General features: G+C 31.9%; 5 protein-coding genes and 2 pseudogenes across 9 annotated transcripts; 1 reads left to right on the top strand and 6 right to left on the bottom strand.

The window, feature by feature from the left end:
- Positions 1-364: 364 nt before the first annotated feature.
- On the bottom strand, positions 365-9,826 carry LOC114391162. 4 transcript variants are annotated; one of them, XM_028352172.1, is made up of 12 exons: positions 9,678-9,826; positions 9,528-9,579; positions 7,045-7,460; positions 6,649-6,785; positions 5,903-6,016; positions 5,742-5,825; positions 4,768-4,941; positions 3,562-3,718; positions 2,959-3,119; positions 2,722-2,848; positions 1,047-2,538; positions 365-980 (listed from the first exon to the last, which is right to left on the bottom strand). In XM_028352172.1, exons 3-12 carry the CDS (start codon positions 7,360-7,362, stop codon positions 796-798), a joined length of 2,949 nt encoding a protein of 982 aa, XP_028207973.1. In that variant the 5' UTR covers positions 7,363-7,460; positions 9,528-9,579; positions 9,678-9,826; the 3' UTR covers positions 365-795. The 4 variants fall into 4 exon arrangements, with proteins under 4 accessions (XP_028207973.1, XP_028207975.1, XP_028207974.1 ...); XM_028352174.1 differs by having other exon boundaries at positions 365-1,300; positions 1,385-2,538; XM_028352173.1 differs by having other exon boundaries at positions 365-974; positions 9,678-9,825.
- Positions 9,827-12,197: 2,371 nt separating this feature from the next.
- On the top strand, positions 12,198-14,932 carry LOC114389687 (protein COFACTOR ASSEMBLY OF COMPLEX C SUBUNIT B CCB1, chloroplastic-like). Its single transcript, XM_028350425.1, has 4 exons — positions 12,198-12,776; positions 13,239-13,360; positions 14,257-14,409; positions 14,560-14,932. The coding sequence occupies exons 1-4, from the start codon at positions 12,432-12,434 to the stop codon at positions 14,744-14,746; spliced, it is 807 nt and encodes a 268-aa protein (XP_028206226.1). The 5' UTR covers positions 12,198-12,431; the 3' UTR covers positions 14,747-14,932.
- A 293-nt stretch (positions 14,933-15,225) lies between these two features.
- LOC114389688 (cytochrome b-c1 complex subunit Rieske-4, mitochondrial-like) lies at positions 15,226-17,788 on the bottom strand. The gene is made up of 2 exons (XM_028350426.1): positions 17,526-17,788; positions 15,226-16,165 (listed from the first exon to the last, which is right to left on the bottom strand). The coding sequence occupies exons 1-2, from the start codon at positions 17,674-17,676 to the stop codon at positions 15,522-15,524; spliced, it is 795 nt and encodes a 264-aa protein (XP_028206227.1). The 5' UTR covers positions 17,677-17,788; the 3' UTR covers positions 15,226-15,521.
- A 10,911-nt stretch (positions 17,789-28,699) lies between these two features.
- LOC114389234 (ethylene-responsive transcription factor ERF113-like) lies at positions 28,700-30,998 on the bottom strand. Its single transcript, XM_028349864.1, has 2 exons — positions 30,403-30,998; positions 28,700-29,501 (listed from the first exon to the last, which is right to left on the bottom strand). The coding sequence occupies exons 1-2, from the start codon at positions 30,506-30,508 to the stop codon at positions 28,888-28,890; spliced, it is 720 nt and encodes a 239-aa protein (XP_028205665.1). The 5' UTR covers positions 30,509-30,998; the 3' UTR covers positions 28,700-28,887.
- A 10,850-nt stretch (positions 30,999-41,848) lies between these two features.
- On the bottom strand, positions 41,849-43,651 carry LOC114390263 (annotated as a pseudogene).
- A 132-nt stretch (positions 43,652-43,783) lies between these two features.
- Positions 43,784-46,392, bottom strand: LOC114390262 (annotated as a pseudogene).
- A 1,530-nt stretch (positions 46,393-47,922) lies between these two features.
- LOC114390721 (aspartokinase 2, chloroplastic-like) lies at positions 47,923-55,149 on the bottom strand. 2 transcript variants are annotated; one of them, XM_028351580.1, is made up of 14 exons: positions 54,992-55,149; positions 54,305-54,813; positions 54,111-54,193; positions 53,940-53,980; positions 52,721-52,875; positions 52,415-52,564; positions 52,199-52,294; positions 51,999-52,115; positions 49,899-50,018; positions 49,714-49,806; positions 49,519-49,635; positions 49,210-49,326; positions 48,813-48,875; positions 47,923-48,373 (listed from the first exon to the last, which is right to left on the bottom strand). In XM_028351580.1, the coding sequence occupies exons 2-14, from the start codon at positions 54,695-54,697 to the stop codon at positions 48,221-48,223; spliced, it is 1,698 nt and encodes a 565-aa protein (XP_028207381.1). In that variant the 5' UTR covers positions 54,698-54,813; positions 54,992-55,149; the 3' UTR covers positions 47,923-48,220. The 2 variants fall into 2 exon arrangements, with proteins under 2 accessions (XP_028207381.1, XP_028207382.1); XM_028351581.1 differs by having other exon boundaries at positions 54,305-54,839; positions 54,992-55,130.
- Positions 55,150-59,430: the final 4,281 nt, after the last annotated feature.

Here is a 59,430-nt window from a genome sequence, read left to right as displayed (position 1 = left end):
CGACTTGTTGGTAAGGCCTAAATGTATTTACTTCTACCTAGAGGCTTTAGTTTAGTGGAACTATTTCTTAAATTAACGAGTTACAGTGCCCATTTGTAATGACCTAACACTAAGCTTCACTCATCCAAAGATTGACTGTAATAAACAACGAAACTCAGTTATACTTCACACCAATAATATAATTTAAAAAAAGAAAAAAAAAAACTATCATCACTAAGGACAACCTAAAGGAATAGTCATGATTAGACTTCGGAGTCCTATTGACTCAGGAAACCCACCTATGCTTATCTCCAGATGTTAACAATACAAGGTTATGCTCATGTACTAGAACCTTATTTGGTTGCTACTGTCAATCATACCCAACGAGAAAAACATTTTAGCATTTGGATATATGACCAAAATTATGAAAAAGAACCCAGAATAAAGGTAACTCAAAACTCAAAAAGTGGCACCAGCCCCCAGCATTTCTTATCTTCCAAAATTATTAAAGAATGTCTCTCTAGAAGCAAAGGAAAAAATAATAAAATATGTAACTTGCCTAATAGCCTGAAATTCTTGAAGCTTATCTTAACCACTTGGTTTCTTTCCTGCCATCTAATATCTAGATATGTACATGGTGTTGAGTTGGCCTTGGTATAGGTATGTACAGAAACATATCTCTCTCATTTCAGGGTATGAATGCCCCAGCTTCTGTAGATCTTGCTTAAGTCAAAATTCTATCACATGGACAAATGTGCATTTCTTCTCACTGTCTTGCAGACAAGATTACCTCGCTAATATTGGGTAAAACGTTCATTACCGGTTCCATGACCTTAAGTATGGCTTTCCCATTTGGTCATGTATTGAAGAATTCTGACGTGGCAAGCTCATCCATGCCATATCATCAGGCACCAGGCCACTAGGTGCTTCACGTCCAGTGAAGTAATCTAATGGACGAGAAGCCGGTGGTGCAACCGTGTTCACCCTTGGTGTACCTGCATCTACTAATCCATAAGTTCTGGGTGCAAGAAACTGGTCAGTATTTCTAACTGAATCATAAAGGCTACCTGAATGCAATTGGTCACACTCTGACAGAATACTAAATAAACTCTGATCAGAGCTTGCTCCAGGGCCAAGACTTTGATTTGAAAGACCACCACCATCAGATCCATTCCAGCCACCACCACGAACTTGATGATCAGCAGGAAACCAATGATGACCAATAAAATCTCCAGTATTTAAGTGAGATTGGGAAGGCCCTGCTATGCGAGCATTATTAGCAGCCCAATCAGTCATATTTACTGCAGCCAAAGGATCTTGCCTGGGGACCAATGGATCTTGCCTGGGGATCAAAGGATCTTGCCTGGGGATCAATGGATCTTGCGTGGGGATCAATGGATCTTGCCTGGGGATCAATGGATCTTGTCTGGGGATTAAATACCTTCCTTCATCCGAATAAATATTCTCTGACATGTTTTCTGGCATGTAAACCTCAGTAGCTCTCCTTCGCCCCTGGTCCAATGTCAGCGACGTTTGCAATGGCTCCTTGAAATGACTGGAAAATTGGCCACCCCCCATCATAACATTGTTTGAAGTTTGGAAATCTAACTCAGCTTCTTTCTGATCATGATGATAAGGTAACAATCCCTCTCCTTTGAAGAGTGATTGAAGTAAGACACTTCGATCCTGGCTTTGGTATGAACTGAAGGTTCCATTATCTAATTGCCTACTTAACAACTCTTTGCCTGTCTCTTCTCGACGCAAATCAGCTTCAAGATCAATCATACGAGTTGGCTGCTCTTGACTGACTTGAGGATTAGCCAGTGATAACCCACTGGCTGCGTACTCGTGGGTCACAGCAGAATCATAGTATGAATGTGGCATTTCAACTCCTTGCCAGACATCACCACTGGAAGTGAAAGGTGCTCCTTCATCAATAGAAACATCCTGAGTGTTCATATGCACTGAATACTCATCTTTATTCGATGAAGTATTATTTGATTTTGATAAAAGATTCTTTTCTGAATCCACACTCATTTGGTTGAATTCATGATCACCACTACCCGACGAAGTATTATTTGTTGATTTTGATAAAAGAATATTCTTTTCTGAATCCACACTCATTTGGTTGAACTCATTATCACCACTAACATCAGAATTGTGCTGGGACTGGTTCTCGGGGGACCTAGAAATAGAATCATCATCATCTTTCAAATCAGACTGATCACTCAGACCTCCATCCTTCACCTGATCCTGAAGCTCATCACCCGAGTTGACATTATCCTCACCCTGATCCTGAAGTTCGCTCCCTGAGCTCAGATTATCATCATTCTGATCCTGAAGCTCACCTTCTGAACTCATGTTATCCTCATTCTGATCCTTCAGCTTGTCCCCTGAGCTAATATTGTCCTCATCCTGATCCTGAAGTTCACTCCCTGAGTTCACCTCCTCATCATGTTCCTGAAGTTCACTCCCCGAGTTCACATCATCATGATCCTTAAGTTCACTCCCTGAGTTCACATCAACCTGATCCTTAAGTTCACTCCCTGTGTTCACTCCCTGTTTTCAAATTATAATTGGACATATCTTAAGTGACAGAGTATTATGAAGAAATGCCAATGATACAGAGCCAAGTGATCAAGGGTCTTCTAGGAATTTGAAAAACTGATACAAGATATGTAACTCAATCCTAGGAAATTACAGAAGAGTAGAAGACCTTAATAAGGAAACACAACTACAAACCTCTATGAGAGGAATTGATTTATCCTTCATCTCTGCCACCAAAGAATTTCTCACGGCATGTCTCTGTATCTGTCTCTCTGTCCAATTTACATAAGCCACAGGGAGGTCTTTGTTTACTAATAGCAACCTATGCAAATGAAATATATTCAAGTGAGAAAAAATGAACAAAATTTTTAAAATGCATCTGTTCAATGACATGTTGGCATAAAAAGATAGCACTGTGAACATCTCACTAACCAATGCTCCTGCAACTTCTTCTGTTCTTCTTTGACAAATATATTGTATGGTTGCACATGAATTTTTTCAAGGTTACCCAAAACCCGGTTAAGGGACCTAGATTGGATGCTTTTACCAGACTGCTTCATATTCTTAACAAGCTCAAGCTGCTGCCTACTAATCTGAAACGCATAAAGGAAACAATTAGAAAATGCCCTAACAAAATTAAACATATTCATGGTAAAGATGAATTTTTAGCTGGGTTTCCTCACCATAAAGGAAAAAAATATCTTTAAAAATACTACTTTTATGTTGTTATTATTAAATCCATATAACTATATTCAATAGAATTAGTAAAACCATGTTAAAAGCTTTAACCACAACAATTTTAAAGGAAACTAAAAAAATAGCAGTTTGACTTCGAAGGAAAAAATAATTCAGCTGAAGTCTAAAGTCTAAATATTTACAAGTTTCAATGCAATAATTAATTTCACATAATTGAGAAACTATCATTTTTCCCTCTAATTATTGACACTAAAGAGATAACTAATCCATCTACAATGCTGTTTCTCTGCCAATTCAGTATCACTCAAATAAATAAATAATAAAAGTGGAGAGACTAACCTTGATACATGACATGTATTTATCACTATCACTAGAATGAATGCTACGCTTAGGCAGTTTGTCTCCTGTCTTCGGCTTTTCTGCCACATTAGGCATGTTGTCCAAAGAATCCATCAAATTTTGGGATTTACCTTTAAAAATGCCCTTTTCAAGCACCCTGCCAAACATTATTTCATAAAAACTTGCATTAAGTATTAAAAAAGTAAAGGTAGATTTAAAATGAGAAGTAAAGAAAGCTTAAAACACATGTATACATACAGCAGGAGATATAAGTCAAAATAATGCCAAATAAAAGATACAATTAAGAGGACAGTAAATACAAAACCAGAGAAAGAAATTTGCCCCTAAATGACCTGGTTCCATATTAAAATTACCAGTCAGGTACTAGTTATGTGATCACAACAAAACAGGGACCAAAACTTCAATGCGAGAAGTTGCATGTATTATTGATTACATCATAGATCATTGTACACTGGAAATATTCACTAATAATTCCTTAGTGGTTTTCTAAAATTCTAGGGTGATGTTCAACACAAATAGTAAAAGAAGAAGCAATATAATCATCATTCATCAGTCCTTAAGTACAAAGTGAGATGCTTTATTCAATATTATCATCATTCATGAGTCCAACACAAATAGTAAAAGAAGAAGCAATATAACAGGACTAGGAACTTTAGCATTGTTGGCTGATGTTCCACTGTCTTTAGGTACGGTACAATATAATAGCAATGATGGGGAACAAAAAGCAGGTCTAAAAAAAAAAAGAATATGTCAATGACAAAACAATAGTAATAACAACGACCATGAGCAATAACTCATTAATGGTGATGATATTGCCTGTTTGGATGGCATTAAACTGTAAAATGTGAAAAATTATCACCTGTTTGGATGGCAATAGTAATCAATTTTAAAATGCGGAAAATATATGCCTAGGAAGTTCACTAATTCAAGAAGTAATTCTATTAATCCTATTTAGCAATCTTGAGACATACAGATTTCTTAAATTTCTATTTCACAGCTTTACCAGAAAGAGCTTCTACTCTGCTTAAGAGATGGCAAATGGAAGCATTGATAAACCAATATCACTAAAATCATAAAATATTTCGCCAAGTTAGTGGTTTGATTTTGACAGATATTGCTGGGTTAAGAGACCCTGCAACTGCAAGTACTATACTAAATATTGCTGATTACAAATTAATTAGTCACCTTCTTTGAAGTTTATTGTCTTTTCTCAGTGAGGAAATTTGGTTGTCGCTACTACATGCTTTCTCCTCTGCATCCCAGGAGCATGAATCAGATGTCCCTGTAACATTCCCATCATGATCATAGACTCTAGATTCAATCACTTTTGAGGGCATTCTTTTCTCTACATGTTTTGACCTGTGTAATCCAACAACCATATGGCATTAATGATTATGACTAGAAAGTGGAAAAAACAAAAGGAGCAGAAACTCATAAATTTCAAGTTTGATAATCACTGAGTACCCAACAAAAGATCACATGTAGCTTGCATTACTGTAACAGAAGTTCTTACACATCAACAAAAACTACAACTATCTGATAACCATAGCGCTCATCATAATCACTATCTCAACCATAAATTAATATTTAAAACGGATACGTCAACAAGAGAAGTGAATCAATATTAACTGCAAGTTGGTACTTTAGGAAGTCAACTATCGTCCATTTGGCATCCAAAAATAAAATCAGCCCAATTTGTTTCACCAACAGTTATCAAAGGATTTCATTTTGAGTACCGAATAAAAGTTTAATATCAAAATTGAAACAAAAATAGTGATGCTTAAATAATTCTATAACTTTTTATCAGTAGACATACAAAACAGATAATGCACACTAACAGACTCATCATCTACTAATGAAGACAGTAGTGAAGCAGAGAATATGAAGGGAAAGTCCCATTTGATCAGAGATGCATCAGAGAAAAGATTTTCGGGATTTTACCATCTCCAATTTGAAGTAACATGACATCCTAAACTATTCAAAATTAATCATATGAAAGATAATATGCATTCCAGATGCATTCACCCAGTTTGTGCAACAGTGAGCTATTGAAAACAGAGCAAAGAAGGTATCCTTTTAATAATAGTAACTATGGAATATGTCCTGTCCTAATTTTGAATGTGGTTGTATGTAGATTGCAATATACGGAAAGTAACAACCTCCATATCTTTTGCGCAATCTCCTTTTCTGGATCTTTACAGCTTTGCCAGCTCTTCTTCAACTTAGATAGAAATCCTATCATACTGCAAAATAGAAGAATTACAATACTGCATTGAATACCATGCCAAAAAGATACATGTTGAGGATGTATAATGCTTACTCGTTGTGATAATTATGTATGTGTGAGTGGTATTCTCTCCTCTCAGTCTTAAGATGCTGTTCCTGATCAACAATCATATCTGGATGAAGACCACCTAAACAAAGCGAAGCGCCCCTGCAAATATATATTTTAAGACATTTGTGACTCGGAAAAAGAAGATTTTCATGAATGATTAGCAAACTAAACAAATACCTTTACATGTCTTAATGATATTTTGCTCACAAAATAGGAAAATCAAAAGAATCTTATTGAGATTGCAATATGATATTGCCATAACCAAAAAGTATTGATAAACAATCACTACCCAAATGAGCATATAGATGGTTCTCAAATGAACGTAAATGAAAAAATGTAAGCATAGGAACTATGAAGAACAAACAAGAATTTCAACCAAACAAAACCCCTTCAAGTTACAAAATTGAGAAAATTGTCTGCAGCAAAAGGAAGACCATAGAAAACTGGTCAATATGCAGTAAGATATGATAAAATCTAGATTGAATTTCAAAAGTAAGCACCAAACAGAATTTAAGGCTGAAATATGCAATTGGTAATGCTGGTAAACTCAACCCATAGGCCAATAATAAAACCAATTACACAAAATTAAATCAATAACTAATCCACTCACTCATTGAAATTTAAAAGTAAGAAATTGTCACTGTGGCATGAATAGATAAACTGCAAAATACAGCAGAGTGAACAGATAATTTATCTAAAGAGAAAAAAGAATACAAATAAAGAGATATTACCATTTCGAGAAGGGATTTCCAAAGTTAAAGTTAATCCCGGCAAGTAGTTCTTCCACAACTTGATGTGGCTCAAAGCCACAAGGGAGGAAATTCATAAGAAGGTTTCTCTCATTTTCTGAAAGATGGGTCTTCCAAACCTGCCAATTGCCAAAAGTTCAATAGAAGATTATTTAGACATAATTCCTAAAAACTAACATAACCCAGTGCCTGGAGGCTCCTCACTATGCAAAGGTATGGGCGAGGGTCATTGTACGCAACCTTACCCTTGCATATGCAAAAAGGTCATTTCCGGATTCAAACCCATGACTGTCCAGTCACCTAGGCACTACTTCCTAGACAAAATAGAATATATTTTCAACTGAAAACAATAGAAACATACCACAACATGATACTTACCTCAAACGAAAGAACTTCACTTAAATTATCCAAGTCAAAAATTTCGTGAGGCACTGAAAACACATCTGCCAAGATTTTGTGATCATTAGAAACCGAATTGATAAATGGCTTCATTTGTCTCCAACTGATGCCAATTTGTTCCCGCTTAGCAACAACCTTTTTGTGATTATCATCCCACTCAACAGAGATGTGAGGTCTCATGTTCAAATCATTTTGAACTAATCCCAAATTCTTTCTTTTGATCCTGTGTTGCTCTCTAGAACCATAACCAGCAATGTTTGCACCATTTACTCGTTTTCTCCTCTGATCAGCAGCCATGGACACAAGAGAATAATTCTTCAAAAAAATACTATACCGATATATAGCAAAACACCACCTTGTTGACTTCTAATGAACATCTTTCATCCATAAGTGACCTGCCAAGCACCATTTGAAAACAATGTCAATTATATCATAACTTTTCAACTTCAAGTTCAACATCCTGACAAGTTAAACATTATTTTCTCTATGCAAAATGTAAAACTGCTTCACTTAAAGGTTCAATCTAGTCAATCACTGCCGTTACCAGATAAATTTTGATCATTTGTAGTATGTAACACGGTCATTCCCTTCTTACCACTATTCCATAAGAACAAGTATTGCTAAGTTAAGAAGGAAAGAAATATTTGATTCCATGCTTCAAAATTAGAGGCAGAAATTTCCATTCCAGTCAAGAGAAGTAAATGGCCATATTTTGTTGGCTAGAACAAATTGGTGTTTGTTTTAGTGCCTGTTTAGTTTAAAGTTTGGTTAAAATTGATTTTCAATCATTAGATATGATCGCAAAGTGTGTCTACATTAATGTGTGTGTTTTTCGTTTGAAAGTTCAAAACAAACAGAACCTTAATTCCTCATTAATGCCTATTTTTGCGGGCTAGAATAAATTAGTGTTTGTTTTATTTCATCACCCCTTATTAATTTTCATTTAGTCATAATTATGATTCAATTTTATATTGAGTTTCTTTACCAAACATAAAAGCAGAATGAAACATAAAAAAATCATTCCATTCCTGAGCAAACCTAGTGATACAACAGGAACAGTCATTCCTCTCCCATTCTAATTATGCAAAACCAAATCCATGCATCAAGCATGTCCTACACAGTTTCACATCAACAAAACAACCAAGCAACTTAAAACTTCAGATACCATACAGAGGGAGAAGAGGTTATTCATAATGAATGTCTATGAGAAGCATACCAATACAATCTACTATAACATAAGCTTATACACTTGTTCATAGTTGTACAGATATGTATCATAAATTGATGCATGTTTAGATGAGCTTAGTTTAGAAAAATATTCACTTTTTTCTTTTTGCATCTTCCTGAAAGAGATTCTGAAGAAAAGTGATAGTTTCCCGTTTAAAAAGTGCTTCCAAACATCCACTTCCACTTCTCACTAGGATGAATTTCCCATGAACAAATATTTACAATGGCTTTTCATAGGATTTCTAGTCTCCACAAAGAATGAACGCACATTGCCAGTTAGAATTTGGAATATTGATACCGCCACTATCACATATCATAATAATTCCATATTACAATACATAAAGTGAAGTACTCTCAAAATCTAGAAAGAGCAAAGATGATATCAGATAATGGTAAACCACAACAAATCGACAAAACCGGCAGTGCATCTTTGACTAGTTCAATCAAAGTGGCAACAAAAGGGAGCTTTACATGAAAGTATCTCTTGTCATGATAGAAGCAATAACAACTCACAAATCTAAATGATAAAATCCAAAACTACCAACAGAATAAAAAATTCCATGCATACTCATGAAAAGACTGCATATCTATTGCTCAATGGAGAACCAAGCAAAAATTAAATAAATATTCCTCTTACAAAAGATTTTAGTTTTCACAAGACGAACTACTTAACTAAATGATAAAAACCACAACAATGTTTTCATTTATTTCCAACAACTCACAAGTCTATATCATAAAATCCAAAACTACCAGCAGAAAAAAAAATCATGCACACTGATTAATAAAAAAATTGCATATATAGTGCTCAATTAAGAATCAAGCAAAAAATAGACAAACATCCCTTTTACAAAAGATTTTGCTTTTCACAAGTCCAACACTTGTTGAGTGCAAGTACAAGTATATTCAGACAAAAAAAAAAATTAACAGATTAATTTCAACAAAATTACAATCCACAATGCAACTCAAAACCCAAAACAGTGCTATTCAAGCATTCAATTCGCCAAAATTAGTAAACCCCAGTCCTTCACACTCACAACACCAACAAGAGGGGAAAAAATCAGAACCGCAACAACTCAACCACAGTAAAAAAATTCGAAATTAAAGAAAAAAACAAAACAGCGAATTCCACATCGAATTTCAAAAACCACATCGAAATCGCATTCAAGTAGCATCCGAAGCATGGAAACCCTAAAAAACGAAAGAAAGGGGGAAAAAAAAGTCGCGAAAGAAATTACCAGTAAATATATAAATTATCTGCGGCTGTTCCAGCGGAAGAAGAACTTGAAGCTGCGCAATTAATTCAAGTTAATTAAAAAAAAAAACAGGTTTGATAAAAAAAAATCGAGAGAGAGAGAGAGAGAGAGAGGGATAGAATTCGAGATAACCTAATAGTGAGGGCAGAGAGAGAGAGAGAGAGAGTGATAGAAGGTTTCGTATTATTAAGAGAGAGCATCGAGGGAAAAGAGACACACACCACAATTGGCAGAGAAAGAGAGAGAGAAAGAGGATCAGACGACTGTGGTTTGGTTTCCCCTCCAAACCGTTATTTTCCGCATCGAATCCTAATACAGCTTCGCGCGCGTCCCGGCTCGGCTCGGCTCGGCTCGGCTTTCTCACGTGCGAGAATGGTTAATGTTTTTTAGATAGATGGAGATGCGGTTCGTGTTGTTTTTGTTTTGGGATATGTCAACGACAGAGTATGAAGAAAGAGGGTCTGTGTTTTTTTCTTTCTTTTAGTAGTATTTTAATTTTAATATATTTATTTTTTTATTACATTATAAGGTGAATTTAATACGGCAATTCTATTGGGTGGTGGCTACAATCTTTAAAATTGAAAAAAAAAATTATGGGACGTTGACTTTGATGTCAACGGAACCCAATCTAGGATGGTAGGTGTAGATACATATAATTGAAATAAATTTATATATTTTGGGATAGGATAAGTTGACGGACGCATCCAATTGTTTTTTTGGTCTTTGGGGTTGTGGTGGCGTGATTAATTTTTTATGTGGTAAGGTGGGGGAAATACTTTTAATATTGTTCTGTTATTATGTAATGGTGAAATTAGTTTAGTGATTTTTTTTTAAGTAGTCTTTGAATGGAAGTGGATTTGATATTTGAATTAGATATAGGGATACTCATAAAAAAATTGATATACTGATTAATATGGAAGTTGATTTAAATATTTGAATTTGATAATATCACTTGATTAACAGTCGAAATAACTAAAATATTTGAAAAAAATGTAAATTGTGGTCTAAGATAAGTTGAGATCTTTTTTTGCTTAAAATTTGGCCCAGTTGAAAATACAGCACCCCAATTAAAAGAGATTACTCAAAACTTAATATTGTTTGATGAGGAAAAAGAATCCTTGCTTAAGAAGAAACAAATTACAGATATTTTGTTCAGAAATGTTTTCGGTGTAATTTTTTTGTGTGAAATTAAAATTTTTCATCATAAGATTGGAGAGATAGAATTAACATTTAAAATGTAAACTTAAATTAATTTATGATACACGTAAAAAAATTACGATACGCTGAATTAACATAGATATTGACAAATTCTTAATTTCAATAAAACTAAGCTTTATCGTTAATTTAAATAAGTTTAATTACTTGGTTTTAAAAAAAAACAAGTTTAATTATTTATTTGCTCCTTATAATCAAACAAATTTTCCCTTATAATCCCTATACTTAAAAACGTTCAATTTTAGTCCATACACATGTAATTTTTAATTATTTTTAGTTATCATTGTAAGGACTAGAGGAATTAAAATGATATTCTAGGAAATAAAATAAATATTTTTAAATAAAGACTAAAAGAATTTTTTTAATGGTCATAGTTCGTAATAAAATCTTAAAATATTTTTATAAGTTTCATCGATTATGAGACTAATCATTGATCTTAAGTTTAGTCACACATAAATTTCTTATCCCTCTCTAAGAATGTATAACTATAATTTAAACTACTTCTAATTAAAGAAAATATATGCAATTTGGTTATGTAACATCCATGAATATTTTATCCTTTCTAGTGATAAATTGGAGCTAAGAGAGGTAGGATAGAGGAGTTATTCTTCTTTTTCACACTATGCCTTTATATTTGAAACTTTCATGGAAATCGATTTTCGATGTACACAAGACTTGTTGAAAAGTAGTCATTAAATAAGTGAAGGTGTTCTTCACAATTCCTTTATATGAATTTCTTTTGTTGTATAAAACTTGTTTATTTATTAATTAGTGAATAAGTATTTAAATAATTTAACGAGAAATTAAATTTAAATTCCACATTGATGAAGAATTAAAAATATATACTTGTTTCTGTTTGAATTTCTCTAGAGAAAATTTACAAAAATAGAGTAAAATTTATTTAAGAATGTCAGAAAATATACAAGACAATTGACAAGGTCAAAGGCCTAGAAAAAATTTAATTATAATTAATTAAATTTAATTATGTTTAATTTCATATAGTACATATATGTTTGACTTATTATTTTAGTATCTTAATTTAGGGTGTATATTTTTTTAGTTCTTAAAATTAAAAAATATTTTTTTAATCTTAAATTCTGATAAATTATTTTTTTTGTTGCATAATAAATTGATACTTTCTAACAATTTTAATCATCACAAATTAAATTTTATGGCTAAAAATCTTCTAACTTAATGAAATTTCTTCAAGTTTCTTTTAAAGTATAGTTAAACTTAAGATTAAATTAATCCGTTGAATTATTTGATAATTTTAATTGGATTCATGAAGTTTAAGAATTCAATTGAAAAGAAAAAAAAAAACATTGACAGGTTTCCCCAATTAACAAAAAAAATTAAATGATTCAAGATCTATCTGAATATTAATTCAACCTTAAACTTAAATGTTTTATTAGAGCAAGTATGCAAGATGGGACAGTTGACAGGTTTCCCCGAGATTATCCACAAAAATGTGCGATCATCATCGTTTCTGGATTTCCCCAAACGTGGCACCATTTCGGCTTCGGTTCCTTCCCCCTCTCACCAACGCAACAAACATCATCCACCGTGTCTTTTAACATCATCGGACCTAAGCCTTTAGAGCAACATAGCATAACCAATTCAACCGTGGAACATCGTATCTGCTAAACTAAACCCACCCTCTTTGTAACCACAATGGTAGTAACTAAGGCATTGTTACTCCCTCCTCATCCACACCCCTTCTGTTCCCTTCCAATTCCCACCAAACTTGGAATCAGACCCTTCTTCACCTTTCACCAAGTACACCCATTAGTGGTGCAGCACACGAGAAAACCAAAGAAACATGTGGCTCATGTGTCACTCCATGATGACCCTTTGGTTTCATGCATCATCCACCAACAGCAGCAAAACCCCTATCACCTTGTCTTGCTGGCAGAGAGTGCGGGTTACTCTTTGGCCAGTTATTACACTTCTTTGGGCCTCTTTGTCATCTCTGTGCCTGGACTCTGGTCTCTCATCAAACGTTCTGTCAAATCCAAGGTGATCATTCCCATGTTCATTTCTTAGTTTTTGTTTTAAAATCACTTCATTTTACTTGCCCCACTTTATATTTCATGATTTCCGCTCGAAATTTTGTAACTTTAACTAGTAATAATAAGGAGTGTGATAGAGATTGTATTGCTAGCACTACTTGTTTCTGTTTTTGTTTTGATGGTGGCTTTTTTCTGTTGCTTTGACTGTTTTGCTAGAAAACACATTCTTAGGAACATGCTCTTTTATTATTAATTGACATTATTAGAAATCAAATAAACCTCAGTCGAGGTGAAAAATTGATTTTTGTGGTGCTAACACAGAACCAAACATACACACCCAATTAAGTTTTAACTAATAGCGAAGAATGTGTTAGAGGTGGTGTTGTTCTCCTTTTGGTTTTAGTTTTGTTCTAGGGTTTTTTCCTGTTGTTTTGACTATTTTGGTGTGGTTTGGTGGATGGGGAAATAGATTGTGCAGAAGACGTTTATAGGTGAAGGTGAAAAGAAGGCGCCGAATCAGGTTGCTGGGGAGATTCTATCGTTCTTCACTCGTAACAATTTTGCAGTGACTGACAGAGGAGAGACAATCACGTATGTTACTGTTTCATTCTTGTATTGTGATTCTTCTTGCTTGCTTTAGAGTAGGTTTAGTTGTTGGAAGAGAAAAAATTGGAAGAGATTGAGAAGAAATATTTGAATTATAGTAGAAAGAGGTGTGGAATCCATGCTATTTTTTTGAAAATTTCTTCTTAAATAGTAATTTCCTCTCTTCAACGAAACCACCCCTTAGATTTTTCTTGGTACCTTTCTTTCAATCTATAGTTAGGAAGCAAAATGCATCATTTAACCCTTCATGAAAAGAAGGGGGAAAATGGACTTTGTGAACCAAAACTCGAACAACATTTGGAAATTTCAGTGGTTTTCCTGTTATCAAAGCTTCTCACATGAATTAAGTATGCTTATCAGTGTAATTTAAAAATGAAGCCTCAAATTTGTTTTTGAGAAAGTAAAGCAACCATGTTAGTTCCTAATAATAGAAAGAGTTTAATTTTCTTGCACTAGAGATTTTTACTTATTGTTATTATAAAAGTCAACAAATTTATCATGACAAATTGTGATTGAGTGGCAGTTTCTTTACGTTCTAATATAATTCAAAGTATGAATCGTTTAAGTACTGGATACATTAGTTGTTGAAAAATGAAACTGACATTTGTGGTACTTATTAGAAACTGGCAAAAAATTTGCATTTTGAACATGGTTTGTGTTATCAAAATCTCTCAGATGACAAATGTGGAGATACAATTTTCCCTTCTTTTTTTGTTATTCTTGTGAGATTTCCCTGATTTTATATATAATGAGAATACTCACTGGGGGTGCAAGTCCATGTCTTCCTCGCAAATGCTTCCTTGTGAGCAAGTTAAAATGTTAAACCCAGTTTATTTTTCATCACTAATTTAGTTGAAGCTAATAGCTATTTTACCTTGCAGGTTTGAAGGAATGATGGTTCCAAGCAGAGGTCAAGCAGCGCTATTAACTTTTTGCACTTGCATCAGCTTGGCAAGTGTGGCACTTGTGCTTACCATAACCGTACCAGATGTTGGCAACAACTGGTTTTGGATCACCCTCTTGAGTCCATTGGCGTAAGTGATCCCACTGAAAATTTACATTACACCACACTATTTTCCTTTTCATTGTGGTTATTGTGTTTTTGTTTTGAGGGAGGTTTAGGTGAGAGTTACTATTTTTGTCTTGTTATGCTGATACTCGAAATACATTGGGATTTAACACAGAGGCCTTTATTATTGGACTCGAGCATCCAGAAAGGAGCAGATTAAAGTGAAAATGATTGTTGGAAATGAAGGAAACTTATCAGAAATCATTGTCCAAGGTGATGATCAACAGGTCGAGCAAATGAGGAAGGAACTCAAGTTCAGTGAAAAAGGCATGGTTTATGTTAAAGGTGTCTTTGAAAGATGACCAATTTTCTTCGGGCGGTAGAATCAGAATGCTAAAGAAAATTGAGATCAAATCTATTTTTGTAATTGAGAAATGATAATGATCAAAATCATATAAAAAATAGATGATTTTATTATGTGTTTGGAAATACTTGTAACCAAAACTATATTAGAGAAAAAAAGAAATCAAAATTTCCATTCCACCAAACTCCCCTCCTCTTCTCCGAGGGGATTGCACGACAATCGGGGGCAGAGGGGAAATATACGAGGTACTGGATCCAAATTCACTGCAGCTGGATTTTTCACACATTCACATAATCATTGAAAAGAAATCATTTGAAGATAGGACTAACTTGTATCTTAAAAATTCAAAGTACACGGATTCAAAATCTGAGTCATCCAATTTTGGTTTCTATTCACTAACTGCATAAAATGCGTACGTAAAAAAATCCAACTACTCTGATTCTGGTTCCCTTTGAAGAAGAGTCGAAGGAACAAAGATGGGCAATTCCAAGATACGAACTTTATAAGCAAAATTTTAAAATGTTTATACATGGTGCAAACTTCAATATTCTTGAACTCGTCGACAATATGCTAACTAAAAGTCAGGCGATTATTGATATAAGTCTCGCCAAAGGGTAACAGTTACAATTTCCAAGTTACATAAACCACTTGCTAAACATACCCAACAAGAACTTGAAGGTAAAAGACGTCCGAAAGGCGCATTGTAATCCAAATAAATTTTAAAAAAAGAAATTGTAAACTCATTCCGCTTGTATGCAGAACCATATTTATTTTCAACCAATCATCAACTTGTTTTCTTCCAAGAAGGTGTAAGTAGGAACCTCCAGATTGTATGGTGCTGGCCCCTTCCTAATTCTGCCTGAAATATCATAATGTGATCCATGGCAAGGGCAAAACCATCCCCCAAAGTCACCAGCATTTGGCAATGGAATGCAACCCAAATGGGTGCAAACCCCAATCACAATGAGCCATTCTGGGTCCTTGACTCTATCAGCATCCAGCTGGGGATCGCGAAGAGATCCAACATCAACACTGTTTGCCAGCTTGATATCATCCTCGGTTCGGCGCCTGATGAACACTGGCTTTCCACGCCACTTAACGGTCACTGTAGTGCCAGGCTCAATGCTGGAGAGATCAACCTCAAGTGAAGCCAGAGCAAGAACATCCTTACTGGCAGACATGCTAAGCACAAACTTGAGGACAAGGAGACGGACCAAAGAGGCATAAGCAAACCTACCACCTGTAAGGACGAAGTAGGCAAATGCCCTCTTGCTTGGGTCACCTGGGGGAAATCTTTCATGGTTGTGCTCATCATAGACAATCTTAGAAGTAGGGTTCTTAACAGCAGTAACAGTTGCAGGAATCTCAGGAATAATGCTGTTTTCTATTGGGTGGATCAGGGATTCAGTAGCAAAACCTAGACAAAATTATGTTACATCAATTACTAGAGTTGCTTTAGTTGAACAAAAAATAATAAATCAATTACTGGAGAAAAAGCATGCTTCAACCCAATTAAAGAACCCATTTCCCTAAGAAAAGTACTAGCAACAAATTCTCTAGCATGTCTTCTAATACATTATCTATGTATTAATTAAACTTTTCTGACAACTACAAAATCAAAAGAACCTCATTATATAAATAGAGGGACCTACACCATTGTGTGATTTCCAATAAAATTTAATTAATAATAAAGCAAACAAAACTTAAGGAGTAGAGATCCTCTCCATTTCTCATAGGAAATGAACATATCCATTTGTATGGTTTTGTGTGTGAATAAAGATGATCATGTCTAATTGTTTGATGTAGCAAAATTTCCTTTATAGACACAAAACCATGAAAATTGAGATGTCCATTTCTTATGAGAAAAGGAGAGGATCTCCACCCAAATCCAAAACTTAGTGTGATTCTTCACGTTTTGGTGTTGTTCTCTGATCAAAATTGGATTTTCACATGAGTATTCAATGCTGACTTAAAGTTTTGACCTTTATTGTGAGTTAGTGAGGTGAAATTCCAATATTAATTGGAAAATAAACTGTAATCTTGATTGGAAAACAGTGTTAAAAACACCTAAGGAACTACATCTAAATATTGTCTTAGTGTATCAGAGACAAAGACTAGGCATAGGCAGAATAAAATCTACAAAACTAAACCCCCAGAGTAAAATAACATGCAGATACTATTTCATACTTTTTTATTAGCACACTACAGATAAGACAATAATTGCATCATGTTTAGATTTCAATTGGGAGAGCTTAAAAGTACTTCCAAAATAAATATCCTCCTTCTCATTGCATGCAATGGATTGGAGTAATCCAAATTCAACAAATGAATCGTTCCTCCATCGTTACTGATAGTAGCAGAAAAAACAGCACATTCAGCAGTCTCAAATAGAAAAAGAAGAAAAACAACTTGATTCACAGCGTATTCAAGTCACAGAAAAAAGAACGCTATTCATCATTCTGAATCTCTGATTCGAAGATGAACGACGCCGTTCCTTGCCATGTTTTTTTATTATATCACCAATCTCTACATAATCACAGCTTTTTGTACCTCTTTTCTTTCAGTTTTTTTTATTAGACACAACACACAGAAAACTGCATACACAACACAAGACATAGCCTGAAACCAAATTTCATAACCAGAAACTTCAACCCTAGACCCTAGTCCATAACTGATCCACAATTTCAGCAATCAACCTACCAATAATTCAATTTCAAACGATTTCAAAAAAAAACTTCAATGAATTTAAAAGGAGGGGGAAATGGTAAAAGTGTAACCTCTGAAGGGAAAAAGGGGATGGGAGGAAGGATCGGATCTGCGGTCATCAACGACTGCGTTTCGAGAGACATAAGCGGAAGCGGCGTGGTTGGGCCGCCACGGAGAGGAGGAGGAGAGAGAAGAGAGCCTTCTAGCTGCAACCCTCAACATCTTCTTCTTCTTCTTCTTCTTCTTCTTTCTTTCTTTTTTTTCTATTACTGCAGAGAAAAAAAACAAAGTGAGGTAACAAACTGCGAATTGTCAATGGTGCGTCGAGGAGGTGCTTGTCACTAGTGTCTCTAACTTTCACACGTTGGCTGCTACATGGGCCACAAAATGGGTACCATTGTTTTTGGGCCTAGACCTGGCCATTATTGATTTCATATTTGTTGTAGAGACTCTCACGTGGGTGGGTTTTCTTATTCCCAAAATGCCCTTTTGGTGGAAACAGTCCAAAACATACATTAGAATCATGTTTCTTCTGTTAACTTTTTTTTTCACCCCCAAAGTAGTTATGGATGTCACTGGAGGTACTAAAATGTTACTTGACTTCATTATCATCCAACCTTATATGTGGATGATGGTTGTGTGCCAACGATTGTATAGAGCTCAGAGACGATAATGATGTGAGAAAGATGTTTTTCATATTTTTGGATTTTCTTTTGAAAGGATAGATTGAGTTGTATGTAACATTTAGTTGATCTACAAAGAAATTCTTATCCTGATGCATAAATCAAGATCTACCAAATAGATAGATCTTTGCTCTAATGCATGAAATAAAGATGACATGTAGCTTTAATGAAAATAAATCTATGTAATAATGTTTTCATTTTATTTTATGAAATCTACATAGAAGTGCTATTATATTGTTTGTTGTTGTTTAATGGAGAGATCATTCTTTATTAATTATTAAACACGTGTTGTTTAAGTAGTTAATAAAAAAAAGTTAAATTAGGTCACAACATAAATTACAAAATATAAGTTCATACAATAAAAAAAATGCACATACAACATATCAAGTTAATACATAATAATGATAAATACAAATGTCAACACATATTTATAACAAAAATTATTTACAAATTTGTACCTATGGAAGCAACATATATTCGCTAATTTGGTGACAACTATGCATGCTAGCATCACTAAGGTGTTCATATAGAAAGCACAATGCAACAACACCATATGCATATCAGTCGCAGCTCCCGAGATCCTGGAATAATGTGAGGTATGAGTCTGACACACAGTGAGGGCTTTTTTCAGCAAATATCATACAATTGAGAAAATAAAGAAGATAACCTCCACGTACCCAACCTCACCTTCCACCACATACAGGTAAGTCTTGTCTCAATTATAGCAAAAAAAAATATAAAAAAAATGTTTTGTTGTAGTTGACTCTTAAGTAGAGATCCAATCATGACCATGCCTCGACTTGCTTAATATGTTGAAACTTAGGATTCCAAACTTCATTTTGTTGGCCTGTTTCCAAACTCCATCTGCATATCTGAAGGAGTTCCACTTGGAGGGATGGGGTATCATTTCATCCAATTGAAAGCTACCAATTAATTGCCTAACTTGCTAATTCTGTATACCATTCTTTACAAATGTGTTTATCCATGGCCTTTTGTAGTAATTTTCTAGAACAAGTTTCTTCTTGTATTGATTTGAACATGACTGTATATACCTACACAGGAGTGGCAACATATCAAGAGGATTTAGAGGCGAGTTCCGACAATGGCAAATTATTCCTAGCTTATGTGAAGCACCACCATCAAATCAGTTATATGTGAGTCCTTTTTTTCCCCTGATGTGTTAGGCGTGTATATTTTTTTTAAAATTATAATGCACACTGTTAACAGAATAAGGAAAATAGTTGGAATGTATATATTTTTTTAAAAATTATAATGCACATTGTATATATTAAAATTTAATCTTTAGTTGGTATATATAGAAATATTAATGAAATTTAATGATTAATTGCAGGATACTCAATATTTAACGTCGATGTTTATGTAAGCACCGATGTAGAAATATGTAATTTCTAAGACGGTGCTTATGTAACACCGCCTTAAAAATTACATATTTCTACATCGATGTTTACGTCTGTACCGATGTTAAAATAAACATTTTCTACATCGTTTACGAAGGAACAATCGACTTAGAATATGTAATTTCTACATCGATATTGATGTCAAGACTGATGTTAAAACAGACATATTCTACATCGTTTACGTTTTCTACATCAGTGGTCTCGATAACATCGATGTAAAAATGCGACCTTCAACAACGATGATGGGGTTAGGACTGACGTAGAAAAAGTTATATTTCTACAACGATGGATTATGGATCGATGTCGAAACATAACTCTAACAACGACGTCATATTCTCCATCGGTTGACCATCGATATAGAATATCGTTTTCGACTAATGTAAAAAGTGCACTTTGTAGTAGTGCTCATCCCGATTCATAATCGCATATAAGTAGGACTTCCTAACTATGAAAAGGTATATGAGACATAACACACCATCTAGTATAGGATGACAATGAGAGACACAAGTAATAGTCATTTGCTACTTGCCCAGGTGAATAAACACCTGTCTCGTGTGCCGTCCTATTACTTGTGCAAATGCCCATTAAGCTAATATTTGCAAGGTTTTTTTAATACCATGGATATTTAAAAAAAAAATCAAAAGTACTTTATTATATTTTTTATTTATTCTAATATTTCCTTTTTATTTTTTTATAATATTTATAACCAAAATTATTCAAATATTCTATAGAATTAAAAATATCCATGGATAACTCTTAAGAAATAAAATAAAAATGAATAAAGAAAAAATTTATTTTGTGAGCTCCAAATTTTTTTATCTAAAACAATACTCTCTCTAAAGTATAAACTCAAATAAAAATACATTAAAATATAAATCTAAATAAAATTATATAAAAAAATCTATAAGTATTTTAACATTAACTTCTGTTAAAAAATATATATTTTAATATTAATGGGTTAACAGATACTTAGATACTTAAGGGTATGGCTACCATACCATATACCCGTCCTTGTCCCGTTAACTAGCACGCAGTGAAAATACTTATACTTATTACTAGCAAATGCCCGTTAAACATGAGTTCTCATTTTTTACCAGTTGCAAAGACTTGTGGATATTCTCGAGAGCATTTTTTTTTTCTTTGCAATCCCTAACAAGCTGGTGTCTTTATGTTACAGCTTAACAAACGCAAAAATATGGATTTATTTACTACGTCATACTGTGAACATGTTGGAGAAACCAACCTTGACCCATCAACATATACCTTAACGTCTATACTTGTTAGCATGTCCATAATCATTGTTGCATTACTGATAGGCTTCAATGGTGTCCTATTCCATCCTTTCCACAGTCATGGTGCAATATGATTTGCATAGGATTCCAACGCATAGTGGTCTACATATATACCCTCTTTTATAATAGGCTTGGTACTCCATAGACTACGCTCTATCATATTGCATCATCCTATGAATCTAAAGCCTTGTCAACCTTAACAGCAACAGTGACAGTGAGATCAACCAGAAGTGGCTTGTCATCCTAAGCCAATACCGACATATATCTCCCTTAACGGTTTTATAAACTTATTTCAAAAAATATTATTTTAATAAAATACTTGTATTATTGTTAGGTTAAAATAAAATATTGGTCCTCCTATTTCACTTGCTATATCATATCGATCTGTTTATATGTTTAAAATATAAAATTAAGTTATAAAATTTTCGGCGATTATTTCAAAATTTGTTCAGAGTGAAATAGCGACAGAATGGTATTCAATCGCCATGCAACAAAAAAGTGTTATTATGCAGTGACTGAAACTATTTTGGTCGTTGGTTCGTACATAATTAATTATGTCAACGACAAGCCAAAGTTTGTTCCTGAGTCAAATAAAACATCGGTCATAAATCACCTTGCGACTGAATTAGCGACTAGTGCAATGCCACCAACTATTTCGGTTGCAAATATGGTCGTTGTCTTGTACAAATGACGAAAATTTCAGTGTTTGTCACCAAGATTATTCAGTTGTTAATGTCAGTCGCTAATCCTCATTTTTCTAATAGTGATATAAATCTCAATTTTAATTGATAATCATGTAACAACTTGCTTTAGCCCTGAATTTTATCTTTGAAATGTAGGAGTGTCTTATGCAATCGGTTTCCCATTGTTTTTCTTGGTCAAAACACTTATTTTCTCTACAATAGCTTAAATATTTGAGTTTCCACTAATTAACAACTTAGAGGAAAAAATAACTTTTTTTCACATTCAAGAAAAACCCCTTTGAGGTCACCAGTTGAATTCACTTGCATCAGCTAACAGGTTTCCTGAACGAATGAGTTTCTTGACTGATATGTCCCTTAGTTACCTAGCTTCTTAAATGAGGTCTCTCTATTAGCCAAACAATTACTTTCCAAACTCATCTCAACTCTATTCAACTCATTCTTGCTTCAACGAACTACTTTTCAATTAATTATGGCTCAATAGTCATTTCTCAGCTATTAACTTAATTATCACTATTACATTTATCTTAACAATTTTTTGGTGCTAATAGCAAAACAATAAAAGTTCTAGCCCTACTATTTTCACGTATTTTTGCAACAAAATATTAAATAAAATAGAACAAACTTAAAAGAGGTGTAATGAAAATACTTTTAGCAACACTATAATACATTTTTGTTTTTTTGTTCTTGTTTAAAAGGTATTTCTATTTCACCTTTTTTTAAAAAAAAAAACAAAATTTAACCTAGATATTATAGAGATTTTTCTCGAGGAACCATTATAATAGGTTTTTTATATTTTCTTTTTCATCCTAAAAAATACCTTTAATACGGTGGATATCTATTGTAATGGTTTTGATGAAAATGATTTTATAAGCACCATGAAAAGTATCCGTACCTAGTCACACAACAGCTTGTCAAAGTCACCATTATAGTATGTGCGTTATAAAAGGTCAATATATTTTAACGTGGTCACTCTTTTTTTTCATGTTTGAAAAAAATGTGTTTAAAATATTAACTATGGAATCTTATTTTAGAAGGAATTCTAATTAGCAATTAATTTTGGAATTATGTTAAAAATTACATAACTTTTTATAGTATAAAATATTAATTATATATCTTAATTAATCCAGAGTAGTCATAAACCTTAAACATAAAATAAAATGGGATAAAAAGTATCATGCTACAAAAATCACCTCATTATAATTAAATAAGAATTACAACAGAACATAAATATTGTAGTTTTGTTCTAGTTTTCATTTAATTAAATAAAAAATAGATAGAACAACACATAAATATAAAGCAAGCGAGTACAAATAAGTTGTGTGTCCAAATAACATCGGACTCGGGTTTCTTTATAAATAAATGAAATTATAATTAGAAAAAAAAAATCTTATTAAAAATGATAAATTAAATTTGTTAATATAAATTAATCATAAATAAAATTGATAGATGTTTACGTGAAAAAAAAAACAAAAAAAGCAAATATATTTAACATGCAATAATGAAAAGAAGATGAAAAAGTTGGTGGTAGAGGTACTTTACATTGGAGAAGGGTGCATGAAAGTGGAGGAGACAGAGAATAATAGCCGCAAAGGTTGACGTATTGGATGACGCAGCCGAAAGCACATAATAATTATCATTTTCAGCAATCAAGTGAATTACAATTAGGTTATCGTGTTGTGTTATTTATTTATGTATGACATATCTCATGTTCCCTAACGGCATCTTATCCCACGCATGAATATGGCAAAGCTTCAAACACTTTTTCACTGCTTCAACGTGCTACGAAGCTTCAATCTCTCCTTGGTCGGCACCTATTTTTGTTTCTACTCATCTTATTTTCATTATTTCAAAACAAATTTGAATTCCTTCTCTTATGTATGTTTTTCTTTTTTTCTTTTTAAATAAATCACACCTACTTTCAACTGAAAATAATCTTACTCAATTTAGGAGAAATTACTATAAGTGATAAAGTATTTTTTTTCTCTCTCTAAATATTTAACACAATTATATACTTTAAGACTTAAACTGAAAATCATTAATTAAATTAAAATAATTTTTTTCTAATTGTGATTTTCTTTTATGTATTTTCTGTTATATAATTAACAATACAAAGAAAATTTTATACTATTATCCACTCTACTAGGTCGTTCTAGTATATAGAGCAATGTAATTATATGAAAAAACTATTTGGAACCAACAATATAATTATGACATTTAAAAAGTTCATTAAAAATGTCATTAAGTGTACTGTGTACATAATAAGAAATTCAAATCTTTAATAGTTTAACAGTTATTATAGAGGAGCAACAAATAATCATTATTTTTTTTAAAAAAATGTACAAACAAACACTTTATCTATGAAATTATAAATTTGCTTTATTATCTTTTTAATTATCTCAAAAGTAAAGTATGGTTTTTTCATTCTGTATTTAACCTTAAACATTTATTTTTACCTCTTGTAACAAAAAAAACGAAAAAATTATTTAGATAGGTTACGGTGTATTTGATTAATATTGTTTTTTTTTTAAAGATAACTTTAAACTGAAAAGGATATACAAAAACGGTTGTTGTCATTTTTTTTTTAATTTGTTTGGGTGAACGTCAATCTTGACTATAATACATTTGACTATCGGAGTTTCTTCTCATTATATGATTTCGTTTTGTTTGCATGAACCTGGACCCAGTCATAAATTAGTCTTTAACATAAATAAGTATTATTAAAAAATTAGGAAGAATTGTGTAAGACTTTACACTTTTATATTATTCATAAATTTATATACATTACGATTTTTAATAATTTAACTGTTAAATTATAATGACCTATTAGTTAATTATTTATAATAAATATTATAAAATAATAATAGTAATAATAATAAGAAAATTATAATTGAATAATTAGCATTTTTTATGTTTCAAAGTATATGAAATATTGTTAACATTTTTCGGGTATATGTACTCAAACTGTATTATTCAAAAGTGTTTGTATTTCAAAGTGTTTGTAATCAAACTATTTATTACAATTTTTTTTTAATATTTCAAAGTGTTTGTAATCAAACTATTTCAAATTCCGTTCTATTTAAAACCCACTATAATCGAAATATAACATTGACTCAAAATTAGTTTATTTTCTCTTTGAAACCCTAACTTTACATATTATTCAAAATTCATTCAAATATGAACAAAATTATTTATTTGTGAGCCTTTAAAATGTTTTTCTATCAAAAATATATATTAAACTTCAATTATTTGAATAGAAAATTAAGATATGAAGGTTTTATGTAGAGAGAAAGTTATAGATATTGTTGATTGTAAGAAAATAAACTTTAAAATACTAGGAGACTAAATTAAAGTAAAATTTATTAAAAGGCTAAAATTGTACATTTATCATAGTAAGAACCAATATATAATTAAATAAGTTTGTTAAATGTCTCGTGGCATTGTCAAGAGTCATGTTTCATATAGAAAAAAAATAATGTTAATCTGGATTAATTGACACTCAAATAATTAATTAGAAATAAAGAAGATTTAATTTAGTTAGTTCAATAATATATATGATTTATTGTAAACTTTTTTATACGGAGTTCAATTTCCGTGGTTAAAAAAACTGACTAAAAATATGTTGTTATTAATTTATCATATGATACAAAATATTAATAAAATTATTGACTTTTAAGACAACAAAAGGCACTAGTAAAAAAAAAAAAGACAACAAAAGGTAATATTTTTTAGCTTATCGTAACTTTAACTAATTAATTTTTTTATTTGAGCGCACAATCTTATTGTTCATAATAATTTATAATTAAATGATAACTTAGGAACATTTATACCATGACCAGGGTATTCTAATAATTTTTTTTTACTATAATTTACGTTTGAGTAATTGACATAAATAATGATATAGTGTATGATTAGGTATCTATCTCTGGGCATTTCCAAAAAGATCAAGAGAGTATTTGTTCATTTGGTGTATTGGATTGGTCTATATACACGGACCATCACATAATGAACAAGAATTCAACATGTCCATAATAACTTATCATTTAATTATTATTTTTTACTTATTAGTTTTAAGGATATTATAATAACTTTCTATTTAAGTTTTTTTTTATAAATTAAAACTCTTTTCTCTCTCTTCTCTTATTTATTTCTCCCATTATTTGTCCCTCCTCTCTCCTCTCTCATCGTCTCACGTTCTATATTTTGATTCTGTCTTCCCAAATTTCTTAATTCTTTTTTCTTACTCTTTTATAACTATTCTTCTTCCTCACTGATAAAAAACTATTATCCTTCTTCTGCACAAACATTATACTACCGTCTCAACAAACATGTCAACCTTAACGGGATCTTCTTCTCTACACACTTTTTTTTAACAAAACAAAAATGATAATATTATAAAATCTTTTCTCAATCAGTATATATTACTTGAATTGTTGTTTCTAAATTACCTTCCTAATTATATGCAACACAATTTTTTGTCTTTTAAAGAAAAAAAACTTTTACTGACTTTCAAAGATGGTTTTGTTTGTTTGAACATTTCTAAGAACGTGACCTTGTGAGAGAGGAGGCAGGAGAGAGAATATTAATGGGAGAAATAAATGAGAGAAGGAAAAGAAATGAGTTTAGTTTTTTTTATAAAAAAACTTAAATGGTAAGTTACTATAATATTCTTAAAATTAATTTAGTAAAACAAAAGAAACAATTTTTTTTATGTAGGATGCTAACATATATACTTCAACTAAAAAAATATTTAAAATATGTTAGCAATCATATAAACACTACATGTCTCATATATAATTGTATCAGTTGCCTTGAAAAGAAAATATAAGTGACATATCTGTGTATAGAGAATTTCTGATATTTATTTGTTTTTAAATTTTTTCTAATAATTAGTTTAAAGATATAAAGAAAAAAAATTATTATAACAACGGAATAATTCCTGTGCATACCTAGTTGAAGATCATATCCTTTTTCTGCCATGCCGAAAAATAATTCATTGTGGAAAAAAGATTTGTTAGGCGGTCATGTCCTCTCGATTATTGGTCTATGATAATTTGTTTGGTATACTATATATATTCTAGAATAATTAAACCCTAACTTCGGGAATTAAATTAAGCTTAAGGGAGGCTCTAAGAGTAATTATATTAATAATTTTGATGCCTCTTTCTCGTTTTGAGTTTTTTTCTTTCTTTCTTAAAGTATAAGAGTAGGGATTAATATTGAAGGTTCGTCCATCTTTTTTCTTTTAATTTTATATTTTTATCAAAAAATTATTTGTGTTGGCCGGTTAAACCTTAAGTTTGGTTTATTTTTGTCGTCCCTCTAAAGGGAGATTTTGATTTTCTTTTTTCAACGTGTTAGGGGGATTGGATGGCATTATAAATTTTGTTATATTATTTTTTTTCAGAGTTTTCTTACATTATTTTTTTTGACGGATTTTTAAAGGGAGATTTTGATTTTTGCCAGAGTATTAATCTTTGTTATTTGTTAAGAGACAACTTCTCTCTTTACCAATGTTGCTCCATCTATTTACATACTCCTATCATTCTTTCATAGTTATTCTTCAGTGTCAAAATAATTATCATGTTAGATATAAAATAACCGATTAAGAAAAAATAATAAATACATAAAAGAAAATAATAATTTTATAAAATTAATATTATATCATCGCTAATTCATTTATAAATTTTATTGTTGACTATTAATATTATAAAAAATATAAATAAATAATATTATATTAAAAATTTAAAATAATAATTATTTTAAAATATTTTTTGACCTGACAATTATAATAAGACGGATTAAGTATAAATTAAAAATTATAACTACTGGTTATATCTTATAGGAGTTTCTTTAATATCTATTTTGAAAGATGATTTAATATATATACTCTTCAAATTACAACATTTTCCTGGTTGATCTCTATATTAAAGACGTTTAGTCATTACAACTAATATTTGGGTACAAGGAACATAATTTTAAATCTTAAGTACTATAAATAGTTCTTTTCCACCCTCTTTCTAGTTAATGTTATATACTATTATGTACTATCTTTTTTGTTTTGTTTTACTTTATATGTGTGCACACAAATTTTGTTAATAATAAATTTTCTCTCACATAAGAAAAACGTACGATGACATTTTGGATGCGTATAATGACATGACATGTTGGGAATATATGAGGTTGCATAGTTAGCACGCATGCAGAGTGTTGTCGTATCGTTTGGCCTCAAAATAGAACAAGGTAGTACTATATTATAGGGTGAGCATGCTTTCAAAGATCACTTCAATAATTTACGTGTTTTCAGCCATTAATTCATACTCGAGCAATGCATCATGCCAATGTGGCAGGAGACTATGAATAAACGAATTGACCAAAGAAAGACAACAATTGTCACGTTACAAGTAATAATGATAAAATCAAATCAAATCGCCATGAACCCAAAATCCAAAAATCAGGGTCCCCAAGTTGCAGATGAAAATCACTTGTCTTATGTCTGATCAGCTTCGCTTTTATTCCTCTAATATAAAGATATCACATTATTAAAAAGTAACTTTTCTCCCAATTATTATATTGATTGATTTTCAATTCACCTGTCGTCCACTTTTAAAAAATTGAATAAAGTATATGTAATTTAAGTTTATACTTTTCATGTTGCCTTTTAATTAAAATTATAGTTTCACTCCAATAATTCATCTAATAAAAGTCATACAATGAATATTAGTATCTATTATATTATAGTGAATTTTTTTAATTAGAAAATAATACTAAAATATTTATTATTGCACCTAAATTTTATATATATAAAAAATCCCTATCAATCTGTTCATTTGGAAATTTTATATCACATTAATTGTAGTTTTCTCTGATATATTCTTATATCACCTGATATCTCGATCTCAAGTAATAATGAATTACTATTACACCATTAAAGAGAAATAAGAGTAAAATATATATAAAAAATACCATAACATAAAGTTTAAAATATTAAATATACTTTCTAACATATTTACAGCTTAATTAGTGGACAGATAAAAATAGAATAAAATTAGGAAAAGAAATTCTACTAATTAAAAGTAATCGGTTAAGTCTCTCTATAGATATTTATGATCGTTAAAACTAATAAATACATTTTATAAAAAAAAAAGACGGATAAAAGAAGAAAGAGGAGTATTATAATCTGATTTAGACCTCAGGTATTATTTTGTAATTGGAATAATAAAAACAAAAGAACAAATAAGAGATGTGTGATTGAACTTCCTTAATTGTTGTGGCAGCAACCTAGCTAGCCCCCACTTTTCCACCAGCATGCAGTGCTCAGAATTCAGAGACAAAAAAACTACGACCCCCTCTTATTCTCTTCATCAAAACCACTCCCTCCTTGACCAAGAAAATCAGAAAATGAAGATGCCATTGCAGAAGAAGAAGAAGAATAAGAAGACACAAAAAACGGCACTGGTGGTGGTTGTGATGAACCATAAATATAATCCTCATTATTGTGATGCTGGTAGAGCCCCAATGCAACACGTTGAAAGTCATCATCATCGCTACAATTCAGCAACCTTGCATACTCCTCAAGATTTGGAAACCCTTCTGATGAAAGAGAACTATTATTATTGCTACTATTTTGTAGAGATTGTGATGGTGGTGGTGGAAGAGAAGAAGGTTGTGTAGTAGGAGCTGATGATGAAGAAGTGGTATTGTTATTATTGTAATTGGTATTGGTTTGTGATGGTATTGGCATAACAACACGTTCAGGAAAATTGAGCTTTGCTTTGTTTCCTTTGAACCTCAATGCAGCAGCATCATAAGCCATAGCTGCAGCCTCTGCCGTGTCAAAGGTGCCAAGCCACACTCTAGCTGCTTTCTTAGGGTCTCTTATTTCTGCTGCCCATTTGCCCCATGGTCTCTGCCTAACTCCTCTATAGTGCTTTTTCCTAATATCATCAATGCCTTCAAATTGAAAAACATACATTAAATGTAAATTTCTATAGTTAGTGTACAACATTTTTAATTAATTAGTCTCACTGGTAAACACAAACAACAAAATTTAGATATATACCGTTACTTACAGTAGGTATTTTTGGTGTTGTTCTTTGTCAGAATTGAAGTTTCATCTCTATAATTTTTCGCATTCAAATATTTGTTATTGTGTGAATTATTAAGATGAAATTTTAATTTTGACTAGAATAACATTAAAAGCACCTGAAGAATTATATGTAAGACTTGTTGGTTTTCAAAACTAGTGTGTAAAGATACAAGGGAAGTGGGGAAAAATGCAATGTGAAATTGAATGCCAAACATTTATTGCTGTATATGTATATAGTCAAAGGTAGACCAAAAAAAAGAAAACTGAGATATGGTACATGAAGGCCAATAATGATAATATTGAGGGTAGATAATGGAAATGTTTCAATTTCAACTCTCGGGTTATTGTACAGATCGAGAGTTCCAGATGGTTGTGCATATGCACCAACAGGTGAAGTTTTTTTTTTTTGAGGTAAACAACAAAATATGACAGCAACTAACTTTTGGATGCTTTTTTTCCTTTACTTTTGAGAGAGAAGAAGTATCACGTAAGTTGCACTCGGGTTATTGGTGTGAAAATATCTTTAAATATGTTAGAAATTAACACAGTGGGCTAACCTTTATCCAACCACCTCATATAATAAGTAGACTATATTTGAATTTCTAAAATGAATAAAATTAAATCCATGAGATGTGGATCCAGATTATTGATATGATATGATATGATATATATATAATTGAGAGGACCATATAATAACATCGATGGTAATATGAATTATTAGAATAATATGATATATAATCAACCTGGCAATAATATATAGTTTACCTTGATTTGTAGCCTGGGATGGATTGTTCTGGCTATTAACAAGTTCAGAAGTAGTTATTTGGCCATGTGGGAGGGGGAAGAAGGTGGTGTTTTGGTTGGTACTCATGAGGAGTGAAAAGGGTGATGATGATGGTGAAGCTTGTTCCTTTCGATTTTGAGATGGTGTTGGATGAATAATAGGAAAGTTGAAAGCTTCTTTTTTCTCCTCATGAGGAGGGAGAGACCTCTTCCCTTGCCTTCGATCCACCTTGCTCACTAACTTTCCCTCTAATTGCTGCTTCTTCTACTCTTCTATTTATACACCCTCTTTGCTTCTTCTTCTCCACCAAAACCTTGTGTTAAAAGCAGATCTAAGATTTCTATAAAAGGAGAACCAGTGATTTGATGATAAATACTGAAACCGAGATCGAAAGAGGGGATTCTGTTTGCTTGCTTCATCTTTTAAATAAGAAAGATAATTGCAAAAAAAAAAAACACAATTAATGAAAGAAAAGAACAAGATAACATGGGCTTGCTTGTAGGTTTTCCCATTGCTCCGTGATATAAAGTCATGTTTGTCCCTTGGAGATTTTTAGGGTGCTCCTCCTCCCCAAAAAAATCAAAATGAAATGAATTCTTTAATGTGAAGTTTATAATTATATTTGGGCACAGGAGATGTAGCATATTTTAATAGGGGCAACACAGTTAGCATATTTTTGCTGCGGGTAACTTTCTTGGTGTTCTATTATGTTCGGATTGTATATTGTATAATTTACTTATTTATTTCTTATTTAGAGCGCAAGGACAGGTGTGTGGGGTACAATATAATATATACACATTGAATTTGGATCATCTAAGGGTGTTTGGTTTAGTTTTTTTTTCTTTTCATTTTTATTAAAAATAGAAAATAGTGATGAAAATATATTTGGTTGGATTTCTGTTTTTATTTTCAATGAAAATATGTTTTCAAACGAACTAAAAATTGGAAACAATAAAATCTCATTTTCAGTTGAAATCAGGAATTTTATTTTGGATAAAATGAAAACGTGATGGTAAGAAATGTAATTTTAAGCAAATCTAAAAATACATTTTCTTTGTAAACACATTCAATATTTTTATTTCTTGAAAGCAGAAAATAAGAAGTCAAACCAAACATATTTTCATAATTCTAATCTTTTAAAAATAAAAACAATTTTTAAAAAATAAAAATATAAATCAAACAAGTGTTTTTTAATACTTCTACTTTTTGGCATCAATAGTTTTTGTTTCGTCCCTAGCTAGTTTGCATCAATTTAGACATATATAAAGAATATAGTAAAATGATATTTTGACAATATAAAAATACAATTTTTTTTAAAAATAATACTGTTTTAATTGAATATTTAATTAAGTTTTTAATTCACAATATTTTGAATATGAATTTGACTAATAAAATGTTATTTTAAAAACAATCTGTAGGTATTTCATTATTCTTGATGTCGAGTGAAAATTTTGAATATTAATGATAACAAATAAAGAAATTGAAAATCCATTAATTTCATTAAATATTTAATCAAAGAAAAATAAAATATTAATTAATTTAAAATAGAGTCTCATGATATATATATATATTAAATATAAAATTGTTTTGTTTTCAAAAATAAAAAGTTAAATGTATTATATAAAATAGAATCACCAATTTAAGAATTATATTTCATTACAAAATGTGACGTTAATAGTAGATCACTTGTCTCGTCAATAATCTAAAACATGTGCTTCAACCAAGAGAAAAAAATGTGCCGGCATATTAATTAAGAAATTGCATATATTTCGTTTTAATTCATTCATTAATTTGTTTTAATTTCAATGATTTATCACCCGATTAAGGCTTCAAAATAATATTCATCCATAAAGATACAACGTATGGTGCATAAAAGTTACAGGTTAATTAAACGTATGGTACATTTTATTCAATTCTAAATCCTAATCTTGTTCACTTAGTAAAGATACAACGTATGGTACATTTTATTCATCCATAAATCCTAATCTTGTTCAAAATAATATTCATCCATAAAGATACAACGTATGGTACATTTTATTCAATTCTAAATCCTAATCTTGTTCACTTAGTAAATCAGGTTGATTCAATGATTCTTATAAAGTAACTCTTACGTTTAAGAGAATTAGAATTACAATTTCATTTCTTGAGAGTTTGGATTCACAACACCAAAAGGGTTTAATAGAAAAAAAAAATGACAACAACTTCAAAAAACATCATCATACTCATCTCCATTTGAATCTTGGCTGATTGAGAGAGATGAAAGCTTCACCTCCTGAGATCACAATTTAATTCAAAATTTTATAATTTAAGTTTATGGATCTTCTTACTTATATAATATTTAATTTACTTATTTTACCTAATGCAAGACCTCAATCCATACTTATATTTCAACATAATGGAATTACAATTTTATATGAGAAATTTTTCATCCCAATAAAGGTTAATTTTATATAGACAAGATTAATACATTCACAATTCTACTTCTCTTGAGCGTAGTAGTCACTCTCTACAAGAATTAGTATGGTTTATAAGGTGAACAAGATTATGGATCAAACTTTTAAACTTATGCTTAAATATATTTTTAATTTAAAATGATTGTCATTTTAATTTTTGTATAACAGTATTTTAATTAATAAGTACTATTTTTTTTTTAAAAAGTTTCATTAGTTAATGAGAAGACAAATGATGTGATAATTTTATTAGTATAAAAACTAACAGTATCAAAACTTCCAAAAAAAATTATGATACTATAAAAACTCTCTCTAATTAGAGATGTATTAAAAGAAGAAAGTTAAAATATAATTTTTGTTCATGCAAAATACCTCAAGTTTGCTTTTAGTCCTACAAATTTTTTTGTTTCTCTCAACCAAGAATATATATGATAGAAATATCTACAAAATAAAAATTTATATGACCAAATATATATATATATATATATATATATATTTTAATGCCTATGCACTCATAGTATAAAATAGATTCTTATTTCATCACAAATTATCATTTGAATTACTTTAAAAAAATTATTTTTAAAATCAATAAATTTAGTGTCATCCAATCACAATGTATTTCAGTTAGTCTTTAACTCTTTTTATTAGTTGAAAAACATGTTTAACTATTTGACAAACAAATTTTTGTAGTAGTTTTTAATATTTTTTGAAACACGTGTGAAACACCATTTTCTAACATGTCAACTTCTAATTTCTAACTTTTTATATTTTACTAGCTTAGTTTCCCTATATCTTGCATGGATATTAAATTCATATTTGATAATTTATAAGCATAATTTTTTTTAATATTACTAGCTTAGTTTCCTATATCTTGCATGTTCCCTGTCAACTTTCTTTTGAAAAGATCATTTTATTCAATTTTTTTACATTCTTGATTTGGGATAACAAAAATTGAGTGCAGTTGTTTAATTACAATAGAATAAATTAATATTGATTTAATTTTTTTTATCAAACAAGCAATTAAAATTATGCTCGTATATGTTTCATAATAGTAAAATATTCTTGTGTGAATTAATTTAAATTTTAACTATGTGAATCAATTAAAATTATCCTAAACCATTATTACTAATGGAATTATTTAAATTTTACACATATATGTTTTATAATAGAACAAATTACTATATCCTTAACAAAATTTTGTATGATGCATACTCTCTCTCTCTCTCTCTCTCTCTCTCTCTCTATATATATATATATATATATATATATATATATATATCAAATTTGTGTTTTTATAAAATTTCGTACTTCATAAAAAATGTATCCCATGAATTTTATTTTATGTTTATATATTTTCAATATTTTATATTAATAAATGTATATATTGTTAATTTAATAAAATTGAAAATTAATCAAATAAGTTAATTTAAAATATTAAAATTTTATTTAATTGAATAAATAAGAAAAAAATTAATTTGAACTAAAAATTTACTCCATGTTATTATTGAAACTTCAAATGTTATTTAACATATTTTTTTCAATTAATGTTTAAATATGGTTTACAAATTTAATATTTCCATTTTATAATTCATTCTTATAATTTTTCATTACATGATGAAAACATGAATTTACCCTTACTATGTAGAACTGATATAGCTTAATACATATTGGCTAAAAAAGATATGTTGTTAATTAAAAAAAATACTAAAATGGAATGAAATAAACTAATTGGTCATTTTTTGTAGTACATTATTATACAATATTAAAATTGTTATTAAAAAAAATGCTAAATCCACGTATATTTTAGTTTATGGCGGAATATAATCCTCTGCTTTGTATTACCTTTCCCTTTCGGACATAAAACTATGATATTTTAAATGTTTGTTTTCATTTATGATTCTCTTTAACCTCTTCATGTGTGTTTAATTTTAAGATGATTTTTTAATTTTTCCTTTTATTTTCAGGGATTGATTCATGCATACAAGAAGACGAAGACTTTGTTAGACAAAGTAATATCTACTTCCATGATCTTTATGCTTAACAGAAATTAGTAGTTGACATAACACTCTTAGTTACAATATTGTTGGTGATATATATCTTCGGTGTAAAATTTTTTTTTATAGTTTCATATTTTTTTTATTTTCTTCCTCTAATGCAATATTTTTTTATAATTTATTTTATGTTTTTATATTTTCTTCTTCTAATATAACAGATTCTCAAGAGTCAAAAAATTATGAAAATAATTTAATATTATTATTTTTGGTATACCAAAATTTAAAATTAATGATTAATTTAAAATGGATGATCATTTTCAAAGATAATTTAATATAACACTTAATTTCGTATACTAACACACATTCATTAAAAAAATACACAAATAATTGATACAATATTAGAAATTTATAACACTACAAAATAATTATACAAATATAAGTTTAATACTCATACAAGGCACACGATATTACTTAAAATATTTATTAAATTTTCTAATTGTCCTTTTAAATAAAATATGATTTTTTTTATATTTGTTCCTTTCACCCATTTCTCCTACACTTTTTTTATATTGTGCTAATTTATTTTAATTATTATATTATTTATAATATTTAATATTTAATTTATGAAATTGACAATAATAAATGTTAAATTTATTTTATTTTAATTATTATTATTTTTTGAATGATTTTATATCATATAATTTATTTTAACTAGTATATTAATTAACATGGTACAATGTCTAATTAATTTTTTATATTTATTTTAAACTTGATTAAAAATATTTTAAGATATAAGATAAGATTAATAATAAAATATATAATATAAAAAACATAACAAATAAATGTAATGGAAATGATTTATCTATAAATAAAAATTATAAGAGTTTAATATTAATTAAAAATTAAGTTATAATACCTCAATATATTTTTGCCGATAAAAATATTGAAATTTATATAAAATTATTATATAAATATGTCATTTTACATTTTACAATTACTTCAACCTATAAGTTTATCGAACACTTATGATTAATAAATTAATTTTTTAGTTTCTAACTATCAACTTTCAAATATCCGCTAACTTTTTAGTTTTCAATTAACTTTTCAACTAGTTTTGTCAAACATAATCTATGACAATTTTTTTTAAGGATGACAATGATATACACGACAAACATGGATAGTAGACCAACATGTTGACATGAGTGAAATTGTGTTCGATCTCTTAAAGTAAGATCTTGGATTCAAATCTTATGAATGAACAAAACGTACATGACTATACATATGACCTTTAGTAACATTCTTTTGTAAACACTTAGTAAAAATGTTGTTAAAAACTTTTGATGACATTTAAAAAAATGTTGTCAAATATGAATAAATGTTACTAATTTATTTTCACGACATTTTATTAAATGTTATGTATAATTCCATGTTGCTAATAAATCAACATAAGTCAACAAAAGATGAAATAATACAAAATATCGAAGATGAAAAAAATAAAAAATAAGTCAACATTAGATATAAAAAAAATTACAACTAAAAATATTAGTAACATTCATTTAGATCATTTAAAATCTTAAAAAATATTTCTAGAAATATTAAAATGTAACCAAACATAGTTTTTTTTCTTACAAATACCCAAGAATGATATTCTCATATTATATTCTTTAAAATGTAAGAAGATTCTATGAAACAAATGTCCCTTAAATAATCTCGAGAATATTAATAATGAATCAAACATATTTTAGTTATTCCTAGAAATCATGATTCCCATTATATATGATTCCTAAGAGTGTGTTTGTTTAACATATTAACAGTTGGTTCCTAGGAATGTAAACATGGGAATGTTACATTCCCATTTTTCTTACAAGCTTTAAAAAATTAGTCTTACATATTATTGATTGCTAGGAAAGTTGTAACTTCCATTTTTACCATACATTCCTACATTTTTATTCCCATGAGAAGGGATGAGAAAATGATATTTCCATGAGAATAAGGAGAGTCGTGCTCTAAAATACCAGTAATTAACTTCCCTTCGCATTTGTTTTTATTTAAGTTATTTTAATTTTAAGGATATTCCCAAAAATATTAAAGTGTAACCAAACCCATTTTTAAATATATTGAGAATAATATTTATAGTTATAATATTCTTGAGAATGTTATTCATAAAAATATATCATGATACCATGAAACAAACACCCTCTAAGAATCATGTTTCTTGAGCATGAAAAAAATTGTTTTCTATCAAATGCACCCTAACTTCAATTCAGTGCAAACTCTTCTACCCATCAATAATTTCTCTTCTACTGTTAAATTTCCAATCATGTGATTAGATGCTCCTGTATCAATGATTTTGTTAAATTTACAAATTAGTGTTGGCTTCAAACAAGAGGGATAAGTGATTGCTGAGTGAATAGAGTGACAGTGCGAGAGGGGACAAAAAGGGACGACATAAGGCAAAATGGGAAAGGAACCAATAGTGAATCGGTTACATTGCATTTCTTTATAGACTTTGTGGAATGCTATGATGTATCAAAACTGTGGAATATTTTCCATAAATGGGGAATAATGAGGGACTTATTCATATCACCGAGGAAGGAAAAGGTTTAGGGAGATTTATAGAGATGCGAGAACACGACCTAATTGTTCATATGCGATGGCAGTACATATTGGAAGAATGAGGTGAGCAGCCAAAGATAATGGCAGAAGACCACATAGAGTGGTTGGAGGTTGGAATATTAGATTAGAGGAAACAAACGTATGTTGGCTGTAGAAAAGCTGTGTAGGAAGATTGACGAAGTAAAAATCATTGGTGAACATCAAGGAAGCCTTTTTCCTCCATGGGTTCTCATCTTTTCACCTAAGATACCTAGGCGATAATATATTTTTGCTAACGAGAGAAACATGACAATTTGAAGTCGTATCTGATATTAGGGCTTAGAGTTACGAGGGTGCCATTAAATCTATGGAATGAAGAGACATTTACTAAAATGGTTGGCCAAGTTTGATGTTGTATGAAGATCTTTGATGAAACAAAGAACTTTGAGCAACTTAAATACGCAAGAGTAAGAGTCAAAATGTTGATCCAAACACAAATAGCGTCATTCAAAAAGTACGAGATCGTGAAAGTATCTACAATGTTTGGCTAATCGAAGAGGCTGATTTGGGGTAAATGAAAAAGTGTTGTTACCTTAAAAGGGGGTAAAAACAATCCCTCTTATGCAAATGGGTTAGTAAAAGGGGATTGGTTAGAATCAAGAAGGTCAGACTGGTTGTTTAGGTCAAATGACGACGACGATGCGGGCAAAGGAGGGTCGTGGAAAGTGAGCTATGATCCAATGGACAAAGAGGTTGTCCTTAAATCCTACTTTGAATTGGGTCAACCTCTATAAAAAGAAGCAACACCACCAAAGAGAATGAGATAACTACGACAAAATGCATTTATGGTTGATGGCGAAATCTCGAACGGGAGCTATAGGGATAATGGATGTACTTTGATCGATAGGAGCATGTCTACCTAATTTTCATGAACAAGGGTGGATAAAGGAAGTTGGTAAGGTAAAGAAAGGAAGCATGAAGTTGAAGGAGGTGGATTTTAGGGAGAACAAGCTATCATTGGCTTTTTCAGAAAGAAAAAGAGAGAAAGCATGAAAAGGGTGAAAGCACTTCAACAGAGGCTAGTCAAACTGGAAAGCTAAGTCCTAAGACTGACATGATAGTAAGGGGTAAGGATATACACGGTGAAGGAGATTGGGATAGTCTACAAAATGGGCCATGTAAGACTAATGGGGGCCCAAACCACGTGGAGATGGGAAAGTGTGGAAATAACGAACAAGAGGGAACATGTAGCCATACGAAGGGGAGTGCGAATGATAAGGTGACTAGGGGTACTCATAATGGGCTTGGCCCAAACACTACATTAGAGAAGCTAAGGGAGACAAAACAAAAAATAAAGAAGCCCACCTCCCAATTGTGAAAATGAGAGTTTGTTGGTAATGTCTCCCAATTCAAAAAGAAGAGTCTGTTGGTGATGCTTTATGTTTTGTCTGAAGTATTGTAAACATGAGTGACCCCCAAAACTAAAGAACTTCATTCATCCATAGTTATTGACAACATGGACAATTCCCCTATGACAAGGACCAAACAGAAACCACGCTACAACTAAAAAGGAAAGCAACAATTAACAACTAGTAAAGGGAAAAAATGTTGAGTTTTAATCCAACAAATAAAATGGATTTGTTGCTCAATGGAATTCAAACAAAACCCAAGAAGCAAGCAACGACATCCTTTTCCAAAAAGGGTGGGGGAAAGACAATATCAGAAGATTGCATATAGAGAAAGAGGATAAAGAATACTGAGATATCTTGGCTAAAAGTGATGTTATTGAAGGAGAAAAAGTGTGGGACACTATAGTGGTTACCATGGGTGGGAAAGAAATTTACTAGGGCGAGAGCAGGAGGTGGTGCTATAAGTAGATTGGATAAGGCTTTGGGGATGCTTACAATCATCATCCATATCCATTCTTGTGAAAGGAAGCCCAATGGTAGAATTCTTGGCAAAAAAATGCATAAGACAAGGAGAGCCGCTAACACCATTCCTATTCTTGGTGGTTGCAAAAGGATTAAGTGGGTTGGTCAGAGAAGTGGAAAATAAAGACTTAATTGTAGGAATCAGTGTGGGGGAATGGTAGTTTAAGGCTTCCACTCCTTCAATTTGCCGATGACTCTATTTTTTCTTTAGGAATGAAATAAGAGATTACATAACACTAAAGATGATCCTTGGATGTTTTGAGATGGCTTCCAGATTAAAAGTCAACTTTCACAAAAGTTGCTTGATAGTATTCATGTGGAGCAAAGGGAGACCCTAACTTGTGCTACGATATTGAATTGTACTACCACAAGCCTCCCTTTTACTTATTTGGGAATTCCAATTAGGGCGGATGCTAGAAAAGTCTCAACATGGTAACCAATCATTGAAAAAATGCATAGGAAGTTGAGACCTTGGGGTAGGAGGCACTTCTTTTGGTGGGAGGATTTGTCTTGTCAAATCAGTATAGTCTTCTCTATCCTTGTATTTCATATCTTTTTTTCAAAATCCCTAAGAAAGTCCTTTCTGTTCTTAGTAGTATTCAAAGGAATTTTTTGTAGGTTGCAAGTGGTAAGGAGAGGAAAATATCTTGGGTTAAGTGGGATGTTGTGTGTTCACCTATTGAGAAATGGGGCTTGGGTATTAGGAACTTAGAGGTCTTTAATAGGGTTTTGTTGGAAAAATGATTGTGGGGGCTTATGAGTGAGAGGGAAGGTCTTTGGAGAGAGGTGTTGATAGAAAAATATGGTATATGGGATTTTGATAAATTTGTGTTGGGCCAAGACATTAGGAATGATTCTTAATGGTGGGGTGACCTATTGAAAACTTGTGAGTTGGGTGGCTTTGCGGAGGGGTGGTTCCAACGAGATTTTGGGGAAGAGGAGAGATGAAAGCTTTTGGTTTGCTGAGAGGGTTATTGGTCAAGAGTGTTTATTCACAAAATATCAAAATATAACAGGGTCTTTTTAAATTACGAACAAAACTCTTGCAAGGTGATGGAGGTGGGATTTAAAGTGGAGGAGGAATTGGTTCACATGGGAAGAATCTTTGGTTCAACAATTGGCGGATGACACTGAACGAATAGTCCCTATTCAAACTGAGTGTGATGGATGACCATGGTGTAGGGGTACCCAAAGGAAGTACGTGGTAAGAGAAGTCTATCACTTACTACAAAATGTGTGGGTTAACTGGAAAATGAAAGATTTTATAGGAAGATGTGAAAGTTGAGGGTACCATCGAAGGTGAAGGGATTTGAATGGAAGTTGGGACTTAACCGTATCCAATCAAAAGATAATCTCCACAAGAGACATATTCTCCCTGTGGATAGCAATTCTGACTGTGTTCTATGTAACATGACACTAGAAGCAACAGAGCATGTTATCTTTCACTGTAGATTTGCTTATGAAGTGCGGATGAGAAGCTATCTTTGGCTTGGGGAATCGAGAGTCCTACCTGGATATAAGGTGTCAATTCTGCAGAATTAATAACACACTGGCTAGCACCAATGTTCTCAGCCAGGGAAGTAATGCTTGGCTATACTATGATGCTATTGCAAAATGGATATCATTGGTTAGATTTTGGAGTCTGCAGTATTAGTACACGTTTTCTTTGTATGAATCAATCGTGCATGGGCACTAGTAGAATGGATTTCATAATTGTAATTTGTTTTCCTGGTATTGCCATATTTTCACAGCTTGTGATATAGCAATACCAATTATCTTAATATAATCTATTTTTTGTTTCTGAAAGAAAAAAATTGTTAAATCTTACCCATCATCCTTTCAGCATGTTGCTTCCCTTCTTGCTTAGCGTACTTTTTTTTTTTTTTTTTTTATCAACAATAGATTGTTTAGCATACCCACTAGAATTTTCCACTACTTGTTGCCGAAGCCTTTGAGCCCACCTTTGTCTGCATCCATTGTCAAAACAATCATCCCTCTAGTGAAGGAGTCTAGGCAACATTCAAACAGACTTATTTTTTCCATCATGATATCGTTCTATTGTTCTAATTGACGTTCCTTTTTCTTCTTCTTTTCCATCTTTGACTAATCGTATTCTATGTGCCTTTTGTTTTTTTCTTCTTCTTTTCCATCTTTGTTTTTTTCCTTGAGCCAGACTCTATTGATTTTTAGAGTCCGGGTGACTCTGAAAATCATATTGATATTCACATATATCACATGTCTATATACGTTGTTTCTATACAAGTAGGGCTTGCGTAAAGAAATAGATAAAAAAAATTAGAATTGTTAATTTAATAAGGATAACTAAGAAATCCTAAATCGTTGTCCTAATTATTGCAACTAGGAAAATGTAAATCATGGTCCCAATTACAGTGAGTAGGAAAGATCCTGATTACAACTGAAAACAAATCTATTGTCAAATTGTAACTAGAATTAAGGTACAATAAAGATAGAAGCAAAACTTTCCTCATTAAACACGAATCCTCTTTCACATTGTTATCCAAATATTGATTAATGCTAGAGCAGAAAGAAATGAAAATCACTATGTACCCAGTTCCACATATAGGCGACAAAAAAACCATCCATTGTTGTTACACAAATTGTGTCCCAGCAACTTCCGTGTCCCTAATCTATTCTCTTTTTCAACATCGATTGGTCTTGTGATTCTGAACTATTGAGATCATCATCTAGTTTTCTTTTTCTACAAGGATTGGTGAATTGGATATCCTTCATTCTAGTTTGTTGTTTCAATACATGGATTCCACTTTTTCTAAGGATTGGGACGGAATTAAAAAATTTATATACAATCTCTGCATGGTTCCATTCATTTTCTAAAAGTGCTTCACCTAAATCCTCTTTGAGTTTTATCTTCTGCAGATCAAAGAGACATGTACTATTTATTTCGGTCCACAAACCCTCAAATTGATGATCACGATGAGGCCAAACAGACCTTCATCTTCTAGCGAGCAATACTCACCCACTGGTTCCATATCAAGACAAATAACTATGGCTGGGAATTTGTTACGGAACCAGAAAGAAATTGGTGGCCCCCAGGTCTGGCACTCAAACCACTCAGGAATCTTAGTTACTGGCAAATAAAAGATGGTGTTTCCATCCTCATGCAGTTCCTGTTAGTTCACCAATAAGTTTAGCAACACTAAATACACTATCAACAACCAAATCAAATACATACAAGAACAACATGTCATTAGTCCGAGTGAAAGTGGGCTTGAATTCCTTAAGCAAGTTTTCGGATTCGAGACTTGTAAATAGAAAAAAAAAAAACATCCTTAGCAGGAAGGCTCAACAATATATAGGTGACTAACCCGGTTACTCAGCAAAAATTAATCATCGACAAAGTAGATGCATTTATACCAATAACATCAAATACATAAAAATAACAAAAACATTACCTGATTCAATAACATGCTTCTACATGCGGAAGTCAAGGACAAACATTCTATTGCAGAGAAATATTCCATGTTTTGAGGAATCCCTCTAATTTCTCGAAGATGATAGCAATAATCTAAATCCAGCCTAGTTAAGAAGTGACATTCTTTGATACATTCGGGGATAACTGAAATTATTCCCTGATAGGTCTAACTCCTTCACATTAGCAAACCATTGGAGAACTACTGGAAAAAAATCATCTGACAGGTTGCAGTATCGGAGACCAAGATGTTGAACATTTGAGGATAAGATTGAGCTCACTTTTTCTGCATCCTTGTTCTCTTTAGACAATAGCCACCCTTCCGCTGGCCATCCACAAGCTATAATCTTAGCCAATTCTGGCATCATGGAAATGTTACAAATGAAAATTGCAGCATCACTGCATCACAACCACGTATTCTCAGTTCTTTGCTGTAACCCAGACGTAACTCTTGAAGCTTAGTAAGATTTTGAAATGAAAGTGGGAATTTTTTTATGGGAGTATTTTCCAAACAAAGTTGTGTTACATTTTCCATCTTTCCTAATATTTCTGGAAAACTCTCGAGACTGTCACAAAATGAAAGTGTGAGTAGCTTAAGAGAGGTAAACTTGATGGGTGGAAAACTCTTGAGCTTGCGGCAATTAAAAGCACTCAAGATTTTAAGTTTTTCCAAGAACCCATCGAATGATGAATTGTAAATAAATTTTGACACGATCGAATTGATAATTCTTCCAATTGTGGGAGACAAGATACATCTGGTATCGGTGTTAAACATTGGCACATGTCAAAATTTAAACTTGTCAAATTCACCAATTTCTGCAACATAAGAAAGGAAAAAAGAAGCAAGTCAACCAACTAAAAGTGAATTTATTAATATAAAAACATAAAAATGAAAAAAATGAGTAGCCTTAAAGTAAGCTTATTAAAATACAAGATCGAGGAAATTGAATTCAATACACTTGCCTTTTTCAATAAAAAGGAAGTCAACCCGAGTGATGTAAAGCAGCTATAGGGTAACTTGCATATAGCAAGTTTCTTCGGATGAAAATCATATGGCAAATCCTGTGAAGGAAATCTCCACCATTCCATTACTAAGTATTAGGAAGATGTTTAGGACCTTTGGAAAAAAGACCACTTCTAATAGTAAGTGTTCTCAGATTTTTCATCTTCTTGAAGGCATCTCCATCCCATTCTACTTTTACTTCTTCAAATAATGGGCAATCCATAAATATGATTTCAATCTCAATCTGACTAGTTCCCTTTTAACAAAAAATCATGAATCAACCACAATATACATGCTTATTTAGAGAAAAGTATATTATAAAGCAAAAAAAAAAATGTGACATGAGCATATAATAATCAAAAGAGATAATTCAAGGTTAAAGATGAAAAACCAAACCAAATCATCCATATGTATCAATATTATTCACCTTATTTTCTTCCAAAACTCGAACTATATATCCTTAGGAAACCATAACCTACTACGATTCCCAGGTTCGTTTGATGATTCTTTTCGAACAATTTCTTTACCCATGTCCTCTATCCAGTCATGTAGTATCACCTTACCATCTAAACTAATCTTTATGAGAGATTTTTCAACCAGTACTTCAATATGATGTTTCATGCAATTGCCAAGATGCGCGTGAATTATATCTTCTACCTCTGCCAATTCATATTCTTTGAAGCAACAAACAATATCAAGAAAAATACTTTGCTCATCTTTTTCTAAAGCATCATAACTTACTTTAAGTATCTCTTGGCTCTTTTTATTAGGAATTCTTTCATATCGATTTAAAGCTGATCCCCATTGTTTTATACTTTTTCCAAACAAGTTGAAACCTATTACTTCTAAAGCCAACGGAAGGCCTAAAGCATAAGTTACTGCTCGATTCAAAACATCCTCGAAACATCGATCAACTTCTTCTGATTTAAAAGCTTTCCAACTAAGTAATTGAAGAACATCTTTCTCATTCAATTCTTTCACCTCATGTTCTTTTAACACCGTGACACGCGAGCAAATGTTTGTCCCGAGTGTTAATGATGACTCTACTACCAGGACCAAACCAATCAGGTCTTCCAACAATTGCTTGTCACTGTTCATGTTTGTCAACATCATCTAGAATCAAAAGAACTTCTTTTGCTTGAGCTATGTTGTATTACAGAAATTCCTTGTTTGACACTTGTTAACTTAATTTCCTTTTCTCCAATGGTTTCAGAAAGAAGGTTGCTTTGGAGATGTAGTATCCCATGTTTGTTTGAAGTTTCCCTTGAGTTTTCAAGATAACATAAAGCTTCAAAATTGTCAGCAATGGAATTATAGACTGCGACAGCAAGTGTGGTTTTACCTACTCCACCAAGTCCCTGGATCCCTACCATGAGGATGACATCATCAGATCCAACATCTAGAAGAAGTGATTTTACTTCTAGCATTGGTGACTCTAGTCCAACCGGGTAATCCGCAACATGTAAAGGAACACGATTAATCTTGCTAGACACCAATTCAACTATCCTGTTAATAAACTGGTATTCATATCCATCCCTATTCAACCAGAGAAATTTGTGTGAAGTCAGACTAAACACCTCATGTATGTTATTCAAGGTTAATGAGCATTCTCATCTCTTTAAAATTTGATATTAAAATGTCATTAGGCAAGTTAAAATTAATATTAATGAATTAAAATATAATAGGTTGAGGAAGGGTACCCATGTTTGAAATGGTAGCCAGACAAGCTAGCTGCTTGATGCAGAGCCATCTTCCATGTGTCCAGCTTCTCCACGTTGTTCTTCTGTTCAAAGCTACCTGTGTGGTGTCGCACATGAGAAGTATCCACATTATGAAAAACAGGCAAAACCAACTGACGGTTCCCCTTAATAAAGTTAAGGATGTAAGCAAGTTCGTTTAGGCAAAAGGGGGAAGATGCATAGCTTTCGGATAACACAATGATGAAATTCCGGACTCTTGAATTGCCTTCTCAAGTGTTGAGGTGATTTTGTCCCCTCTCTGCAGCTCCTCATCGATGAAGGTGTGAATTCCCTTGTCATAAAGAGCTTTGTAGAGATTGCCAGTGAAACCGTAACGAGTATCTTCCCCTCTGAAGCTAAGGAACACATCGTAGGTGAATCCATAACCAAAGGAAGATGAGGATGGTTGCATAGTCATGAGAACTGAGAAGAGAGGTCAGTATTGAATGTATGATTGTAGATGAATGAGTCTTGGGTTGGGTCCCCAAAGTCAAACAAGAATCCAAACTTATAGCATTTTTGGATGAAATAATAAAATAACGCAATGAAGTTTAAGATGAAAATCAATCTCTTATGAGGTTGGACTTTACTTGCAGTGTTTGAAATTAACCCCCTAAAAGCACCTTGTGGCTAGGATCAAGCTGCTGCCAGTATGAACATAGTACTATGCGACCCATGGAGATAGAAACTAGTATTTTTAATTACCAGAATTGGTCATATCGACAGAAAGATCTGTCTCTTGTTTTTGACATTCCTATGAATTCAATTTGATGTGGATGTGTCTTAAAAAATGAATTTCTTTAACTGTTATTCTTTGCTAACAACGCTATTAATTGAATTTTTTATAAACATTTTCCTCATCTTTATCTAATAAAGATACTGAATATAATGATCCATATGTGTTTCCATTTTAATATTGCAAATTAACAAGTCATGTTGGAAGAAAAAAAATTCAGCACGCCCCCTCAGCTTATTTTCCCAGCAACCCTTTTACTTTGTTTCTGCAGGTTTTTGATTCAAAAGAAGGAATCAAACTCAGATACCAAAAGATTTACAACTCACAGTTAGACCCTTAGTTTTGTTTCTGCAGGTTACTTTTAGGTTTTAGCATGTTTGTTAAAAATTTAGAGCTAATTTAACTGCATTCCTTGATTTGCCGTAAATTGAAATTAAGGATTTATGCCTAACTTATGTTGTAAGTAACTGCAGATCACTAAGTTACATGCATTGGCTTAAAGAACTACATGTTTTAAATCATTGAAGAGCGGGAAAATGAATCATTTTACATATTTAGATTTGTAGATCATTAATTCATTGCTCTTTTTTCTATTTCTTTTGGATGGTTGCTGCATATGTGTTACTTTTTATGCCTCTCATTCACACGTTTTACTCAGTATCATATGGTAACGACTCGCCCTTCTGAATTATGAAAGACCATTTTGTGTTTGATGATTTAATTATCTGAAAGTCCTATATTTGTTGGTGCTTTTTCTCTGCAGTTGCTTTTATTGGTGTCAACATTGGTACAGATGGTGGCCCTTCTTAAGGCTCAAGGTATCCTACACGTTAGCCTCTACAATGCTGACGAAGCCATGCTTCACAACTGGGTTGCACGCAATGTCATAGCTCATGTCCCTGTTACCCTTGTTAAGTTCTTGCAATCAACAGGTTCGTATCTTTTGCTCAATGCATACCCTTATTATAAATTATGATTACATGATTGCATCATGCAATCTAATGGTAGAGTGTAGACTTATCTGAGCCAGATGCAACTCTTGATAATGCTAATTTACACTTACAATATTAACTTATCAGGCATATCATTAACAATACATAGTGGGACTCCTAAGCAACCTGGAATTGCACTTAGCACGTATATTTATGAGCTTTATATTGAAAATATAAGATCAGATCTGTCAGAAAATAACTAAGGGTTTTTTCTAGTCGCCATATTATTGGTACAAATTATCTATTGATTTTGCCGATAACTCATCTTTGTCAAGCCATGTTATAAGTGCAAATTATCTATTAACTTTGTCAATAACTAATATCCATCAAGAATCTCACTGACTACATGCATTACCTTTAGTGAAATTTCATTCTATGGTACCCGAAACTCTTGGAGCTTGCATTATTTTTAGAATGTTTTTGTCTCAATTTATTTGTCACTATAGAATATTAAAAAGGTATTACTTTTTCAAGAATATCCATATTCGTCAAAATTACAACTTACCCTACAGTAATTCCTTTACTATAAGAGAATTTTAATCAAACAACATTATTTTATATCAGAAATTGATGTAATTAATTATTTTCTTAAACGATAAAAAAGAAAAAAAAATCGAGACAGAAGCATGACTTTCAATAATATAGTCAACAATAATTGATTTGCAGCTGGTTATTAACCCTTTGGAAGCAGCTACAAAAGAATACAAAGGTTTACTCACTAGTAATACCAACTACCAAGACTAGTTATACACTAATGCTTTGCCATTCCTCCCAACCAGCATCTATCTTCAGGTAAAATACATTGTTCTGGTACATCACAGTGACACAAGACTAGGAGGAACTCAAAAATGCTTGCTTGACATTAGCATATAAAATTGGGATACATATCTTAATGAAAAGAATTGAAACACTCAAGTGTCCCCTAAAGATAATTCATGAACAGAGCCATTACCATTTTTGTAATCCATCTCTAACTCTGAGAGCTCACTCTCAAAGAAGGCTAAGTGGAGAGCCCTCACACACTGCTCCGCTTCACTGTCATTTACAACCAATGAGATGTTCACCTGCCACAAAACAAGAACAGATAATACATGAAAATGAAACCACTTCAGGGTCTCAACTTGCATGTAAAATAAATGCCTCTACTTTATTATACTTGACCTGAATATGACATACACTAATGTTCAGAAAGTCAAAATAATTGGGGGATCATGGACGTCGATGAGGGAAATTTATGCTATGAAAATAATACAAAACATGCTTCATCATCACCCCTCCCCCTTTTTCCCAAAAAGTTAGTTTTTAACACACTTCTCATGAATATAATACTCAATACCATGTATTCCCAAGTGCCTTTTTGAACCATTTAGCACATGCCAAGTGCACATAATAACAATCAATGCAAGCCAGTGCCCCAGTGCCTGTGTCTGGGGATGAAAAAGGCTACTATTGTTTGTATAGCTAATATAATGAATGATAATATAAATTGGATTAGGAGGATACCTTAGATGCACCCTGAGAGATCATTTGCACCGTGATGCCAAGGGTTCGAAGAACACGGAAAGCCTGCAATAGAATCAATCAGTGATTTCCTTAAGTCGCTGACAGAAAGAGCTAAACATAGACTAATTACAGAACATAATCCTGCAGGTTGACATGAATTAATTTGCGCCTAAATTTAAAAACACATTATAAAACCAGTGGGTTTTTTTCCAATATCAGAAATGCACCCCAAGGCTTCCCATATAAAATAATACGATATTCCCCTGTCCCCACACACAGCAAAAGGGAGGGAGGAAAAGGCCCAGATAGTAATATTGTAATAAATTCAGTAAATCTTTATACATAAGTGAAAGTTAGGATATGAACTAATTTAAATAAAGGGAGCATAATACAGAACCTTCTCCAATATTAGTGATGATCTCTGAACATTTCCAATGAGAGAGATGATGGATCTATTCTGCAGGAGATTCACCACAGCGATTTTCTCGAGTTCTTCTACAACATGGTCAAGTTCCTGCTCAAAGATAGAGGATGACAGCCAATTAGCACATTCTGACTTACAAATTAGTTGAGCAAGAATTTGTTTATTTAAGTATAAAACTAGGTAATATCATCAGGGACATTAGAAGGAAGGAAATTAAAACACCACAAAAATATTATCACTCATTAACAAACTAATCAAAGGAATATAAATGTTTACACTTGCCTGCTGAATTAGCTCTCTGCTCCATAGCTTTGATGGATCCAATGTCAAGGAAACACTGACTTCACTTGTAGCTACAACATCAACTGATATGCCTAACTCTTCAAAGATTGAAAACACCTGTATACATGTGGAAGTATGAAAACTGGAAGCGATTCAACCACTAGGAGAACATGTCTGATAGGCCTTATCTCTCACCTTAGCAAGGAAACCATACTGACCAAGCATGCGAGTACTCACTATATCCAACATGGTCACATTACGTTTCAAAACAATGCTTGTTAACACTGCCTGGAGGTAGAAAAGGAAGACTTATAGCATTGCCTGAATCTTACTTGAGATAATGGGATTTACTATTTATGCCAACACTTAATTCTACAAACCTTGCTCATATCTCTTGCCTTGGTGATGAGAGTACCTGGAGCTTTAGGATTGTAAGAATTTTTAACCCTAACAGGAATATCACTTTCTCTTGCAGGTCTCATAGACTGTGGATGCAGAACCTGAGAATCAGAGAAATGAAATATTAGACTCACCTTTGATGGGATTATTCTGATATCGCAAGCCACAAGTCTATCTTTCGATACACATCATACTCCTCACAATAGCGGTAAGGTGATGAGTGATAACATCCTTTTGACTAGACTCGGGAGTAAATTAAGTATAACACAAGATTGATATATATGCTTATTAACAGAACAAGTCTGAGATGATTTGGAGAGCCTTGTCAGTGGCCAAAAAATCTCTTCTTGTTAACCACTCTATACAAAATAAGCAGTAAAGACATGTAAAAGCATCCAATTAGGAATTTTCTGGGAATGTGGCATCTAATGCCATGCAGTGCAAACACTAAATCAATCTGTAAAACAGAGAATGACATGGCTAACATATTACTCATGCCATGCAAACCCTTGGAAACTCACCTCTCTAGTATATATCCCTCTTTTGCCCATTGGTACTTGATTCTTCTATTAGTTTTCACTTTTCAGTAGTACAATTGGGAAGGGAAAGTCCTTCATTGTGCATTTTTTACTATATCCCTTGCCCATTCAATGAGCATAATTCACCATATCCAAATTTAACACTTTATGTGGAACAATGCCTCCTTGCTTCTACTATTTCAATGATAAAGAAACATTAGTTCTTTTATTGTTCATTCATATCCATGGTCATCCTCATGTCTCTGGAAATTTAGTTGAGACAAGAATAAAAAAAATTGTGATTATGCATACCGTAAACTCCTAAGAAATTAACAAGTTTCCTGCCAATCAATCTTTTTTCAACAGCCAATTTGCCATGGAATTTGAATTTTGAAGCCCCCCAACCCCCTTTTTCAACAATAAAATCTTATTGTTTGGTCTATCATATCTAGTATTTCATATTGCTGTTGTACATAAGTTTTATTATTCAATGTTTCTACTTTTTAATATTGGTACTTGTCCAAATAAGAATGTAATAAGCTCCCTATCAGTATGTTCTGATGTATGTTGGGTGACTCAGTATTAAAATTCACGTAAAACATGGAAAACCCGTTTCAGAAGCTTGACAGTCCCAGATTTTCTATAGCAGTTTTGTGACACTAATTCAAATTAATTCAAGATGACATCTTGCACATTTGCACAGCCTCAGCTATTTCTTCAATGTGTGTTATGTGCAAGTGTAGCTTCAAAACTGTACCCGTTATTTTTACATTGTTGGCAACTACTTTTCTTTTAGAACAACTTGTTCCTTGAAAATTGGGTGTCTACTTTCACCCTGGAGCAATTACTTCTAATACATTTTAAGATTTTGGTAACAATAAGTATTCCTAAAATTTGTCCCCATTTTTTGTAGTTCTCTATTTGTCTAGTGTGGTGAGCAGAAAGGAATTATCTGCAAGGGTCTGTTCTGTTTTGGGAGATAGCATGGTGTTCATGACTTCACTGAAATGTTCTCCACATGGTTTAACGGTTTTTGTAATTTTTATTGATGTTGCATTTGTTTAGCCTCTTAGGTTCTGTTTTTATGTTTCTCTGTTTTGACAGATGCTTTTATTGGACTGCATAGTTGTACAGTTGTTTTTTTCTTTTCCTTAATAATTTTTTATTTCTGTCAAGAAAATCAATAAAACCACAACATTATAAAGTAATGATAAAGAAGCATGATTTAAAACACAAGCAGAACCAAGAAAGCAAGCTAGAATTAGAATTGTTAGAATTATGAGGGTTTAGGTATAGAGGGAGAGAATTGAGAAGAAATATTGTGATGTATTCCGAAAAGATGTAATGTGATGATAAAACCCAAAGCACTCACCCCTATTTATATTAATAATCCCTAACTAAATAAGGAAATAAATCATAAAATATTAGAAAACATGGAAACTAAGAAAATAGAGAAACTAATCCTAAGACACTCATAATATTGATATTATGAACTTTAAAGAGAAAGCATTTGGTGTACTGTCAAAAGAACTGGATAAGTGAAAGTAAATCGTGTAATATTACCTGAGCACCAAAGTACGCTAGTTCAGCAGCCTCGTCAAATGTCAAATAAGGAACAGGTTCCGCTTTTGGGTATATATTTGGATCACAGGTTAGGACACCATCAACATCCTTCCATACCTGTTTAAGTTATTAAATTAATTATTTTCTTTTTGTCTCCATTTTGACATGTATTAATGTGTTTTATGTACAATTGTAAAAACCTGGATCTCAGGTAACCCTAGTGCTTTCCCAATTGCTGTAGCTGTCAAATCACTGCCCCCTCTACCCAGTGTTGTCACTGCACATGATTTCTGGGCCTTCAAAAAGGAATTCAAGTCAAAAAATTTCTAATTAGAAAATTCTTATTTTATGAACACAAAATCCCGGAGAAGAAAAGAAATGAAAAAAAGCATTGAAAAACATGACATAACAAATACCTTTCCAAGGAAGCCTGTAACAATTGCAATTGCAGGATCAGAGAGCCAATCACCATGTAATCTCTTGGCGACTGCCGGATAAGTTGCTTCCAAAATGTCCGCATTTGTGAAGTCATCAGTTGTTATAAAACCAATCTCAAATGCATCGTACTGTCAAACAATTAAATTAGCAACAAATCACCAATCAGAGACAACAAATCAAAATCTGAAGATCTTGCTAAGAGTTGGGCTATCAAGATAACGAATAAAAACACTAACAACCATTCAGTTACAATATGTATTAAATAGGCAAATAACAAAACATACTTGGCGTGCCTTGACACCTATTTTGTTAAGATATGCAGCAAAGATCCTAGTCGACATGCATTCTCCAAAGGAGACTAAATAGTCCTGAGTCCTTTTAGTCAATTCTTTCATCATAGCTATCCCCTTCAGAAGTTGCTCCAATTCTTCTAGATGCTCTGAAAATGATTCCACATGCAACACGAAGTCAGCCACAAAAATGAGTACAAACATGAAAATTACCAAACAACCATACTGAGAAGAAAGAAGGCATATGATAAAAATTGTTTAGTCCATAAGGTGATAAAATAAAATGAAAAACTTGCAGCAACTATGAATTTATAAAACAAAATCCGTGGTTAATGTTACAATTATAATCAACATCTATGAGAGAGTCTTAGCTTTTTCTTGGTTTGAGAGATATATAGTGATGTTATTTTCCGAATTGCTTGATAAGCCATCATTCAATCTTGAAAGTGCATGACATAACAAAGTCAAAGTATGAAATGCAACTTTTTTTTCCTATGACACCATATCAAAATCACATCACAATTATAGTGTACAATTTCATCTCACTCATACAAGGTCTATTTCATCCCAGAAATTGATGCATATACAATGTAGCTGCTCCTTCAGCTTGTATATAAAATGATGCAGCACATGATAATTATTTTCTATTTTGCTGAGATAATTTGTTTCTATCTTGTTTAGTTTCCTTTTAGAAATTATTTTTCCTAGATCCTTTTTCTTATGCATTCTATTTAAAGTCATTGATTTGTAATTGTTTAGCAGTAATCTGAGTAAAATTTCTCTGATTTATCATAAAATTCTTCTTGATTTGTATGTGAAAAGTGTTTCATTCTTCTGCTGCACCAAATAATTGTTAATCTAACTCCTAAACAATAAACATCCAGATAGGCTTGGCATATTTAACATCAAGACAATCGATGATATAAGACCAGAGAAACTCACTCAGAAACTTCTTCAGGATATGTTCATATAAAATAGACTTGAATGTTGAAATCATGATTCTCAACATAAGACAAAATTATTATCATAAATAGAATGAATTAACCAAATGTATGTCCCCCTTACATAAGCCTATCGGTGCTATTGCTACACACAAATGAATACACAGAACTTGTCTGGTGAAATGATCCAAGAAGAACTTTTTATCTAAACAAATAAACTAATGAATATTCAAATACTCTAACTTAACCTTCATGGGAAAAAAGCAACTTACTTGCAATAACAGATCCGTCCACACCAAGCTGATCCACAGTCCTGAGATGCAGGTAAGAACATCTAATCAGAAAATAACATTCCTTTTGGGAAAAAATAAAAAGTGATTTTCTTTCGTCAGATATTATGGTACACTAGTAAAAGCAAAAAAGAGAAAACTCATTGCTCTTGCCTTAGATGCAGATCTTTTATAAAGCAAAGCTCCTCAATACTTGACACATTAGTAACACCACAACTCACAGCTTTCTCTCCAGCCTAAAAAAACAGAAAGCAACCCTTTTCTTCAACAACCCTTAACCAGCACAAACCAAAAGTAGTGGAAAAACCAACATTAAAAAAACACAAAAAAAGTGGGGAAAAAAATACCAGCAAAAGCTTGTTTGTTGTCTTTCCCATAGCAGAGAGAACAACAATAGGCCTCTCCTCAGGAAAACTCAATATAAGGGTAGCCACCTCTTTCATCCTCTCAGCAGAAGCCACTGAGGAGCCACCAAACTTCATGACACAAGTGAAACTGGTTTCACCCTCAATACTCACCACCCTATTCTCAGTCACACTCTTCTCAATCACATCACTTGTTGTTGAGGCCTTGCAAGTAGTGACATTGAATGCCACCCTATTGCCCCAAACTCTTCTTGCACAAACAGGAGCACCAAATGCTGCAAACCCAATTTGAGGCTTGCAATGATGCAAGCCCCTCCTCACACTCACACAAAGGTAGTTCCCTTGAACCCCCTGAAGCTGCAACGCGCTTGCCATGCTTATTATGCTTGTTCCAAGCAAGTTGTTATTATTTCGACAAATGAACACAACCCTTCAGGGATCTGAAAAGGGGTTGTTACTCAAATGCTTCCTCAAGTTTTCCAAAGCTCGATCTGCACAAAAATGAAGACACCCTTTACTGCATTTCGTCACAGCATCACAGTAAATGGTAAATTACACAGAACTATGGATTAAAAAATCAATTTTTATTGGTGTTCTTTCGTTTTATGGAGCCAGGAAACATGACAAGAATGAGTAAAAAATTGTGAATGAAGAAAGAAAAAGAAAAACCTTAGAGAAAGAGCTTTGGAAGGTAGAAATGCGAGAAATGAATGGAGGAGTTTTGGAAGTGAGAATGAGAAATGGAATCAAAGGGAAGGTGTGTGTGGGGCAACGATGGCGGCACTCCTCTTTAATTTATGTCTTCTCACTCACCCCACACGCATGAAAGATCCAAAATGTGTTTTGTATACGTGTTCCACATATGCGACAAAATCTATGTGCAATTTTGTAAGTGTTTTTTTTTTAATATACAAGTGCTTGTTTTAATACTGATATTTTAGCTTTTGCATGGTATAGAAAGTGTTTATTTTATATAATTAAAATTTATAATTTATAATAAACAAATACCTCTAAAAAGATAAATGAATATTTTGATTATTGAATTTGTAAAAGGATAAGTTAATTTATGAAAGAATAAAAAATTTAATTTAATTTTTGAATGTATAAAAGTGTGATAATTATGTTTATTAAATAACTTAATATTAAATTAATTTTTTGAATATTATAATTTATGATCATAAAACATAATTGTAAAATGTAATTGTTGTATCATTTATACATTCATAATTAAATTATTTTTATTTTTTTAGAGATTAAATTGTCATATGCTTATGCATTAAGTCTAAAATAGTCATTTGACTAATTATAGAAATTATATTTAAGATTTGTTATAAATAATTTATATTATGATACAATATTTTTAACTATACATATATATATATTTTACTTTTATCTTTTCAATTCTTAAAATTGACGTCAAATTAATATAATTTTATAGTATTGCTGTATTCTAATTAATATTTCTAGTATTTTATAAACAATCTATTATGGGTTTATAGATGTATGAAATAAAATTATTAATAAATTCTATTAAATAATTTTAAAAATATTAAATCTATTTATTATATTTAATATAACAAATATTTGTAATAAAATTTTCATTTTTGTCTTATTATTATTGTGTATTTATGAGCGTAAGTCACTCATGATAAGTAACCCCTTTCTATAAGGAGCTTTTTTTAAGAAATAAAAAATAGAAAATCTTGATTTAAAAAATATTTATTATATAAAAATACAAAAAAAATAATCTGACACTTCTTTTTTAAAATAAATTAAAGCATTTCACTATAGGCATTTTACCTTGGTATCTTCATCTTTACCCAATTAGTATTTAATACTATCTCTAGTTTCTTTCCCATCCTTGCATTATGTGATGCACACTAAGCATAAGATCTTGATGATAGACGCTCCAATTCAGGCACATTTGCATCTTTCTTAACTTAAACCTTCTCTCAAAAAGTATAAGAGTTGTTTGTTCCAAAACTAAGGAAGAATCCAAAAGGTTTTACAATAATTAAAGTCACTAGGATCTAGGATCCAAGGTCACGGAGAGCTATCTATTTAAAAGTGTAAATATTTGTATACTTTATAGGATCCATAAAATACATGTGTAATGTTACGCGGTGTTTCACACACACGTCAACTCTTCATGTCAGTTCTGACGTAGGAGCACGGACGTCCAATCCTTAACAATCGGACTCCCCAATCGATAGGTTATCTCTAACATCTTATTATTTGAATATAATGATATTCTTTATCTTTGGACATGTATTCAATTATTTACAATTATTTATTAATTTTTATCTCTAAGTTATACATTATCTCTAACGTTATCTGTATGTCACCGGCTATTATCTACAAGTCAGTAACAACCCCTACAGGTTTCCTCGTACTCTCAAACACACAACTAACACATTCATTTGTATTCACTTGAGACGAACACATTCATACCTGTTCATATACATATTCTCTCATACTCTTCTAACTCACATACTTACTTGAGCGTTAGAGTCATTTGTTTTACAGGTTCTCCCTCTTTTCCTCCTAACAAAGGCCACTCTTAGTTCGACATGCGAAGTCTAGGAGTCAACCTTAGTCACGTTTACACTAACGTGTATCAGCTTCAGATTTTGATAAGTACAATTTACAATTTTAATAAAATAAGGGGTGTATTTGTTTGTCTCGTATGAAAATAAGTCACGAATTTAAACATATAAATTTAGGCAATGTAAAACATAAAATTTTAAGATAAATGCATGTGACTTTATTAAAATGAGGAAATGTATTTGCTCACCCTCATTAATGAATAGGTTTGCTGTTAACTACGACCCTAAATCATGATACTATTATGCATGCCTACACCAAACACATGAACATGATCTTTTCTTTGTTTTGAAAAGGGTCTTAAACAAGCATATTCAGGTCCTCGATGTTCATGTCCCCAATCAATTTGTAAACATATTTAAAGTGGGTGATCTTAGTGCCTCCACCCTCTCTTGAGTTTGCAAAAGGTATTGGGATATAAAAGTTAGTTGTTGATGGTGTTACTTAGAAAATTTTCTAAGCGTTTTTTTACCTAAATAGTTTTTGAGGAATAAAAGGTGAATCTCTCCAAAGATGTATAGGTGTGGAAAACATGTAGTTAAAGGACACAACATACAACAAGATGGTTCAACACAAGGCCAAAGGTCTCTCAGTTATAATATTATGTTATTCTAATGTAGTGACATAGTAAATTTATTCCAAGCCAAGGTATGATTCATTATTTGCAATTGTCTTTTAGAAATCTTGTGCTTGAGTGAGGTGTTGACCGCAATCAAGCCTTTATAATTTGGACCAAGATAAATGTTAGCAATATATTTTTTTAACATACTTTCTCAAGCATATTTTTCTATTAGTGATTATAATTTATTAAAAAGCATAAATTTTTGTGAGACTTATTTCTTATTTAATAAAACTCATGATTTTATATTTTTTAATAAATATAACTAACGTTATAAACGTGTAAAAATAAATACCATGAGACTAATTATGACGCTAACATCTCTTTAGACTAATCCAACACTTTGAAGTTTGAATGTTTTGCTGCAACAACACAAACACAATTTGAAATACAAGAATTCTAAGGCAACTCTAACGGGAGTTGCTCTTCAATAGCACCTTTGGCAACAACTCAAAGAGCAACACAACACCGTTCGAAAGAACTTTACTTTTGCCACATAAGATGAACGATTGTTGTGCAGAGAAACTACATTTGTTTATTTTTTCGGGTCTGTTACGAATACTATTATGTGGCCAATAGAGTTGTGCACTCTTAGGTCCATTATCCTTTATTGTCTTTTAACAATAATAGATAAATATGGATAATAGTTTTGGAAGATTTTAGAAGGAGTTTTTTATAATTCTGTTAGAGGAGATTGTGAGTATCTTTATATATACTATGTAATCACCATGAAAGGATATTATTGAACAATCATAAATATTATCTTTATCTCTTTTAGTTGTAAAATTAGGAGTAATGATAGAATAGATATTCCCTTACCTAATAATTGGTTCGACTTGCCTTTTCTTTTGCTCCTACCATGTCAAAACACACCACCTGCCAGACTACCATGGACCGCCTCGAAGAGGCAGTCAACTGTCTCACTCAAGACCAACACACCCTCACCCATAATCTATCCACCTTGATCACTAAGTCTCAAGAGTTGGCCGCTAAGCTTGACGTCATCCTTGATCGGTTATCAACTTTCACAACCACTCCATCATCCCCCAAATCACCTCGTCTATGATTCCGCCACTTGTGGAGACCATGAAGATTGATAACTGATAAATATGAACTATTTTTTATTATAAAAATATATTGAAAAGATTTTTAAAAATATTTATTTAGCAGTTATTTTTTGCTTAAATGTTAGAAATTGATATTTTTCTTATTTATGACTTGCAGATATGAAAATGAAAGATTAAAAAAATCTAGAAAATACCAAAAATATAAATAAGGAAGATTTTTTGTATTAGGCCTAAGTCTACTCTAGCAGCTATAAAAAGGGAGTCAAGTCAAGGAAAAAAGACACATCGAGTCTCAGAGTACTCTAATACACACTTAGAACTCTCCCTTAGAGAATTCTTTCTTCTCTCTCATCATTTTCTATTTCCTTTTTCCACCCCTTCTCTTCCATCAGTTTCTAAACCCATTTTTAAGTGTAAGATCCCTTATGGCTATGAGAGACTAAATCCTTAATTAGGGTCTGACAGACCTAAAAAGCCAAAAGATGTATTGTACACTTCATATTTATCAATGCAAGCATGTGTTTTCTTTCCCATTATCCTTTCTTATTCTTAATTTCATGCATAATTCATTTTTGCATCATCTTTGGAGGCTAGGTGTTCGACAGAAGATAATCTTTAATAGAAATACAAGGAAGGTCTTGCATGCATCTGTTGTAGGAATTAGTCGTTCGATAAAGAATAATTTCTAATAGAACTAAAAGAAAGTGGTATCTTAATAAAATCATTGTTAAACATAGAGTGATTGCATTATGCTCATGCATCAAAGCAAGCATCTAGAATTAGAATTTCATACATTTTATCTATTAACTCTTTTCAAA

Source organism: Glycine soja, chromosome 16 (assembly GCF_004193775.1).
Source record: "Glycine soja cultivar W05 chromosome 16, ASM419377v2, whole genome shotgun sequence".
Taxonomy (NCBI): Eukaryota; Viridiplantae; Streptophyta; class Magnoliopsida; order Fabales; family Fabaceae; genus Glycine; species Glycine soja.
The sequence above is the reverse complement of the archived record's forward strand: the minus strand, read 5'-3'. Positions and strand labels throughout refer to the sequence as shown.

Bases quoted from the DNA above. Each gene is read 5' to 3' on its own strand.
- LOC114389688 (XM_028350426.1), bottom strand. From the start codon at position 17,676: ATGTTGAGGGTTGCAGCTAGAAGGCTCTCTTCTCTCTCCTCCTCCTCT. The intron at 16,166-17,525 runs GTTACACTTTTA...AATTTTGTCTAG, and splicing joins TCCCCTTTTTCCCTTCAGAG to GTTTTGCTACTGAATCCCTG.
- LOC114390721 (XM_028351580.1), bottom strand. From the start codon at position 54,697: ATGGCAAGCGCGTTGCAGCTTCAGGGGGTTCAAGGGAACTACCTTTGT. The intron at 54,194-54,304 runs GTATTTTTTTCC...CTGTTTTTTTAG, and splicing joins CAACAAACAAGCTTTTGCTG to GCTGGAGAGAAAGCTGTGAG. The intron at 49,636-49,713 runs GTGAGAGATAAG...ACATGTATACAG, and splicing joins AGTATGGTTTCCTTGCTAAG to GTGTTTTCAATCTTTGAAGA.
- LOC114389687 (XM_028350425.1), top strand. From the start codon at position 12,432: ATGGTAGTAACTAAGGCATTGTTACTCCCTCCTCATCCACACCCCTTC. The intron at 12,777-13,238 runs GTGATCATTCCC...ATGGGGAAATAG, and splicing joins AACGTTCTGTCAAATCCAAG to ATTGTGCAGAAGACGTTTAT. The intron at 13,361-14,256 runs GTATGTTACTGT...TTTACCTTGCAG, and splicing joins GACAGAGGAGAGACAATCAC to GTTTGAAGGAATGATGGTTC.
- LOC114391162 (XM_028352171.1), bottom strand. From the start codon at position 7,362: ATGGCTGCTGATCAGAGGAGAAAACGAGTAAATGGTGCAAACATTGCT. The intron at 6,017-6,648 runs GTAATATCTCTT...ATATATTTGCAG, and splicing joins GGAAATCCCTTCTCGAAATG to GGGCGCTTCGCTTTGTTTAG. The intron at 4,942-5,741 runs GTTGTTACTTTC...TGGATTACACAG, and splicing joins ATTGCGCAAAAGATATGGAG to GTCAAAACATGTAGAGAAAA.
- LOC114389234 (XM_028349864.1), bottom strand. From the start codon at position 30,508: ATGAGTACCAACCAAAACACCACCTTCTTCCCCCTCCCACATGGCCAA. The intron at 29,502-30,402 runs GTAAACTATATA...TTCAATTTGAAG, and splicing joins ATCCCAGGCTACAAATCAAG to GCATTGATGATATTAGGAAA.